Source organism: Mytilus californianus, unplaced genomic scaffold, assembly GCF_021869535.1.
Source record: "Mytilus californianus isolate M0D057914Y unplaced genomic scaffold, xbMytCali1.0.p SCAF_15, whole genome shotgun sequence".
NCBI classification, from domain to species: Eukaryota; Metazoa; Mollusca; class Bivalvia; order Mytilida; family Mytilidae; genus Mytilus; species Mytilus californianus.
Genome location: NW_026262637.1, coordinates 3,508,645 through 3,580,733, shown reverse-complemented (window position 1 = coordinate 3,580,733; position 72,089 = coordinate 3,508,645). Strand labels below are relative to the sequence as shown.

General features: G+C 32.9%; 2 protein-coding genes across 2 annotated transcripts in view; one reads left to right on the top strand and one right to left on the bottom strand.

Moving 5' to 3' along the window:
- Window positions 1–2,596, top strand: part of LOC127725223 (uncharacterized) — a 22,817-nt gene extending 20,221 nt beyond the window's left edge. The window contains exon 3 of the mRNA XM_052232077.1: window positions 1–2,596. This exon is cut by the window's left edge and continues 1,922 nt beyond it. The gene's annotated coding sequence lies outside the window, so the exon portion shown is untranslated.
- Window positions 2,597–30,892: 28,296 nt separating this feature from the next.
- Window positions 30,893–36,447, bottom strand: LOC127725941 (uncharacterized). The gene is made up of 3 exons (XM_052233246.1): window positions 36,404–36,447; window positions 31,561–32,152; window positions 30,893–30,904 (listed from the first exon to the last, which is right to left on the bottom strand). The coding sequence occupies exons 1-3, from the start codon at window positions 36,445–36,447 to the stop codon at window positions 30,893–30,895; spliced, it is 648 nt and encodes a 215-aa protein (XP_052089206.1).
- Between the last annotated feature and the right edge of the window lie 35,642 nt (window positions 36,448–72,089).

Genomic DNA, 72,089 nt, shown 5'->3' with positions numbered 1-72,089 from the left:
ACACTTTAAAGCTAGTTCAACACCGCATCTAGCATCGGTTTGAGCAATTGATTTCCTAGATGTCGATCAAGCCATATGTACATTGATTTTGTTTTTTTTCTATTAAGTATTCAAAGTTAAATCTTAATTCGATCTCCCCTCAAGTTAAAAAGACCTACAGCTTATAAAGAAATACTATTTTCATGACTGGTGATATTGGTAAACATAGAGCAACACTTCGCATTACTTGATACGGTTCTTTTGTTGATTCTACGAATTCAAAAAGAAGAAATTAGAATCTTTCTAAACTATTTCGGCTGTCTTCTGTATTCGAATTTCATTTTTTTGAATTAGGTATCAATTTTACACCAGAAAGGGTAATAATGGGTGTATATACCGTCTTTTGTACATACTGGATTATGCATGTATACAATAAGTGTAAAAATAAGTTTAAAGCTTTTTATTGTGTAGTTTGTAATCATACAATTGTTTTACTATTTACAGTGATTCTTATATATATATATATATGTTTTAACTGCATTGGTATTGTACTGTTTAAAATCATATACATTTTAACACAGCGTTATAGCTAAGCAAGCATATATACAATATATTTACATTGTCGGAAAATAGTAAAATTTATTTGTACTAGCTTTAGAAACAGGACGAAAAGCGAGACTCGCTGAGCTTTTCTCGAGTTACGCAGCGAGTACAAATACATTTTATATTTCCGACAATGTACATATATTGTTTTTATCCTGCAATTTACACCCGCCACTTAAAACTTTAGTTGTTAAAATCCAAATCATCGTCTCTTATTTTTAAAGAAATAGACATATTTTAAACGCGGACCGCGAAGAGGATCCCAAAATGAACTGTTACACAAAAAGAAATATCCACAGTACAGGAGACTTTATTTGTACAATAGTTGGCTGATTGCAGGATAAATTAAAAAAAAAACCTTTCAATTTCATCTCACTTAGTCACAATTTGATCTAACTAAGTCACACTTTGATCTAACTTAGTCTAGTAACAATTTGATTTCACAAAGTCACAATTTGATCTAACCAAGTCACAATTTGATCTAACCAAGTCACAATTTGATCCGAGTCACAATTTAATCTAACTTATTTACAATTTGATCTAACTTAGTCACAAATTGATCTAACTGAGTCACAATTTGATCTTTTATAACTAAGTCACAATTTGATCAAACTGAGTCACAATATAGGTTTAACTGAGTCATAGTTTGATCTAACCAAGTCACGATATGATCTGACTAAGTCACGATATGATCTAACTAAGTCACGATATGATCTAACTTAGTCACATTTGATCAATTCAAGTCACAATTTGATTTAACTGAGTCACAATTTGATCTAACAAAGTAACAATTTAATCTAATTGGGTCACAATATAGGTTTAACTGAGTGACAGTTTGATCTAACCAAGTCACGATGTGATCTAAATTACATTGGATCAATATACGTCACAAATTGATCTAATAAAAGTCACAATTTGATCTTACTGAGTCACAGTTTGATCAAACCAAGTCACAATTTGATGTATCTGAGTCACAATTTGATCTAAATTAGTTACAATTTGATCTCACCAAGTCACAATTTGATATAACTAAGTCAAAATTTGATCTAATGGAGTCACAATTTTATCTCACTAAGTCACAATTTCAGATTATTCCCTATAATACATACTTGTTTATACTTCTTAGAAACGTTTTACTTTTGACCTTTTATTTTCCAATGCCGATTCGGCGACAAAAAGCTACTGTTGGATTTCGCATTGACACCTTAAACGAACATTTAATTAAATAAATTTCGGAACATTATTGAGATAAAATGAGATTCTCCGTTTCTTTTCTATTTGAAATTTAAACTTTCAATAATGTTTTGTTTACTGAAAACACTAAGCAAACACTTGAGACAACTTTTAAAATTCTGAATATTAAATTAGAAATATATATATGCCATCAGGTACATTGTAATAAATTGAAAACAATTAATAAAATTAATATCTGAAGATGGAGATATTTTACAGGGTATTGAAATAAGGACAGAAATGCGGACAAGTTTATCACATTCAATTTTGCACACAATAGTTTATTTTCTTTGACTGGTTATATGAAAGAAATATCTCATTTGTTGTGCCCGAGAAGCCAATAACTGCTTTTTTTTCTATATATCAGTGTATTACCTAACGATTTGAAAAAGTCCAAGCAACACGAATAGTCAAAATGACGTTGTTTTAGTTCAGTGAAAAAAAAAAATAAGTCTCAAAAATTATTTGCCTGAGTAATTGTCTTTGAAACTATTGACTGGCAAATACTATGTTGAATGTTATAGCAAAAATATTTATTATTTTTTAAACAGAAAATATATTGAGGTATAATAGTCTAGTATATACATATTCTTAGAATGTGTAGTATTTGAGGATTTTGACTGTAACTATATTTATCTTATGAAAAAGACAATCGGTGTATCAAAAATTATTACTAGTATTAACTATTTTGTGTTTTTATGCTCTTATCATTTTAACTCTATATATTTAGCCCATTTGTACACCATTAATTTCTTTAGAAAATAAAAGATGTTGTTATAAATCGTTGTTATGTTATTAAAACTAACGTTTAGTGTGCATGAAGGAATTTAATGTTGGTTACAGACCTTTTAAGGGTTGATGAGAAAGTCAATTGAGTTTTTTTGTGTTCCGTGTATCCAATTTGAAACCGATGACGTTAAACGACATTGATACAAAGTAAGACTACACATAAACATTATACAATTATAGCGTTCATTTGTACGAGGTCTATACCAGGATATAACGACCTGAAAGAAGTATATCGACTGAGGAATTCAAACTTACATCTATGTTATTTGGTCTCCGATGGATAGTTGTCTCATTAGGCATTTTCGAAAAGTCATCTACACGGACACTCATACCGATACCGATACCTACACTGACTAAAAAAATAGAGGGACCGTATCAAAATGTCAAAATACACTTAATGAATTTAATTTAACATGTACAATGTATAACTATATTAACGAGGTATATTATATTTAAAAATAAACTCATATATTGTTTAATATGGCGACCCTGCAAATAGGATGGATATCCCATAGAAGAAAAAGACTCCCCTCGTAAAACTTTGTTTGACTCAGCAGAGGTCGAAAATAAATATAAATTCATTATTCGTTATTTGGTTTTCTATAATTTGTAAAATCTGAGCTAGAAACACAAAGTCCTCTCATCAGCTTTGGAATTCTTTTAGTGATGATTTGTGATATTCCACCTGTTTTCTTCTAATTGTCGAATTATACTGATTGATCTTGTTCAAGCAGTAAATTACATTTCATGTAGTTTTTGGGGTAAAATAACCAAAATGGGTATTCATCTTATCAAAAGAGAAAATCGGTTACACCTTTTTACGTTCAAGCGTGTTTGAGTTGACTGTTTTGTCCTGAATACGTATAAAGCAAAAATATTGATACATTAGTCTCGCTTCAGATCCATTATTTTTTTTTTATATATTTAGGCTACACTTTGATATAATAACATTACACATTCACATTACCAAAACAGGAAATATATGGGTCAAGTGAAATACCTTTCTAACAGAGTAGGTGTGTTTGAATAAAATAAGAAAAGCTTCGTGCTATTTCAAATGTTTAAACTGGAAGTGTATTTCTTAGTTGTATTTTGTTTTACTTTCGTTCACTCATTTTTTAGTGAAAAATTTAGGCATATTAATTATTTTATTTATGAAATGTATAAAAAAAAAAAGTGGGACAAATGTTGTTCACTAACTCCTCCTTGGATTTATACAAAAAGTCCATGACTTTATAAGTGGATCTTAAAAATGCATAACTGAAAAAAAACAAAGAAAAAACAATCTAGGTTAATTATTCTTCAACCTCTGCAAATGTTTAGTCTGCCCTTCCACATAATATCTAAATAGAATTTTTTTAATGTTTTTATCAACTTTCAAAATTTCCCCCTGCATGACAACCAACCAGACAATAGTTTTTAGTTGACAAAAGGCCTAAAAGTACATGAGATGCTTTATAGCTAGTAGATACATTTGTTTTTTTTAAAACACAACTGTCATGTAAGGATCGTAAGGATCGTAATTATGCCAAGTGGATAAATTTTATATAAAATAAGTTGACAGCGCGGGTCATCCCTACAATGGCTTCCATTTTCACGATTGAAAAAAATTAATCGGCGTTATTGAGAGATGATTTTGACGAAGTAGAATCCTGACTTTCTGTGGAAAGTTCTACTAATTTACACAAAGCCAAGCCCCCTTTTTTTTAAATTATATGAAGATCGGTCAATTCTCAGCTTCTAAGCAGAGCCAATAAATCAACAAATCATTGAAAATATTTTTTTATACAGTATTTAAAGTGTAAATTATATATATATTTTTTTTTATAAATGCCTGTGCTCATTGTGCACCTTGAGATGACCCCACCTAAAAAGGTTACCTGTCGTCCTTGGCATAGGTGTAAGCGTCAGTGTCGATAAGTTTTCGGCAATCATACCAATATATCACTCTTCTTTCTTCTGTTTCTAATATAAACAATGAACTCAGTAATCAGGTAACGAGAACACTGGTTTCCACATAAATGTATATATAAAAAAATAAAAAAAAAATAAAAAAACGGTATACAAGGATGTAAATAGTGTATGTTTGTGTGTGAGAATATTTATTTTCATAATAGTTTATGTCTGTGTCTTGGAATATTTTTGTTTAAGTCAAAGTGTTAATTTGTCAGTTTTTCTCCTCCTGTATCAAAATTATAATATTTATTAAAAAGGTCCCTTACTTTAGGCAGTAACACATAATCATGTACTGCACAGTAATAACATTTTTAACCTTTTATAATTGTGATATAAAATCAGAACGAACAACGTAAATGTGTAGAGATATTTAACGCGTTGTTAAAAAAAACCCCTCATGTTTAAAGCAAAAATTATATCTTGTGTTTACGTTTGTAAATAAATCATTTTATGTATAACAGCTTATAAAATTTGTAAATAAATAATTTTATGCGCAGCACGTGGCGTACTTTTAATTTGGAATATGTTTTTCTTTAACATGTTTAAGCGTGTAACAAATACAGTATGAAAATACGAAGCAATGATCGCTTAAGGTTAAAATTACCATACATAAAATGACTTACCTCCCGTTTCCCGTTTATTTCGGATTTATGTGAAGACTTTCTGCGATCAAAAACTGAGATCGTTTATCATGTATCTTTATATGCAGAAGCTGCTATTGATGGTATGTATTCTTGTATTCATGGCATATATCTGTTTAAATCACTTACAATTAAGATGATGTGTCTAACAAATGTTCTCTTAAAATATTTTCACACATGTATGCCTATATGATTATATAAAACAACTAAAATGCACAGGCCTATTTGCTACATTTAATCAGTGTTAAAGTCAAATTCACCTATTAAATTTATCTTGAAAATTAAGTTTTTTTTACAAATAGTTTCAAATTTGAACTTTAGGACATATTTAATTTGATAAATATAGTGAAAAAATAAGTATTTAGCACCTGTGATTTTTCAGTGCATATTAAATCTAAAATCATCTGATTTGGGACGTTTAAAGCCCTCATCCATCTGTGTCATATTAACAATTACACCACAGCAATCCCAAGGTACTTTTTAAACTCTGTACTGACAGATTAACAAAAAAATATAGCTTATAACGTTGTTATAGGATCATGATTTTATAATAAAAGATTGTCTTCATTTAATTAAAATTTTCTGATTTCTACTTTAGGATGCTATCTCATTTTTACACCTCAATGTAACAGGTTTATTGCTGTCGCTATTTGAATTATAATAGTTTCAAGATTTGTTTTTTGTTTTTCGTTTATTGGTACATGTATGTATGCCAAACAAGCCGTCGGTTTCCTCATTTTGATTAGTTAACATTTGTCATATCGGAGCCGTTAAAACAGACTTACAGTATAGGTTTCACTCATTGTTGAAGGCCGTACTATGACCTCTAGTCCCTTGCTCTGTGGTTGACAGTTGTCTCATTGGCGATGATACCAGATCAAACAAGACATCATCATTATCTAAAATTAACAATGCCTGAGGGAGTTCAAATCCTAGTTTTTGTATACTTTCCTAATTTAAAAAAAAATGTTATTGAAATTCAAAATTAAACCAGAATGTAAGCTGTAAATCCTAGATAGATGGTACGAACTCGTCAAATATAACATGATATTGGGACTACCAAGAGCAGCTTCCAGCCTATGAGCAATGATTTAAATAAATGATATCATTTTTCAGTATACACGATACGTTTTTCTGGAATAACTTTTATGATTTAGTTTGAGAGCAAAGGGTAAATAAACCACAAAAGTAAAAAATAAAATATAAGAGCCTCAAATCTAAAACGTTTTCAATGGTTTTCAATTGGGCGCCAAATGTAACCGAAGAGAATGACTCTCATTACAAAATCGTTTAGTCTTCTCCAAGACTCGAACCCGGGACCTATGTGACTCAAGATAGCGTTCTTTTAAACCGACTTAGCTAAAGAAGTACTTCCGTATGCCAACCGCTTACGACTGCCTAGTAAGTATCTATTACTGAAGGGAAGCAATTTTGTCACACAATGTAATGAACTCAACTAGAAACAACTATAACAGTTCTCGAATGCTTATTGGGTTAATATTGCTCAAATTTTAGTACTGAGTAGATTTGAGTGTTAATACCTGTCAATATTCAAAATCTACATCGAATCATATATTTAGCACTTTTCAAAATATGTTAATAAAAAAAACCAAGTTACTGTATACAACTATAACAATTCATGATTGGTTGATTACCTTTTTGTGTTAAACCACACTAAAAATATGGTGCCAGATTTTACTGACGAAGGAATCCGGAATACCCAATATTACTACTTTTCAAAGATTTTTATATTTAGGTAAATCTGTTTCGGTGGAGACAAGTGTACCTATATTATTTTTTGAAGTTTAATCATATCAAAAGAAACAATGGCACATGGTAGGCTGGGTTGGTTTGGTCTGCTTTCATTGCAATTCAAGTTGTCCTTTTATGTATCTTCTTCTCCGTCAGAGCTATCAGCTCTTTGATTATGTACCTGACATTGGTATTTATTATATCTAAGGAAAAATGATGATGATCAATGATTGGTGTTTAAAGTCCAGTGGCAAATATTAAATACATATCAGGACTAGAACATGTTCATGATATTTGCATATGCAATCAGATTTGAAACCCAGGCGATGAGCTGTATTTAACGTGCTAGAATTAAGAAGATGTGGTATGAGTGCCAATGAGACAACTCTCCATCCAAGAGACAATGTGTAAAAAGTGAACAAGTAAAGTTTAAAGTACGGCCTTCAACACGGAGCCTTAGCTCACACCAAGTTAACAAGTTGATAGACTGCATGAAGACATTTCACCCTATCAGGAAACATTATTCTGACGCCAAGCTGGCCAGTCTGTCAAAATTTCTTAATACCACGATCATGGCCTAGAAAAAGCAAGTATGCATTTCCAAGTTTTTGCTTTTGCAATTGTGTAAATCAAAATATAAGTACTCACAACAGTTATGTAATATTTAAAAAAAAAATGATTGAAATATTAGCAGCAGGAAATGCTGTACTGTGAGTCAGTGTATTCCAACTAATTAATAGTCATAAATTTTTTATGTAATCCTTCAAGTATATTTATAGTTCCTTTTACCTAGCTTTGTTTTGTTATGGCCCGAATCAATTGGAAGTAGTAGGAATACAATACAACACAGATGATACTGGTTGAATAGACATTTAGAAATAAGTTTGTTTTCCGAATTATTCCCAACTAACTCAAAGTGAATAATCATTGGAAAGATAACAAATTACAGTTTAAATGTTATGCTTAATTTATGCTACCATTAGGGTATAGAGCCTTATTGATTAATTTAATCTGGAAGACGGAGAAGCGACACACAAAAACAGGTCGTCTAGTCTAGTTTTATAAAATATATTTAGGGGCTCGATATAAAGTTCGACACTAAAAACATTATATATAACGTTTGTATAAGTAGTACTTCCATTATGCAAGATACAGTCACAATTGTAACTTCTTCCACAAAAATAACGCTGAATCACGACCTCCACTTCAAATATTAAAAACAAAATCGTTTCTATAAAAAGCTGGAAGCAAAAGAGGGATTGTGCTTGCTTTTCATATGATGAAGACATAATCTTTCAATCAGTTTAATGGAGGTCTGGAGCTGGCATGTCAGTAACTGCTAGTAGGTCTTTGTTAATTTATGTATCATTGTCATTTTGCTTAGTTTCTTTTGTTGCCTATTCTGACATCGGACTCGGACTTCTTTTAAACTGAATTTTTCTGTGCGTATTGCTGTGTGTTTATTTATTCTACATTGGCTAGAGGTTTAGGGGAGGGTTTATCTAAAAAAAACATGTTTAACCCCGCCGCATGTTTGCGCCTGTCCCAAGTCAGGAGCCTCTGAGCTTTGTTAGTCTTGTATGTTTTTCAATTTTAGTTCATTTATATGTATTGGAGTTTAGTGTGACGTCCATTTTCACTGAACTAGTACACATTTTTGTTTGGAGGCCAGCTGAAGTCCGCCTCCGGGTGCTGGATTTGTGTTGGAGACCCGTTGGTGGCTGGCTAAGTATCAATTACTCAAGGGAAGCAATCCCGTCACAATTTGCCCACTTCAAGAGTCATCATACCAATCTGACTCTCACAACACATACCCTGGCTAGATATCCTCTCTAAAAACCGTGGGTTTTTCGGTTAGGCGTCAAATGTAACCGGAGAGCAGGAATCTCATTACGAAATCACCTTGTTTCCTCCGGGACTCGAAGTCGGGACCTCTGTGTTTCAAGACAGAGCTCTTTTAAACCGACTGAGCTGAAGAAGTACTTTCTTAAGTCAACCGCTTACGGCTGGCTAAGTATCTATACTTTTGAAGGGAAGCAATCACGTCACAATGTAATGAACTCAGCTGATAACAACTATTATAACAGTTCTCGATTATCTTCTGAGTGAGTGTTGCTCAAATTTAAGGTTCTGAAGCGACTTCAGTGTGTTTACCTACCAACATTTAAAATCTACATAGGATTTATTTAGCACTTTTTAAAATTTGTTAATTAAAAAAAAAACCCAAGTAACTGTGAACACATATAACAATTAATGATTGATTGATGGTTGGTGTTAAATCCCACTTTCAACACACTTGACTACTATCATGGTGCTAGTTTTTATCGAAGAGGGAAGCCGATATACCCAACAGTATTCGAGGATTTTTATGTTTAGTTTAATCTGTTTTTGTGGAGACAAGTGAACCTACATTATTTTTGAAAGTTTAGTTATGTCGAAAGCAACAACGTCACAGTGTAGGCTGGGTTGGTTTTGTCTGCTTTCTAGCAATCCAATTTGTCCTTTCTCCCCCTGAAGGCTATCAACTCTTTGATTATTTACCTGATATTAGTACTCATCATATTTAAGAAAAAATGAAGATGATCACGGATTGGTGTTTAACGTCTAGTGGCAAATATTATATATATATGAGGACGAGAATATGTTTATAATATTTGCATATGAAATCAGATTTGAAACCGACACGCTGAGCTGTATTTATGGGTAGCCGACCGTACGAGACCCTCATAGGTAGTCAAGGTCGTTAAACACCCCTTAGTGTTAGAGCTGTATTTTTGCGTGTTAGTTCACAAGTAAATATCCCACAGGAAGACATTTCATACTATCTGGAAACACTATTCTGACTCCCAGCGACTAGTCTGCCCAAACTTCTTAAAACTAAGATCATGGCATAGAAATAACAAATATGCATTTTCAAGTTTTTCATTATGATCGTTTTTAATCCGTATTTAAGTAATATAAGTGCACACAACAATCATGGAATATTGATGAAAAAAAAAAATGATTGAAGTATTAGCGGCAGGAAATGCTGTTTCATAAGCTAGTTTGTTCCAACTTATTGATGGCCATATATTTATGTATGTGATAGTGCAAGTATATTTATAATTCGTTTTACCTAGATGTTTAAAGAAAAAAAGAAGATACAAAAAAAGCAATATGAGGATTTCAATATATTCTAGAACAAACCTAATTGAATTAGTACGTCTATGTATAGCCTAGATTTTTAGTATTCGTATTGTCATTTGATAAATTCAAGCAGTGAATTAGTTGGGTTATTTTTTTCTGCTTGCAATGCATTAACCTTGTTTTCTTGCTTGGTTTCTTACTATAGGCTGTTAATGTAAGAAGCAGAACGGGTGTCAGAGTGGAGCAGAAATCGTTTATCCTTCTGGAGTAACCAAGTTTGTCTCTAGTATTATTGGGGTGTGTTTTTGTCACTTGTAATCTCCGAAGATTCTAAAGAAAGTACGGATGCATTATTATAGGTATGGCTGTTCATAATGAATATTTCCTTGTTCATTTGTTTATTGCACCTTCAGCAACTGCGGAGTTATATAGCGATGGCTAGGTCCGTTCAATAATGAATTAATTAGTGGGTATAGAAAGTGATTGTATTTCAATGTCCTCATCACAATGTTAATGTCTCAAAGTTAGCCTGAAAGATGCAGGTCAAAGCAAACATTTATTGTGTCTATTCCCTCCTCAATCCTTTCTATAAAAAGCAGGAAACAAATTAAGTAAATCAATAAAAGACGTTTGAAGACATTTGATTCATTCATAGAAGAATTTTTATTAAATTTGAGGAAACTAAGTTTCATTTTCATCTAAATTTCCAAATGTAGTCATATTAAATTGTGTAAGTACATCGTTTTTAAAATATTTTGATAAATGGAAATGAAAATATTATTGTTCCCATGATCTAGTGAGTAAATAAATCGGACATCCGTAACCTTCCTGACTTCTTGGCACTTTTTTCTCTTCCAATTAGTGTGTCTGGTGAGAGTAAGTGAATAGAAACAATTAAAAAAGCAATAAGATGCAATCAGTAGTAACCTTTCCTACCCTAATCACTGTAAAGACGTAATAAATCACACGTTAATGGCGGGAGTCGTACATAACGTCAGCTTTTTTTACTGTAATGAAGCATCGACCATTCGACATTGTATTGTCAATGAACTTGAAGGCAATATTTTTACAGTTTCATTTGTCTCAATGGACAATAAAGGATCAAATATATTTTTTCGATTAGGTAAAACGTCTGCGACATGATCGTCTGCGACATGAGTCAATTCGAATTTTATTTTCAGTCTTTTGCAAAAAAAAAACCCATAAAAAAACCCAAAAAGAATAAAAACAAAAAACAAATAAACGGGAAAGCTATTATATACTGTATTGTAATATTTAAAAGGAACATGCAAATCTAAAGATAGCAATACACAGTTAGAAGTATGGTTTCGCATTTTAGCCCCGGTGGATTTTAAAAATATGAAAATTATTGTGCAATAAAATTCATTTTTTGACAGCTGATGACTTATTAAGCCTTCAAAGTGGGTTTATAGGAATATCAAAATTATGTTTTACATGTTTTATGGGCTATTTTCTATTTGGCTGTCCGTATTTTCATATCCAGACCGGACATAGGCCCAGAAACCTTTTTTTCACACGAACTTTTTGACGCAATTTTAAGAAAAAATGAGTCGAAAGAAATAGGATTTTTATTTGATCTCTTGATAGATATATGTAAACAGTTTCTGAAAAGGTATGACACCAAGGAATTGAAATTCTACTTTTAAACAAACTTTAAGGGAAACATGTGACATATTCAGACCCGTTTTAACAATATTTTATAGCAAATAAATGCAGATTGTTTCCATGGTTAGTAACACCAAAAAGAAATTATATTTCACCATTTTGACACCTAGAAATGAAATCTATTGAAGATACGGATAACATACATATGCACATATATGACACAAACAATAAGCTTAATTTGTAACAAAGCAAGGAAAAGGGGATGGTTAAGTTTATGAGGGTACCAAAAATCAAACCGTACAAACGGGACAAGTAACGGCCTGATTTGTGTAAATAACAATAAATGTTTTTTTTATGGTAAACGGCAACCAACAAAAACAATTCGACTAAAGACTCGTGCATAAGCAATGTGACAGGGTTTAACATATTTATTAGCGCTACCTAATCCGAGAAAGTGGCATTACAGCACAACATAAGAACAATACCTGTATCTTGGCATTGCACAAGGTCATGTTTTTCTCTGACTGTTAATGACGTCTTTTCACGAAATACTTTGGATGTTGGGTGTGTACTAATTGAAATTTTAGTCTAAGATGCATGATTTTTTATTAGTTGTTATTGGCTTTGAACTAGCTCTCAGTAACTGCGAGTACTCTCAGATCTGTACTTAGTGTATTTTTGTTTTGGGGATGTATAAGTTCCCTGCCACGTCCACACTGTTTTTGTTACTTGTTTTTGTGCTTTGTATCAATATAATGAGTTAAGCCCTCTTCAACTGATTTTTAAAGTTTGTTCATATGTACTGTTACACTACTGTCCCAGGTTAGCGGAGGGTTGGGCACCCGCTAACATGTTTAACCCCGTCACATTCTGCATGTGCCTGTCCAAAGTCAGGAGCCTGTAATTCAGTGGTTGTCGTTTGTTGCTGTATATCATATTTGTTTTTCTTTCATTATTTTGTACATAAATCAGGCCGTTAGTGTTCTCGTTTGAATTGTTTTACATTTGTCATTTCAGGGTCTTCTATAGCTGACTATGCGGTATTGGTTTAACTCATTGTTGAAGGCCGTACGGTGACCTATAGTTGTTAATTTCTGTGTCATTTGTTCTTTGTGGAGAGTTGTCTGAATGGCAATCATACCACATCTTCTTATCTTTATATAAACTGTAAAATTCAATTAAAAAGGACTTGACTCAGTACTTCGGACACGGTAAAACGGACTATTTCACAAAACATGTTTAACCCCACCGCTTTTTTTTGCGCCTGTCCCATGTCAGGAGCCTCTGGCTTTTGTTAGTCTTGTATGTTTTTTTAATTTTAGTTCATTTATATGTTTTGGAGTTTAGTATGACGTCCATTTTCACTGAACTAGTACACATTTTTATTTAGGAGCCAGCTGAGGCCGGCCTCCGGGTGCTGGATTTTCTCGCTGCGTTGAAGACCCATTGGTGGCCTTCGACTGTTTTCTGTATAACTGCTCTTTGGTCGGGTTGTTGTCTCTTTGAAATGTTCCCCATTTCCATTCTCAATTTTATTTCGGAACTAAAGTATTACAATAACTTACCAACTGACTATCTCGGAACTTAAGTATTACAATAACTTACCAACTGACAAAATACGTATTGTACCGATCTAAGGGAATGACTTTACTGCTTTATGACGTTTCAATTTTAGAAAACTATGTTTTTTTTTAATTATAAAAATATAATATCCATGCTTGCTTTAGAATATAATCAACTTTTAGAATAGGTATACACACCAAGGTTGAGCTCGCTGAGACACAGTTTACAATACACAATTTTTCCTGCTTTGTCTTTAACTATTTTGGTATATGGCTACTCAGCACTTTCTTCTTGAGCGTACCGGATGCATTATTTTCAAGAGACACACATAATGCACACGTAAAGCGGTATCAATTAGTTTATTGGATCTGAAGTCCCATTAACAAATGAAGCAAACATCCATGTTTAGTTACCTCATGGTCATGGCTATGTTTGTTGTTTCTGTGGCGGCTTGCTGTATGTCTCAGGAGCAAAAAATAGAATATATAATTGCTTATCGAATATTTAAGCTTCTCACATTCTCAAACACACAATTATTGCTTATAGAATATTAAAGGTTTTTATTGACTCAACCATCGTCACCATTATTTATTAAGGAGTATTAAACCTTATTAATCCCTTGGTATCATTCATTAATACAATAACCCCTTATGTTGACAAAGAAACATGCTATTGTACCTCAAAGAAATTGTCTTGTTTTGTGCTAATACACACTACATTCAGATATAAATGTCAGATTAACAGAGGAATCATGGTTGTATATTACTATTCATGTTAAGACTATTGACACCTTTCATTTTGTAAAAGCTTTACAGAAAATCTCCAGAGAGTCATTGTAATCAAACTTTAGACTTCATCAAGAATAAATCCATTTGAGACGTTTTCAAGGGAAGACTCAGAAACATGGTATGAATTCCATTCTGGTTGTATCATTCATATTTGTATGAAATGTAGGTCACTAAATAAATTAGATCAGATGATAATAGTATCACTTTAGTCATAAAAATAGGCAGGGCTTGTGCTGTTTTGCAAAATAATTTAAAAATGGTAAATCATAATGGTACCGATTTTCAATATATTTTAAGATCTAAGACTAAGCAAACATGTCACTTGTGAGCTGAGATACCAACACATCGTATCGGTTAACTAATTCGTGATGGTGACCGTAAAACGTATTTAGTATCGATATCAGTCGTTCTTCCTCATAACTCAAAACCGTCTCGGTGGTCTTTTGGTAGCGTGTTCACTCTCATCATCCTCATTACTCTGTTGGGGCAGGGTTTTTGTTTTTAGTAGCACACCCCTATTAATCTAGTCCGTATAGTGTGAACATGCACGAGCGTAACTATTAACTGAGACATTATAACACCATGGATAGAGCAGAAGGTGTGTTACTGCTGAGAAATGAAAAGCAGACAAATGGAAAGTTGAAAACATCACGTTTTTCATAGATTCCAGTTTGAAGTCGTCCATCTATATCAATATCGAGGAAAAAATTAAGATATGATGCAGACCTGCTACAAAAACAACACCACTTAGTCAGCAATAAAAGACATGGGAAAATGTGAAACAATTCAAACGCAGAAACCTACAGCCTGGTTAATAACAAAACAATAAATGAAAAGTAAATGAAAGAAAATCACTACATAACAGGCTTCTGAATTCTGACAGGCTCATAAATAATGTGATGGGGTTACACTTGTCTGCGAGCGCTCAATCCTATCTAATCTCGAACAACGGAAACAAGAGCACAACACAAGAAAAAAATTGTAAAAACCAGCTGGAATGGCTTGACTCATCATATTGACATGAAGCACAAAAACAAATAACATAAAGAAAAAAGACACAAAGTACCAATCTCAGATTTATAAGTTAGTTTGAAGTCAATAACAACTTATAAAAAAAATATTTTCTCTAAGAAGAAGTTGTAACAAGAACAAATTTCCCCGACACCGTCGGTATAATCTTTATTTGTTAACCTTTAGCCTTAATGGTGCCAAACCTTTGTAACGATTTGGGCGTTGTCGCCGATCTGTCTTCTGTTTGGACGCAAATGATGTCATTGTTGATGTCTTGTTTTATATTTTGTTATGTACAGCAGGTGAAAGGTTTAAATATATATATATCTGAGATGAAATCTTTAACTTAAAATATTATAGTATATATTTATAATGTTTTTTTTTAATAAATAGCTCTTTACTAGAATAGAAAACAGCTACCAGTGTCAAATTTCATTTTTGAACACGACCTATACGAGAACGCATCCATCCATGTTGTATTTTTTGCAGGTTTATAGAGAACGAGAACCTAAACATTCAGACCAACGAAAAAGATATATACTACAAACAAAATAGACAAATTTATTTAAGGACTCAAAATCAAACTTTTGTTAGATGTAAACATTCAGATAAATATAATGAAGGCCGTGAAAGGGTCATTAACACCATTGCTTAATTTTTTTGAAAATAGGTAAGTTTTCAGACTCCGTAAAATGCGCCTAAAGGGATTGCGTCTCTTATTGTTAAATTTATATTGTATAGTTTACATTGACATTTCAAGTTTTAAGTGTTAAAAAACATTTTCATTGTATAATGTTTTATTTCATCTCAATTTCACAAGCACTTCTCTGTGCCAAAGGTAAGTTACTGTTTAATGTTTATATTTTTTCAGGATCCATGTGCTTACATTTGTAAGTGTCAGACTTTGACCGTCAAATATAGGACAATTAAAAACGATCAAAACGCCTTAAAACTAATGGTTTAATGCACCCATATAAATACGTCGGAAATCTTTTTTTATAGATATAAATTGTTAAGACTAGCTAAGGATATGCATATCTTATTTACATCCTTACAAATATAATTGTTTGAAAATATGGAGAAACATGAGGTTTAATTGACGTTCTCTATTGGCATATACTTTTACCAGTTGATATTTGGATAACAAAATTGTTTTCCTACAGTTTCCTTATTCCAGTTCTATTGAAGATAACATTTTAGTGATTCCTTATATTTGTCTCCTGACTGTCGACGAAGTTCACCTTTTCATAATTAATTCCGTATCCAATCTCATCATTTTTACATTTGGTGATAAAATTTGTTCCAACTTAGTCTTGAATTACTGTCAGTGCAAGTGATAGTCTAGGTTATCAAGTCAGGATTTACATTTTTCATGATTATGAATGATATATAACTAACACGAATATACTTTTCCCCATAAAAAAAAAATTATACTACGAAGCGATCATTACTTTAGAAACAAATAAAATGGAATGAGTCAATTTCTAGAAAGAACGTGCTAAATCATTTACAATTTAATAAGATAGGGTGAGACAAAACAGTTTTATAGTCGCAATATTTAACCATTAAATAAATGAACCAAGGTTTGGGAAAAACTCATAACAATTAAAGCTGGTTTCAATAAAATGTTTGTGCGGATTCGATGATTTTCATATACATACTCTTAAATAATAATTATTAAATAAACACAACCTTTCCTGACTCCTTAGATAATTAGTAAATATTTACCTTATCTTTTGACTCATTAGATAATTATTAAATGTTTACCTTATCTTTTGGCCACAAGCATCACTGTACCGGAAACTTATTACCTTTTTAATTTACCTTGATTGAAAAGATAATTTAAAAAAATCGAAATAAGTGCACATATGATAACTCATTTCCGTGTATGTAAACAGCCATTTTGTTAAGGGAGAGTTTTGAGCCAAGAAACTAGTTTATCCCCGCCACATTCTGTATGAGCCTTTCCAAGTCAGGAGCCTGTAATTCAGTGTTGTCGTTTGCTGCTGTATATCATATTTGTTTTTCGTTCATTGTTTTGTACATCAATCAGACCGTTAGTTTTCTCGTTTGAATTGTTTTACATTTGTCATTTCGGGGCCTTTTATAGCTGACTATGCGGTATGGGTTTGGCTTATTGTTGAACCGTACGGTGACCTATATTTGTAAACTTCTAAGTCATTTGGTCTCTAGTGGACAGTTGTCTCATTGGCAATCATACAACATCTTCTTATTTTTATATATACGTTTTGGCAAAACCCACGACAGAGAGGTAAATGCGGTAAATCATAGCGCATATACATCGGTGAACGTAAAATATGAACACTATTAATCTTATAAAAAAAAACCCAATCAAAATCCAGGGTACTTATATAAGGTGTGAATATGAAATAAATAGTTTCTCTGACACAACATTAAGTCATTTCTTACGATACTTAACTACCCGACAAAACCATATCCCGAATAACCACTTGGTAGACATTGAGAAGCTCTATTTTATTCTGTCCGCAAAAATGGAATATGATTTACAAACATGTTTGAGATGTAAGTTATTTGTGTTTCATGAACTGATTCCTATTAATTAAAGTTAATTATCTAATTCGCTACATTGCAATTTTGTAGTCGTACTTTGAAGCTATAAATGTCAGCAGTAGTATTAGAGTATTAAGATGCAATTATTAGTATATATAGCAACCATTCTTAAACCAGTGTTAAAACATTAAAGTGCATGTATACTGTCAATTTTCAACAAATTAATCAGACAATCTGATGAACTCACGTGCATAGGATGATTCAAGTCAAAATGCAAAGTTCGAACGTAGAGTCTTCATTTTAGTTTTAACTTGTTATACAATATAATCAACCTACTTTTATTTATATTTAAAATATAACGTGTTTGATAGAATTTAGCACTTTTGAAAGCATATTATATATAATACTCAGATGTTATATAAGAAATATATTTAAAACATGTAAAATGATACAACCATAATAATGTAATATTATACATGCTATTATTGTGGGTTTCGGAAGAAAAAAGCCCACTGGGATTAATTTAATATCTTACAATCATTTCATGATGACAACTATTCTCTATATAATGTTGCTGTTGAGTGCTTTGTAACAACACACATTGAAAACGAACATTAATATTTCAGATTTTTGCAGAAAAAATACAATAACAGTTACTTTCATGGATTCAAGAATGAATGATTTTTTAATTTTAGTTTGACTAATGGAATGTTCAAGCAATATCCCGCGGAGCAATTTGGACATTAATGTTTAATAACACGGAGACTTATTTTACACTAACAATTGGTACAATTAAAATCCCGTGATATACTGACGGATTTTTGAAATGCAACACTAGTTTTGTTTTGTATTTCAATTTGCAATAGTTGTAAAATACACTTATAAACATAAATTTCATCTTTTAATTCATCACCTAAATAAAGTTTGTAGTTCGAACGTTGAATTGATTGCGCCACGTTTAATGTTCAAATCATATAGTATCCATGAAAACTTAGAACTTATCCTATTAATGGATGTGTCATCGTCGAAGGCAACACTTTCTTGTAATCAACGTCTAAATAATTGACAAATATGCCGAAAAAAAACTGTTGGGGATGTTTTTGGTTCATTTCTGTTCCTTCCGATTTGACCTCTGTCTGACCCATTTAAGTCAGTTGTGACATTTATGAGGTATAACCTGTAAACCTTAAAATGGTTTGCTGCAGCGGATTCTGAGGAATTATTAGTATACTGAAAAAACGTTTTGCTTTAATGTGTCTGCCTTGACATCGGATGTTCTGGTTAGCAGTTGACGTTGCAGTCGTAAATCTGTCACTCAAAACGCGTTGCGAAAGGAAAGTTTATTGACGTGGCGTTGTCACTACAAGTTGACCAGGTCATGGGTGGTCATTTACAAATCCCGCCTGTACCGTTTTTGTTAGGACGGAAAGAGAAATTTTTGACGTGAAATTATCTAGTAACATTACGTTGACTTATCCCTGATTGCAATATGCTTTTGTCTTCATTCATAGTTTCATTGCTAAGTCTCGGCAATATGGAAACGCAACAACTGTTTTGTGATTAAATTTTGGGTAAAGATTCAAAGAAATGTTTCACAAAGAAAAAAAAAACACAAAAAAATTCCGCATTGGGTCAAGACTTTCGTTTGACATCAAGAATCCGACATGCCTAATTACCTTAGGTAAGTCAGGTATTTAATTTTTCCCAACAAAAAAAGAAGTAAAGTAGCATTAACTTAAATAATATGAAGATTTATTATGATCTAGAAAAAAAAAATCGCTTTATAAGTCATTCAGTTTGAGAAAAGTTGTCTAAATTAGCCTTTCCTTTTCATACATATACATATAGTTGCGCTCTACTTTCCCCATTTGTTTATTGGTGACTTATATTTCTATTCCTTTAAAACTACTTAATTTATCAGAGTATATATTGGTATTCCTTTAAAACTACTTTATTTATCAGAGTATTTGTGGCTCATACCTATATTGGTATTCGATGATCATCATTAGCTGTACATACTGAAAAGGAACAATGTGTGTATTGACTCATTAATTCTATTGCAAATAATTTGGTTCTTAATGGAGCCTGGCGGGTTCAGTGGAAATTCATATGATATTAAATGTGCTTTACTGAGATGGTGAAATACGCAAATCCAACAAACAATGGACATGAAGTGATGGTATTAGCTACAATTGATTCCTTTTACATTTCTAATGACACAAGTTCTTAGTCCTTTATCATACACTCACATTCTTTCGTTATTTGTACCCAGAGTTTCCAAAGAACTACTGGATAATTTTAAATCTTGATCTTTCTCTGAAATTAATTCCATCAAAACTTTTGATTTATCATACCTTTATACCACCATTCCCCTTGTGAAATTGAAAAACTTTATAAAAGAAATAATCCAAAATGCTTTTCAATATAAAAATGGTAGCATACGCTATATATGTCTTGCGTTGATACCAAGATCTTGTTGATGAATATTCCTTATCAATTCACAAATTATACATGATTGTATTGGAGTATAGATTCTAGGTACTGACGTTGTTAATCATCTTAATTACGTGTTATAGTGTTCTTTTTATTTGTCTTTGTATATTTTTAACCTTTACTGTTTAGTCTATTTTTGGTAATATACTTTGGCGTGGCTCGGTATTTATACCTCCCGCTATTGTGCTATGGTCATTTCTGTATTCTTGTCTCTCATCCCCACAACAAAAAGACACTAAGTATAGATCTGATAGTACTCGCAGTTACTGACAACTAGTTCAAAGCCAATAACAACTAATAAAAAAAAAATCAAATGAATACATACCATGTGATGACAAACTGCAGATTGTACGACTTTTTAACGGACGATAATTCTGTTTTGAAGTCTGACCTCGATGTTAAATTCAAGAATTTGCTCAGTCTTTGGTTTTCTATGTTGTGTTTGGAGTAGAGATGTCTGTCTGTTTGTCTTTTCTTTTTTAACCATGTATAAAATGTAATTCATTTCCTTTCCAATGAACTGTTAATTTTATATGTTATTTCCATGAATATTGTTATAATGGAGTTTTCATCAGTTTTCAGTCATCATTGTAAAGAACTTAGACAATTAGTAAATGTACACCACCTTTCAGCTTAATGGCCTTGAAATGATATGATAATTGTAGTTATATCAAAGCTTCGCAGGAAGCTTGAGTATTGAAAATGACATTGTGATCGTGTGTTTGATAATTCAACAGGACGCAAAAGGATATGAATACAAGACGAAGGTAGCATATCATTGTTTTAGTAACACCCAATTAGTCAAGATACAGAAATGTGGATGGAATCCGAGAAATTTCAAAATGGAGTGCCTTCATTAAATATTTACTACCTTTTAGGAGACCATGTAGAGATAACCAATACCGGCTATTTTTTATTTAGTATTTAATTTTTGTTACATTTTAGGTCTGTTAAAAAATTGGACATTTTCATAAACTAAGACAAAGTCCAAATGACGTGTATGATCCCTGTTCTGCCTTCAATAATGAGCATAACCCATACCGTATAGTCAGCTGTAAAAGGTCCCGACATGACAAAATGTGAAACAAGTCAAACGAAACCCCCCCCCCCCCCCCCCCCAAAAAAAAAACAACGGCCTGATCATTATTCAGCAATCAATTATCAGGAACTAAATCATTCCATTAGTAAGTATTGTACAAGGAACCTCAAACATTATGTTAAAAAGTTTTAGGAATAACTATTTATTTGGTTAACAGACAGATTTAACATTATGGTCTGTTCTGTATAATGTCATCAAAAGTATTAATATATAGAAAATACAAAGTTAAGTTTGAAAAATGTCTTCGGTAGAAGACCTGCATTTATATGACAATATAACAAAGGTATCGCCATTGCTATGTTGAATTGTGTGTACCATTTTAAAACTCATATTTTACATTAAAACTGATACAATTCGTGTTTGTTGGGGAAAGGGTAGGGGAGTATTTAGCCTCAAATTGGGTTTTAAGGGCGATTCATATTGTTCGATGCTCGTTTTTCTCTTTAGTTATGGTTTTATAAGGATTGTTTGCAAATAATAATAGATATTGGACACGTGCCAATGAGGCAGCAACCCGGCGATCTTCAACAATACTCATGTTTGTATATAATAAAAGGGGAAACGTATTGGTAATGTATATGTTTTACACAAATCCTACAGAAAAACATAAAGAAATGTAAAAACCTCCATAGATGTAGATGCTAGAGGCCAAGATGTACATTATGTGCATTACAAAGATATCTTCTGAAAATATGATTTGTTTCTAAAACGTTGATATAGTGTGATAACTTCTTTCCTTCCAATCAACAAAAGTTTAATGATCCGTTATTGGCAGAAGTAATTACATATATGTCTTAAAGCTTAATGGAAATGACTGTTTTTGTCTTTTGAAACCATACAATTTGCTCCCAATCTAGGATCTTTTGTGATATCTTTAAATTTTGTCTAATTATCAAGATAAGCTCAACAAACCATAATAGATACATCAAACTCGTGAATTGAAACATACTAAAATAAGTAGCGATATGAACGATATTTATTCCTTGATAACGTTTTACTGTTTTCGGTACTTTATTTAAAAAATTGATTTGAACGAAGGCCTTGTGCAGTGCCTTGCAAACCTGATGTCATTTTCTTAAGGCATTTAATACTGTAAAATGTTAAGCTCAATGAAATAATATTTTTTCATTACAAATAACGAAAAAAAATAACAGCAAAACACCTATATTTTTATAAATCACAACTAATTACTTATCTGTACTGCGCATCATTCTACCGTCTTTTACACACAAACCTTATAACATGCCGAATGTATTCCTTTTACTTTTAAGTTCCTTACGAACATTGTGTATTATTTCACTTTCTAAGTACGGAAGGTGTGAACCGTGTAATGGTTTATATGGGCCCTTTATAGCTTGCTGTTCGGTGTGAACCAAGATTAGACCATTGGTTTTCCCGTTTGAATGGTTTTACACTAGTTATTTTTGGGGCCCTTTATAGCTTGCTGTTCGATGTGAGCCAAGGCTCCGTGTTGAAGACCGTACTAAAATGGTTTACTTTTATAAATTTTGACTTGGATGGCGAGTTGTCTCATTGGCACTCATACCACATCTTCTTATATCTATATACGAACCGATTAAAGGGACATTTGATATTTTTTGCAAACCGATACAAATTTTGATCTGCTTCTATAATGAACACTAGTCGACCATGTCATTGAATATTGGATTTTGTTAAGATAAACTGTCGACTTTTGTTTGAGCTCTAACCGTTCACGAACGACTGCAAATTTTTCCATGAAGACGTCCAGTAGATACGAGTTTGGCATCACTGTCGACATTTGAGTCATGGTTAAGTTAAGTTCTCTGAAATTGTCTACATAACATGTATTGGATGCTAAGGAAATTTCAGTTGGGACTAAATGTTACTCACGGATATAAGGTTGTCGAATAAGGCCTTTTATCTTCAACTTGAATCTACTAAAATGACATTAAAATATGATAATTGTTGTTAAATTGTTTTTTAGGAAAGCTCCAGCATTGAAGAGGACAGCATTATCTGTTGTATGAATAAATACCTGAAAGCTATCATTGGTCAAAAGAGGATGTTTGACAATTCAGTTTAATATCAACGGACACAAGTTAAACAGGAATCTAAATCTGTTAAAGTAAAGTCTCTTTGGTCCGAAATAAAACAGGAAAAAATAGGAGAACCAATCATAATTGTATAAATTCCAATATGAATTGAGACAAAGTGCGGAATATTCATCTCCTTTTTTTATGGTCTAGATCTATTCTGTCAAAATTTATGAAAATTATTATCATCATATAGGCAATTAAGATATAAAAAAATATATGGTAATTAAAATAGAAAACGACGAAAAAAAAAGAAGTAAATAATTATAAGAAAAGTAAAAAACGAGTGTAGCAAACCTACGACACTTTTGATAAATTTATAACATTTTTTTTTCATGAACAGTTTGTAATGTCGTCAATTTATGTTGGTCGTGTTTTATAAATGATGAATCCGTCACAAATTGTACAAATATTTTGGTTTAACTTAAAATTTAGCCACACAGTTACACTCACGCTTGATTGCTTTGAAAGTTAGACTTGAACTGATTTCTTTGTGTTTTGAAACCATACAATTTGTTCTCAATCTAGAAATTGTTAGAGAATCTTTAATTCTTATCTCATTAACAAGCATTGAAAGAGTACATTGTACATATTTGATAGAAACATATTAGATATCAACAAATAGAAATTGGGATGGGTAGTTTTTTTTATACTTTTGTAACATATTGCACTATTGTTTATGTCTAGATCTTATCAGTGGCTTGATTGGAAAATTATTGTGACCGATGGCCATATGCATTTCTTTGCAAACATGCTGTCATTTCCAGAAGGTATATTTACTGCAAAATAGAATTGTGTTTATTTAGCTCATTACAACTTGAAATTGTTTCAATACAATCAAACACATTAAATTGCACCACGATTCCTATTTCATTACGCCTATCATCTTTAACTAGTAACTTCTCTTTACACAGGAACATGCCAGTTGTTTTCCATTCGTTTTATATTATTGAGCTTTTGATTTTGCCATTTAATAAAGGACTTTCCGTTTTGAATTTTTCTTGGAGCTCTGTTTTTTGTTATTTTACTTTTTAAGACGCATCTTTCTAAATTTATCAGGACACCGGCAATATTTACAGTAGAGCTGGCGCTTTTCATCAGAAATTGAGTTTCGTGACAATTTTTGAAAAAAATAAGGTCGCTTTTTTGTTAAAACAATGACACAGTACATATGAGTTCTGCACCATTGTCAATTAAAAAAACCCTCATTAAAGATACCAAGCTTATAGTTTTGTACACCAGACGCGCTCAATAAAAAGAGTTAAAAAGGCCAAACAATAGTACGAAGTTAGAGACCATTAAAGATAAAAACATGTATGGTTTTTCCCATCAATTATATACTCCAAAATGAATGGCGTAATATGGGATTCGACTAATAACATTAATTGTCGTTGATATTGATATAACTGTGCTGTCCTGGATAAGTGATGTTGTCTCAATGTGAATTTTTAGGACTCTAATTCTGATGGTCACGCTAATATGCGATGGTTGGACGCCGCAGTGCGATGGTGGCATTGTGACGCTATCTTGTTGTTAGTATCGCCGAAGTGCGATAGACTACATAAACTATATTGTCAATGCTTTTTATGTCGATGTAGAAGTCAATGTTTTTGTTAGAAGCAGTTTTTCGAGTTTTAAATTAATTTTTATATACTTTTGATACTACAGAAAACGGGAAGTGATAGGTGGAGAGGGGAAAGTTAACCTCCTATAGTGGTGTTTTTCGAAATCTACGAAAGTTTCTTTTTTACGTACAATGGAGCGTAAAATCTAGAATGCATTTTTTGGTTTTTGAAAGGTATGAGGTCATCAGACTACAGTTAAATACAATTTATTACGATGTCTATGTTAGATCGTGAAGTGTAATATCTATTGTTATATTGAATCTAATGACTACACTGGTCTGTAACTAAATTATCAGGGACAATGAAGGAGGTCACGGAAGAAATTAAATGTATTGAAGTTTAAAAGAAAATGACAATTCTATTGTAATTTGAGGTCTTTGAATATTTCACAAACCTACTTGCATTTAGTTACGCCTCCTTCCGATGTGTTTTCCACCAAGGATGACTGGGGAATAGAAGTATAGTCACTACAAGTCTTCTTCGGACCGGCGGTAAAACCCTTGCTAAAGTGGGGCGTCCGTTTGGCTGTGCGGGATGTACAAGTACACAGCCTTGTCGACGTTCAATCCGATACCTCGTGTAGAGAGAGTGCCACGCTCTTTGCACGTTAAGAACCTTTGCAACAACTCTTTAGGGGTCCGCAGGTGGCCTATTGCAAGTCAAAATTTCTGTCCCTATCCAATTTTCCCTAATTTTCTAGTGGCAGTCGAAATTCCCCCGACCTTCATCCCGGACGGCCTCTATAACGGGACCTACCTATTGTATTTATTGTTAATTTGTTCTCGTCCTGAACATGCATGAAATATATGCCACTGGACGTTTAGCAACCAACAATCAATCAATCAATCAATCAATCAATCAATCAATCTCGATGTGTTTTGATCACCGATGCTTATGGGAAAATAACGATTATGCGGTATCATTGTCAATGAGACAATTATTCATCAGATACCAATGGACACGGATGTAAGCATGTCTTCTGTATTGTAATAAAAAATACAACTTAATCACATATGCCTCACTAGCAGTTGCAAGGATATGGACATAAACCGGTTAGATCATTATATGCACGAATATGCTGAGACTAAAATAAAACTTACTGTAATGATTATGTTGTCTAAACTAAGCAATCATTTGGATTTAATCTCTATAGCAACGAAGTCAGTGTAATTTACGTATATAGTAAAAAAAAGTGAAACTGAATTGTGAAGTATAATGTTATATATTGTCCACTGTAGATACCGCTGCTGGTGCATCAGCTTAGTAGCAAGTGCTTCGGTACTGGCATGATTTATCTATAAACCTTAAATTCTACGTTGCTAAATCTAAAATTAGTATCAAACTCCCTCAGGAATAGTTGACTTTAGATGGATTTTGCTATTATGTTTGGTTCCTTTTTGGTTATACAGCTCTTCACAAGGTTTAGAACCATACATCCTTGACTGAAGTCTTTTGGCTTTGAGTGTTATTGATGAAGGGAAATCTAGAAAAGTGCTTCGGACGCCAAAAAAAAATACTTGTTATCTTTTTTTTCTGAAATTAAGGCGACAGTAGATTACCGATGTTCAAATCACGCAAACGATTAAGAAATAAAATTATAACAAAAATACCGAACTCCAAGGAAAATTCAAAACGGAAAGTTCCTTATCAAATGGCATGAAAAGCTCAAACACATCAAACGAATGGAAAACAACTGTCATATTCCTGACTTGGTACATGTATTTCCTTATGTAGAAAATAATGGATTAAACCTGGTTTTATAGCTAGCTAAACCTCTTACTTGAATGACAGTGGCATAGTATTCCGTTATACTGACAACGATGTAAGAGCAAAACAAACAGACATAATAGGTAAAAATATCAAAAATTAGAGTACAGCAGTCAAAATTGTGTTATGATCTTAATCACTATAAAAACTAACAGCTATGGCAACAAAGAAAAAAACCAAAATGGCATATAGGCATTCTACAGACAAAGTACATAAGCAAAAATGAAGACAAGAATACAGAAATGACCATAGAACAATACCACAATGCGGAATGAATGTAAAGATACCGACCCACGCCAAAAGGATTTTACGCAGAATGAACTAAACAGTAAAGGTAAAAAATATACATTGACAAATAAAAAGAACACTAAGACACGTAATTAAGATGATAACTAACATCAGAACCCAGAATCTATATTTCAAGACCATCATCTATTATTTGTGAAGTTGAAACGGAATATTTATCAACAATGTCTTGGTATCGTCCGATTACTATCTTTAGAAAAAGGATGTTCTTTGATATAACCCTGGTCAATCAACTTTCTGCTTAGACACTGGTGACATTTTTATAAATTCTGAGTAACAGCTGCAAACTCTTGTTTTACCGAATGTATTTTTCATATGTCTTGTGTAATTAATTAAAGATTATTTCAACTGTTTACTTGCAGAAAATAAAAAAAAATGTCTTGATTAAGTGCCAGTTTAAAGATAATTTGCTTCTCTTTGCTATACTGGATTCTAAATAAAGAAACATATAATAAAGTACAATAAGCTACACGTATCAAAGAAACGTTGAGAATCATTTTAAAACTCTGGTGTTCAAGGTGAAAACATCAAGTTTTTTTATATTACGTAACATCTAGCAGGAATCAACATATGCGCGTACGTTACGCGTATCAAATAAAATTAAGTCCATACTTGTTTGTTACACAGAATTGGAAGAAATACAGCAATAAATTTAACCAATCAAAGATGCATATAAAAAGAGAAAATAAAAAGAACTAAAGTGGAATCAAAGGCTTATTGAGATAATCTACACATCAATTGTAGCTTTATTGTTTGTAAATTGTTCAAATACACCAAATTCGACAAAGACACTATGGTATATCAAAATACCCCGAGAGGGGATGTAATAGAAGATTCATTACATAATCTCTGAAATTGCAAAAAACTATTTACACAAATAACATGCAGTCAAAATTGACATATTTGATCTAACTTGGTCAATCTACACAAAGCATTTAGCAAGATCATATGTAAAAAAATAAAGACAGCTTTAGTTTCTACATTTGAAAATGCCTGTACCAAGTCAGGAATATGACAGTTGTTGTCCATTCGTTTGATGTGTGTTGTCATTTGATTTTGCCATGTGATTAGGGACTTTCCGATTGAATTTTCCTCGGAGTTCAGTATTTTTGTGATTTTACTTTTTACCAGTGTCTCAATCTAATTAACCCGTTTAGAAAATACAAACCAAGTGAAAAACAAATACTGAGTGAATTGCCTGAACTGCAAAAAGGATCGAAACCAGTTGACAGTCGATAGGGTTAGTGTCTAATGATATTTCTGCATTATCCGTGGATCCAAACTCAATCATGAAGTCACAATCGGAAATTAGACACTCTCGGTAAAATTCATAGTTTAGACGACAGTTCTTGTATCTAAAAGACTCCAAAATCAGACCTAAACGAATATGTTTTTTTTTAATTAGGCAGTTGTATATATCAAAATCTTGATAACAAGTTCTTAATGTGAGGCTATATTGCCATTTTTTTTAAAAATTTTGAATGAAATGCAAGGAGTTTGTAACCACACGTGATGCAATTGATGACTTTATGATTCGTTTTTTTTTGTGTTCTTTTATAATAGTTATTTAATATTTTTATTTTCTTGCTTAATAAAATTTGATATCAGACACATTTTATCGTATTGTTTTAGGCGGTCACATTAGTTCTCATCACAAAAAAAAAAACCAAAACAAATACGTTTCAGGTAGGTACGCTTTCAACGCAGCAAAGTTAGCATACTCTCCCACCGAGAAAATGTATTGTTCTTATGATATTTCCGATTTATCTGATTTGGAATTTGTCTATACACTGAATCTTCATTTTGTTTTAATAATTTGCATTTGCTTGCAAAATGAAAATTGTTTTTATTCTTGTAGATTGGTTTTTGAGTTTGTTATCTACAACGACCTAAGCAGAGAGCACGTGTTGAACTTTACTTTGCATTTGTGTTTAATAAAATCAAAGCTTTGCTGCCATGCAAATCTAAAATAACGAGGGGGTCATCATTTTTGTATTCTTAGATTTGTATGATGTTTTCTGTATCCTTAATGTATTCTGACTGAAATGCTTTGTTCTTTACATTTTAGCCCCCCTCTCGACATTATTCTATATTCTTATTTTTTTTTTCATTTTTCTTTATTCTTTTTTGGCCCCGTTAATTATTCTTTTTTCTGTAAACCCTGCCAAGACCCTCATGATTTTCATCCATATCTATTAGTGGCTCACTTTGATGACAGCTGTAGATTTGGTCGTATACGCTATTATGTCTGGAGGGAATACCGCATAAGAAGAAATTCACATTTCAAAAACAAACATTTAACCAGATCTTATTCATTGATTGCAAGAAGGGCTTTGCATTTGAACTTTTAGACAAAATGTCGTACTCGTAGCAGTGTTTGTAATGCACTGATAGTTAATCAGCCATCAGAGTTATGTCTTGAATGTAAAATACCGCTACTGCAGTAAGATCATTACTGTTCATTTTGAAAAGCTTTTAGTTTAACGATCATGTCAACAGCACTGACTGAAATATACATGTAATTAAACACTAACAACATTAACGCAATAAACTAACACAAATGTTATATTTTTAAAATGTGTATGATGTATAGAGAAAACAGCGATCTTAAATAAACCGAATGGTACTAATATCCGTCTTAGATTAAAGGCCTGTATATGCGACTGAAACATCGAAATAGCATTGCAATGCTAACAGAGAATGGTAACAAGTCCATATTTGACGATTTCACAATCGGAGAATCATTTGCATGTATGTCTATGCTTATTCCGTCAACAGAGGATTTGGGGTTCAGACGGAAGTTTTATTCCGAGGAAATAGATTAACATACGAACAACAGTCTTCAAAACACCGAACTAAAAACTTCAAACGAAGTAAAACTATACAATAAAATGGAGATAATTTCAGGTGCTCTAACATGCATCACTAGTGACACTTGTAAGCATGACATGCTCAACTTTTCGAGGCGACTGAGTTTGTTCCTGAATTCAAGGCAATAATAAATGGTACCAATTGATGGAAAACAAATAAATCTTTAGTAAAAAAGAAAACAAATAACCATCTTTTTTATTTATATTGTGTCATAGATCAAACTTATTCGTTCAGTGTATATTTACTTGTTTTTGTGTATTGTCTTTTTGGTCGAGTTAAGCCATTTCAATTGATATTTTATTGTGTGTCTTTTTATGTTGTAATGTTATACCACTGTTTCAGGTTAGGGTGAATGTTGGCGCCTGTTAAAACGTTTAAATCCGCTGCATTTTTATGCACTTGTGTTAAGTCAGGAGCCTGTTTTTCAGTGGTTGTCGTTTGTTGGTGTGGTTCCTAAGTGTTTCTGGTTTCTCGTTTTTCATATAGATTAGACCGTTGGTTTTACTGTTTGAATTGTTTTACACTAGACATTTTGGGGCCCTTTATAGCTTGTTGTTCGGTTTCTGTCCAAATAAGAATCTACAAATGGTTTTCTTTTAACTTTACTATTAAACTATAGATCGTAACTGTAGATAAGTATTCCTTATAATGGAAACCTGCCTATCATTACTATTCAGTTAAATTCAGTCTTTTGGAAATGAAATTTCAGGAATGATACTATCTAATGTTTTTGTATGACGGTTCCATCAATTGTTAAACAATATTCTTTTATTGATATACAATATTGAATATTCCATTCCGCTAAAAAAGTTGCAAATAATAATAACTAAATCCATATTATTGAAAACAAGAAAATTGAGCATTGGTTAATCATCAATGATTCATATCGTGAAATATATTGTTTCATATTTCAACAAACTTCCATTAACAAGAGACAGTAAGAACACAATGTAATGTATAGGCACATTGTTTAATGTGCTCTTAGCATGAACATCAGGATGTAAAGTTAAGGGAATTAATGAATAATATTCAACCAAAATCATTATATTTGACATTATTATTTTTCTAACTGGAAAAAATACAAGTGAATTTTATTCAACATGAATGCAAAAAAAAAAGAGTAACGTATTTGGAATATAATCGTATGATTAATACTGATTGCATGAGTTTTGAATTGGAAACAAACTTTAAACAGACAATTGACCTATAATGGTTTACTTTTACAAATTGTGACTTGGATGGAGAGTTGTCTCATTGGCACTCATACCACATCTTCTTATATCTATATAAGACAAGTATTGTTTGGGGACATAAAAAGTGTTACTTTATCAAAAGCGCGATAATTGTACGTTATCATATGCCAAATATCTCAATAAATCAATTAGAAGATACTAATCACGGTAACAAAGAATTACTGATGAAAAAGGAGCTAGGCGAGTCCATCGACAGAGTAAAAACAGGTACCAATTGTACTGCACAATATGAGTATTTTCGGCAATTTAACTATTCAGTGATGCTCGAAGCGAAAATGTGTAAAAACCCGAAATCTTCATTCGTCGTATATAATTATAATATAAATTGCCTAGAATTATAGCCTTACTAAGAGAGAAAATCAGAACAATGCATGAGGGAGATACAATCCTTAATTTCAAATGATTTCCATAGCTTTATAACACCAAATTTCAATACAACAATATCCTTTTTGGCATGCAAATACCGACGTACTGAGCTACTGGGCAGGATGGTGGTACCCTCGTGGACTAGCAGTTTCCCAATCAGAGGTATCGATCTACTGGGCAGGCTGGTGGTACCCTCGTGGACTAGCAGTTCCCCAATCAGAGGTATCGATCTGGGCAGGCTGGTGGTACCCTCGTGGACTAGCAGTTCCCCAATCAGAGGTATCGATCTGGGCAGGCTAGTGGTACCCTCGTGGATTAGCAGTTCCCCAATCAGAGGTATCGATCTAGTGGGCAGGCTGGTGGTACCCTCGTGGACTAGCAGTTCCCCAATCAGAGGTATCGATCTACTGGGCAGGCTGGTGGTACCCTCGTGGACTAGCAGTTCCCCAATCAGAGGTATCGATCTGGGCAGGCTGGTGGTACCCTCGTGGACTAGCAGTTCCCCAATCAGAGGTATCGATCTGGGCAGGCTGGTGGTACCCTCGTGGATTAGCAGTTCCCCAATCAGAGGTATCGATCTATTGGGCAGGCTGGTGGTACCCTCGTGGACTAGCAGTTCCCCAATCAGAGGTATCGATCTACTGGGCAGGCTGATGGTACCCTCGTGGACTAGCAGTTCCCCAATCAGAGGTATCAGTCTAGTGGTATTAATAAAAGCAAACAGTATCAATTATACTGCAGCATGTGCTCATTTCAACAATTAATTTTTTTCAGTGATGCTCGAGGTCAAAATGTTTCAAAATCCACCCCTCCCCATAACCCCCCATTGATGAACAGATTTAACCGTATAACCGCCGGAAAAGACAAAAAACAGTGACGAAAGATACCAAAGGGATATTCAAACTCATAAGTCTTAGATAAACTGACAACGCTTTGGCTAAAAATGAAAAATACCAACAGACAAACAACAGTACAAAAACACAACATGGAAAACTAAAGACTGAGCAACACGAACCCACCAAAAACTTGGGTTGATCTTAGGTGCTCCGGAAGGGTAAGCAGATCCTGCTCCACATATGACACAGTCGTGTTGCCCAAGTAAGAACAAATCCGGTAATAAGTCTAATTCGGTAGGTCACATTCGGGGAAAAGGGGTCGAGATTGTAGTTACGACAATTGGAACATATCCGTCGTCATCTCTTAAACAGATATTCCATAACGGTCAATCAACTCCTGACCAGAGGTATAGACAAAACCTGGACAAGGAATCAGTTTTGAAGCTATGTATTAAGGAGATACATTTCCCAAGCTAATCAGCAAATTGTAATAAAACAAAATCCGTGTTTTCATGCCAGAACCAACCGAAATTATGTGCTAGTGGGCCGGTGATTCCCTGGGGGACTTGCGATAATCGTCTGCTGCTATATATGCATTGCCCGCTATTCCAACCAAAATGCCACAATCGAAAGTAGGAAACAATCGGTAAGTTTACAGATCAGACGACTATTCAGGTTTCTAAAGATCAAAGACGTCGAATACCTTTGCACAACGTTTGAGAAACAAACACATCGTATACGTCAACCAATTAGTAATGGTGACTGTAAGATTCATGTAGTGTTAATTTCATTCGTTATTCCTCATATACATGTAACACTGTAGTTTTTGTGTAAGGAGCACAAGTACACCCCTGTTAATGAAGTGCGTATAGTGTGTCATATTCATTGAGGCATGTAAACGCTATACGTTAGAAATGTGAGTGCTGATTAATGGGAAGATGTCGGCTTCCTCCGCCTCATTTTAAGACTTATACCTCGAATCAGGCATAAGCGGTCATCTCAGTACCCGAATCTATGACAAACGAGACGAATCTAGTTTTGAAATTATCAATTTCCCTCACCTTAGCAACTATATATAAACTTCACCTGCAAATGGGATATACATTTTCAAACTCATTCGATATTCAAGAGCTTGCTACTCAAATTTATAAAACGTCACAAGTATCTGTGCAGAAAGTTGATAAATAAGGGTTATGTCAAAGAACGTCTCGTCGTTTTTTCTAAAAAAAAGTTTATCGGATGATACCAAGACCTTGTTGATAAATATTCTGTATCAACTTCACAAATAATACATGATGGTCTTGGAGTATAAATTCTAGCTACTGACGTTGTTTATCATCTGAATTGTGAGTTATAGTGTTATTTTATTTGTCTTTTTAAATTATTAACATTTACAGTTTAGTGCATTTTTGGTAATATCCTTTTGGCTTGGCTCGGTACTTATACATCCCGCCTTTGTGTTATTGTGCTATGGTCATTATTTGTATTCCTGTCTTTCACTTTTGCTTATGTGCTTTGTCTATATGCCATTTTTTTTCTTTGTTGACATATTTGTTAGTTTTTATAGTTATTAAGATTATAACACAATGTTGACTGCTGTATCCTTATTTTTGATATTTTTACTTATTATGTCTGTTTGTTTTTGTTCACACATTGTTGTCAATATAATGAAATTTCATGCGACTGTAATACAAGTGAGGGGTTTAGCTAGCTATAAAACCAGGTTTAATCCACCATTTTCTACATAAGGAAATGCCTGTACCAAGTCAGGAATATGAGAGTTGTTTTCCATTCGTTTGATGTGTTTGAGCTTTTGATTTTGCCATTTGACAAGGAACATTCTGTTTTGAATTTTCCTTGGAGTTCATCATGTTTGTTATCTTAATATTTATATATATTATAGTTAAAAGTCGTCCGTCTGAATCAAGATCAACTGTATCGCATACTAGTAGCCGTATGGTGTAATAAGTCCAACATTGCTTAAACCATGATATGATTTCTTGATCATATCACGTCATCCTGAAATAATTTTCATCAGGTATTATCGAGACCAAAAGTTTGGGAGAAAAGACATAATCAAAAGCCAAAGTCAAAATCATCCTTTGTCCGCAGAAGTTGTAACTTAAGCGTAAGTGTTATAAACTGGTAATGTAATTATATGCCAGAATCATGCTATTGTCAACAAAGTTCGAAAATTCATGTAACACATTTAAAAGGGAGACATGAGTGTACAATTATTCTTTAAATTGAGTTCTATTTTTTATATTTAGATGATAAGCCTTGTTTTTTATTATGAAAAAAAAAATCATTTGAATTTACCGGTCCATCATATATGTCAACGACCAACGAATGCTGTTTCCTATATGTTATGGAAATCAAACATCCATACAATTAACTATGTTATGATTTTGGTGGTGTTAGTGACAATCAGAACGCTGAACATGACTATAATTTTGTTTTAGAATTGTTTCAGAGGTTAGGATTAGAGGTCAGCAAAGAAAAGTGTTTGCCGCCGACAAAAGTTTTGACATTTCTCGGCAAGGAGTTTAACTCAATTGACATGACAGTTCGAATTCCAGAGACTAAATTGCAAGATACTTATGAGTTGTTACAAAACTTTGCCCGAAAAAAAACATTGCACTAAACGTCAGTTACAACAAGTTATTGGCAAGTTAGCATTTATTTCCGAATGCGTCCGAAGCGGTAGACTTGTTATTTCACGCATGTTACAGACATTACGACAATACCATTTCAATCATTATCGTGGTCATATCACAGATGAATTTAGACAAGACATTAGGTGGTGGTTATCATTTATATCAATTATTTCCTCTGACGCTTGTCTCAAGGGTATTGGTGGTGTCAACTTCACGATATTTGAATATTTTCATTCGGACATACCGGAGTCTTTGCGGGACATGCACATATCTGTGCTTGAAATGTATGCGATTTATATAGCATTTCAATTTTGGACATCTAGTATTTCCAATAAACGTGTACAGCTGTTTTGTGACAATCAATCATGTGTCGAAATTTTAAATGGGGGATCAGGACGTTATCAGGAATCCCGTTAAGATGTACAATTCAGATTTTGTCGAGAAAGAAGTGTTTAGTCACATGTTTAATGATATCATTAATATCTAGGTGTTCATACATGATACATTTATACTATTTTGCGCACAATTGGTGATAAGAGTAACTATGATAATGAATATGACATTGTTGCTTATCTAATAACTGTTGTTTTGTGACTTCCAGGTCTTAAGTCCAGAAGAGCAGTTTTACAGAAATAGGTCAAGCTTGCTAAGGATGCAGCCTTTGTGCCAGGTACTTGTTCTAATCTGAAGAGTCAACTCAATGCATACCATATTTTTTGTTAGTTTTATAAATTTCGACCATTTCCTTGTATTAAGGATACCTTGTGTGCTTACGGATGTTTTTATCAAAGAGTTTAAGCAGTTTTTCTTCTGTTAAGAATTATATTTCTGGCATTAAGACCTGGAGTCAACTGTTTGGTTTTACTGTGGAACCTTCTTTATCTACAGATTTGAAATTTACTTTAAGGGGATTGAGCCATAAGAATCAGCATGTGGCTGTGTCAAAATTGCCATTGTTACCGACACATTTAATTGATATTGTTAGGTTGTTGAATATTTATGATTATGTAGATGCTTGTTAATGATGTTTTCTAACGTTTGTTTTTTTTTGGTATGCTTAGGGCATCAAATCTGAACAGCAGAACAATTGATCAGGAAGAATGTTGTTGTTAGTGATAGGGGTATCCTTCTTTTATTGAAATGGTCAAAGACTAGACAAGATCATGATTACATACACCAGGTTTCTCTATGTTGCTCAGTCGAGCCATTAATATGTTTTGTTCGAGCTTACAAACATCTTGTGACTTTAATACCTGGTGATAAGTATGCTCCCGTGTTTTCCTTACCTGTCAATGGTAAATTATTGCCCTTTTTCTAGATCCGTTTTGTTGGACCGTTTCAGAGAGTTAATTGTTCTTGCTGGTTTAGACCCTTCACTTTAGCCACCAAGGCTGGAATTCCTGAGATTTTATTGAAACATCATTGAGACTGGCGATCTGACTGTTTTCAGACTTACATTAAACAAGCCAGTGTTGATATGTATTGAGTTACTTCAGCCATGAATTATTTGATCGGTAGTCGGTTTTAGGGTATGTGTGCCGGTGTATTTTTATATTTTTGATTTTTTTTGGTATTTTGTATTTATTTTTTTTCCTCCCCCTCGGTTTGGCGACTTCGTTTTGGGTTCAGGTGCTTCATATTGACACTTTGTTCATTGTAGCTTATTGATATCATGTTTGGTATAACTATATATGATTGCATTATTATAATAAGGCACCTTTCGCCAAACACTATTATAGTTGTCAATTACGTACAATGGGAGGTAACTCTCATTGTATCTAATTGATAACGCCTTGCACAAGATTGCTTCCTCTTGTTACTTCATCCGGGTTTTAATTAACATGTGGTTTTAAGCAAGAGAGCATGTTCCAGCCACATTTTATTATGTAATTTTTTTTTCTTGTTGTTGATTTTTTTTAATTACTTTTATTATTACCCACATTGGGGTTCAGGCGCTTTATATTGACACTTTGTTCATTGTAGCTTATTGATACCATGTTTGGTATAACTATATATGATTGCATTATTATAATAAAGCACCTTTCGCCAAACACTATTATAGTTGTCAATTATATGCCAGAATCATGCTATTGTCAACAAAACTCGAAAATACATGTTTTAAAAGGGAGACATGAGTGTACAATTATTCCTTAAGTTGAATTCTATTTTTTATATTTAGATGATAAGCCTTGTTTTTTATTATGGAAAAAAACTCATTTGAATTTACCAGTCCGCCTGATATATATATATATATTGTAGGATAAATAGACGGCACCAGGTGTTACAGACCAATGTTGATAAAAGACAGTAATAATCAAGTCTTCTTTTACAGATTGGAAATCTACCTAATTGCTTCATGTCTACAAATACAACATTGGAATAATGTTCTGCCACAGAGAGATGTCTAATGGATTTCATTGTACTGCGAAAAAATCTTCTGTTCTGTGCTAATTTTGCAGTTTCTCAATATTTCATTTCAATAACTATATATCGGTTGATGTCGCGGATATTTGTGTTGAATTGAAAAATTGCTAAGAAATCAAATTTTCGCGATTTTTTTTTTACTTTTTTACTTTTTCATATTGTCATATGAAGTATGCGTAGAGTTTGTTTAGGTCCAATCGACTGTCTTTTTTGAGTATCTAAAAAGGTGTCAAATTAAAATTGCAAAGGTTTAAGCATCGTATCAGCTTTTGGATATAAGGATTTCTTTTTCATTGTGTTATTCATGTTTGAATAATCATGCAATACAAATTATGAAAAGGAAAGCTGAGGCACATGATAAGTGAGACAGCAGTTCATCAACACAACTAACCAATAGACATCTAAAATTACTTATCAAGCTCTAAATCTACCCGTATCTGTAAAAGTTGTGAATAAATTAAACAACAATTATTTAAGATCTGTAAATAACACCTTCTCTTTCTCGTCCAGAGCATGAATCATCTCGTAGACTATTGTTTTCTGACCCTAAAAAAAAGTTTTAAGTTTCTAATGTTCATATCCTCATAATCGGCGTGGGGTCTTTTATCTGCTTTTTATCTAAATAGGTGGTTTAAGGCTGATATCGTTAATGAGTTTTAACTACCACTGGGTCGATGCCACTGCTGGTAAACGTTTCTTTCCCGGGAGTATCACCAGCCCAGTAGTCAGCACTTTTGTTTTGACTTTTCGTACATTTTTGGTATCTAAAGCTCTACAATATCGTATTTGATTTGACCGACCAACTGTTTTAATTCAAACGCCACTGTGTCTTTGGTGAATTCTTACAAACAACTGTTGATGCCACTGCTGGTTGACATTCAGTCTCCGAGGGTATCACCAGCTCAGTTCAGTAGTCAACCTTTTCGTGTTGACATGAAATATATTTTTTTTTAATTTCGCTGTGTATAAAACATTGAATTATTTGAAACACTAAGGTTTTCTACCCCAAGGTATAGATTGCATCTGCCGTATTAGTCACAACTTTTCGGAAATTATCGGTTTTTAAAGCTCTGCAAGTTCGTATTTTATTTTGCTTACCAACTGTTTTAACTACTAGAGCCACTGATGAGACAAAACGTGCGTCTGGCGTTCATAATTACAAGCCTGAAATTCTTTGATGAATTTTTACAACCACTTGGTCGATACCACTGCTAGTGGGCGTTTTTCCCCCGAGGGTATCACCAGCCCAGTAGTCATCACTTTTGTGGTGATATGAAATATCCCGGATTTGTTCATTTTCTGTAAATTTACTGTATATGAATTGTTAAATTACTCGAAGCACTAAGGGTTTTCTACCACATGGTATAGATTGCCCTTGCCGTAATAGGCACAGCTTTTCGGAAATTTTCGGTATTTAAAGCTCTACAAATTCGTATTTGATTTTGCCTAACAACTGTTTTAATTGATACAGCCACCCATGAGTCTTATGTAGACGAAACGCGTGTCTGGTATACATTATTATAAGTTTTGTATATGCGATGAATTCTAACAACCACTTGTAACTGCTCCATTTGTTGTTAAAAACTGCTAACCGCTTTTTTTTATAAAACTGGTTTGAATCTTTTGAACATGTTTAAGTTTAAGGAACTTCTGTTCTGTTGTTGATAAAAAGACGTATAATACAAAAGAGTATAACAAATATGAAAGCATTGTGTCATGACTTCGGTTTCAAAAAAAAAAAAAATATAAGAAAAAAATCAACGGCAAACAAACCAAAATTATATCAACCATTATAACATATAGTATTAGCCAATGTACGTAATAACTATTTCTGTATTATGGAATCGAACGAAAGAAATAAAGTATCGGAGTTTCAAATATCAGACAAAAAGATAATATCAAAACATTGGAAATAATTATCTGTGCTTTATTTAACCCAGTAGGGAATCAATGTCCAACGGGTTATTTTCTTCTAGTTTCCTTTTTCTGTGCAATATTTCCAGTTGATTAGAATTATCTGTAGGAGTTATTGAGAATAATCATTAGCTATAATCAAGGAATATAAGAAAGAGAAAGTGATATCTAACGGATGTCATATTGTAGATAATTGCGCTTCTGGAAGCATGAAAGCAGAATGATATTACTGTTGTCCTCACAAAAAGTCTTTCTTCTATTGTCTCTACATTTCATACATTTAATTTCTACTCTTTACCATTCCGGAACTTCATCTTTACGGGGTTCATGCTGATCGGTCTTTTTTTAATTTCACTAAAGTGTTTTGTGAACTGTTCATGTTAGTTTTTCTTTTTATATTTGTTTTCTTTATGTGATGGCGTTGTTGTTCATCGGCATAGGATTAATCTTGACCACATGGTATATATCTTCTTCATTTTATAAATAAAGCCAAGCAGAAATATAAAAATGGTGTTAGTATAGTTGTTAATACTGAAGGTTAAAACACAAAACACCCTACGATCACTGCAAATTATGTATGTTTAACAATCACGATATCGATATAGCTGATATTCGTTCTTATAGCATGTTTAATTTGTTCACATAGTTATCATTCTAGACTGACACGTTATAACGAGTTGATAGCTTCATTTGTACAACATGTTTGTGTTTGCAATTCAACTCCTTCCTTGTTTTTTATACTTTCGATAGCTATTTTTGGTCCTAATAGATCCCCATATAGATCTGCTATTTTGAATTTGCTGAAAGAGGTATAATGTGATTTGAATGTTAAAAATTCAGTAACACTGAATTCTAATCATTTTCTCTCTTTGTCCGTCTTTTCTATAAGTTGTTGCTCAACAATATAAAATAGGAACATGTGGTATGATTACCAATGACACAATCAACCACCAGAGACCAACTGGCGTGGATTTAAGCATCTATATGTCACCATGCGGCTTTTAACAATGAGAAATTCTCATACCGTATAGTCAACTATAAAAGAGTTCGATATGGCAAAATGTGAGACAATGTGAGACAATTCAAACAAATTAACACAAAGGCCTGATTTATGACAAAACAATACACTAAAAAAGAATATGACAGACAACTACCAACGACAACCACTGAATTATAGGCTCCTAACTTGAGACAGGAAAATACCAAATGTGGCGGGTTTAAACATGTTTGTGAGCACTCAACCCCGGGGACAATACAACGCCTGCTTGTTTTCGAGGTTTTGTGAAAATTCGGTCATTCTAACCCTATCGTTTTTTTTTTACCATCACACTTAATTTTCATTTCATCTTAAAACAGCACTTAACAGGCATATGAGTTTACACCAACGAGAAAACAAACAAAACCCAAAATCTTAAAAAGTATATGCATAGAAAGTTTATGTGACATTCATACTTAACATTGCTTACAACTGAATAACCATCAACGCTAGATCTGAAACATAGTCCTTAAGTACAGCAAAGTTAACCAAACAGTTAATGACGTTTCGGATGAGAGAAATTCTATTTTTCCTAATGTATTTCTAATCTCTGAATGGTACTTCAGTTTTACATTACCCATTATCTGCAAAAAGAATCTCGATTGTGGTTTTTTGACATGCATCTCATATCGCAAATGGGAATGGTAGTCGAAATATTTTTAAATGCCGAACAATGATTGGTCGTGTTTAAAATATTGGTAAAATCACTTCGTTTTAAGTCGCAAGCATAGGCTTGTGGATAATCTGATAGTTGTTGTCAGAAAATTGTCACTTCACATTATAGTATAGAGTCAATATTTCTCTTGTTTTCATTTAGACACTATAAAAAATTAGACAACTATCAAAATAATTGTTATCAAACGCGGTTATTATAATATAATTGATTTTGATAGCTACTTTGCTGTAGAAATATCGATTAATATGGAAATACTTTTAATTCGATCAACACCATGAAGAAATGTGATTTTGTAATTATAATTCTCTATAGGATTTTGTTCAATCGTTGATTGGACAGATTTCATTAACAATATAAAGTAAGGATTACAGCAGTTATAAAATCAAATGCAGAAAGTTGTGCAGGTCTAAAGCTTTAAGGGATAGTATGGTTTTCTGTATACGTTTTCTGTCAACTTGTACAGGTTAATATGATGTGTGATTTCTTATGTTGGATTACAATTCTATTTTTATTTAGTGATATAAATAGTGAGGTAAGACACGAAAAATTCTTATTATTTGATTTTCGCTTAATTGCTGTCAAATCAAATCAACTGTAGTTGATTAAACTAATTATTTATGGTACATTCTATGAGCAGTTGTAATACCGTATTATGTGCTCACTGTGCATATGTTTGTTAAATATGTTTGACTGCTTTTTATGTTTGTATTAAAAACATGTCCCGAAATTTGATATTTAAGATCAGACATATTATGTTTATATGTATATATTACTGGACTTTTTAAGGACCTACATGTATTAATGAAGTAATACTAAGACAATTGATACTATTTCATAAAAAAACACACATTAGTATATACAGGTGTATAAATGTTTATCAAAGGGGAGAAGTTTCCAATGACAAAGCAATTATAAATACAAAGTCTTTGATTATTTCTTCAATACAGTCTGGTATTTGTTTATGTGTTTGTCATTTGACACTACATATCATATATGTATTTAAAGATAAAATACAAAAATACAAAAACACAAAAAAAACTCCAGAAAAAAAAAAACCAAAATAAAAACAAACAATTATGACACGATTTAAGGCTTTCTTTTAAGATTCAGGTCCCCAAACATTTTTTTTTATCCAAGTTATTACCGAGCTCAAATAAAAATTACCATGCGAGACTCCCTTAAATAGTAGCGATCAGAAATATTCGAATATTGGGGTCATAATTATAACTTTATGGCCTTTAAAACACGAGTCTTTCCATTCAAAAATAATAAAAAGTATATGGAAAATGTATTTGATAAACCAAAGTTATTCATATATTATACACTTGAAACTAACATGGCTGTTTACCTTTTCAGGCTGAAAAAGGGGGTTGGGAAGAAGGTACACAAACTTAATAAGGCCTTCAACATTCATATTCATTATGGTTGGACTGCTACACCAACGTTTGTTTTATTTTATTAACAAAAAAAAAATTAATCCTAATTTACTTTCTTAACTGAAAAAATTAAAAGCAATATCAACTCGACATTTTCTACAGTTGTATGTTCTGTCGTATGGTTCAGTACACTTTATATATTGTTAAAATACAAACAGACTATCAGGCATATATCTTCATTCAATCCTCTCAGTACGATTTAGTATTGTTTGGATAAAGTCAAAGACTTAATGGACAAAACAAAAAGACAGAATATGTACAACATGATGTAAAAACTACATCTATGTTATAGTAGAATACTAGTAGAATACTATAACATAGATGCAGTCTTTACATCATGTATTCACTAATTGTAGGCAGTCAAATAAAACAAAATAGATATAAGAAGATGTGGTATGAGTGCCAATGAGACAACTCTCCATCCAAGTCAAAATTTTTAAAAAGTAAACCGTTATAGGTCACAGTACGGTCTTCAACACGGAAAATGCATAGAATAAGATAATGAATAGTAACTTAAAACGAGACACTTCCAAATTTACATTTTAAAACATATTTCATAATTATTTTATGAGATTTAGAGATACTATCATTTTCTATCCCTGATCAGTATTTTACAGCTGTTAAGTGCTGCATTTTTACTTTACTTGCTATCGATATCAATGAATAATTTCAAAAACACTTTAAGAAAATGAAATGATAAATATAAATAATAATTTAATATAGTAAATTGGTTTCTGTAAAGTGAATCGTAAACATTTGGAGCCTAGCTGACAAATTTAGTGCTTATAAGTTGTATAATGCGTATATCAAATGGCACAATAATAAATAAATCAATATTTAATCCCCAGAGAAATAAATGCAAACTCATGATACAATTAAAGAAATTTTCCATTTTCTTTTTACAGATATATGAATTTGATTCGAACGGACCGTGTTGTAATGGAACTCTAGGCTACGCTTATTACAATATGCCATGTTCCTCATTGAAATGTTGTAACGCAAGTGAAACAGTGTCTGTCTCTCTTGTAAATGCTGCCTTAGGATACGTCTTCCGGTGTACGGTAAGTTATTATTTAGTGTTCTGGTACCATTTTTTTATTCGTCCTTTGCGTATGTCTTCCGATGTGCCGTATGTTATTATATTGTGTTGTGATACCATAGTTATCTCTGCCTAAAGAAATGTCTTCCGGTGTACGGTAAAAAATTTGATTATGTTCTAGTATATTTGTCGCTTCTGCCTTACGATATTCCTTCTGATTTTTATATAGTGTTCCGATACCCTTGTTATTTCTGATGTACGGTAAGTTATCATATAGTGTTGTGATATATTTGTTATTTCTGCATATGGATAGGTCTTCCGATGTACAGTAAGTTATCATATAGTGTTGTGATACATTTGTTATTTCTGCATATGGATAGGTCTTCCGATGTACAGTAGGTTATAATATATATTACTCGGGTACATTGTTATCTCTGCCTTAGGATAAAAAGTAAAATCACAAAAATACCGAACTCCGAGGAAAATTCAAAACGGAAAGTCCCTAATCAAATGGCAAAATCAACAGCTCAAACACATCAAACGAATGGATAACAACTGTCATATTCCTGACTTGGTACAGGCATTTTCTAATGTGGTTTTATAGCTAGCTTAACCTCTCACTTGTATGACAGTCGCATTAAATTCCATTATAATGACAATGATGTGTGAACAAAACAAACAGACATAATAGGTAAAAATGTCAAGATAAGGGTACAACAGTCAACATTGTGTCATAATCTTAATCACTATGAAAACAAACAAATATGTAACAATTAAACAAAAAAAGGCATATAGACAAAGCACAAAAGCAAAAATGAAAGACAAGAATACAAAAATTTACCATAGCACAATAACACAATGACGGGATGTATAAGTACCTAGCCACGTCAAATGAATAACACCAAAAATAGACTAAACATTAAAAGTAATATTCAAAAAGACAAAGAAAAGAATACTATAACACGTTATTAGGATGATAAACAACGTCAGTACCGTGAATCTATACTTCAAGACTATTGCGTATTATTTGTGAAGTTGATACAGAATATTTGTCAACAAGGTCATGGTACCTTCCGATGAACTTTTTTTTAGAAAAAGGACGTGACGTTCTTTGACATACCCCTGGTTCATCACCTTTCTGCTCAGACACTGGTGACGTTTTACAAAGTCTATGTCTTCCGGTGTACGCTTAGATATTATGTAGTGTTCTGGTACCCTTTGTTATCTGAAATGATATGTCATCCGGTGTACGGTAAATGAGTGTAAAGTGTTCTAGTACCTTTGTAATCTCTGCCTTAAGATATGTCTTCTGAAGTACGGTAAGTTTTTATTTAGGCTTCTGGTACCCTTGTTATCTCTGCCGGCCATAGAATATGTCTTGCAACGAACGTTAAGTTATTATTAGTGTTCTGGTACCTTTGTTATCTCTGCCGACCATAGGATATGTCTCGCAATGAACGTTAAGTGATTATTAAGTGTTCTGGTACCTTTGTTATCTCTGCCATAGGATATGTATTGCAACGAACGTTAAGTGATTATGTAGTGTTCTGGTACTATTGTTATCTCTGCCGTCCATAGGATATGTCTTGCAATGAACGTTAAGTGATTATTAAGTGTTCTGGTACCTTTGTTATCTCTGCCATAGGATATGTATTGCAACGAACGTTAAGTTATTATGTAGTGTTCTGGTACCTTTGTTATCTCTGCCATAGGATATGTCTCGCAATGAACGTTAAGTTATTATGTAGTGTTCTGGTACTATTGTTATCTCTGCCGGCCATAGGATATGTCTCGCAATGAACGTTAAGTGATTATTAAGTGTTCTGGTACCTTTGTTATCTCTGCCATAGGATATGTATTGCAACGAACGTTAAGTTATTATGTAGTGTTCTGGTACCTTTGTTATCTCTGCCATAGGATATGTCTTGCAATGAACGTTAAGTTATTATGTAGTGTTCTGGTACTATTGTTATCTCTGCCGGCCATAGGATATGTCTTGCAATGAACGTTAAGTGATTATGTAGTGTTCTGGTACCTTTGTCATCTCTGCCATAGGATATGTCTTGCAATGAATGTTAAGTTAATATGTAGTGTTCTGATACCTTTGTTATCTCTACAATAAGATATGTCTGGCAATCTAGGTTTCATTAATGTTGACATTTATTAAATAAGGATATGAATTACATGGTTGAAGAGGTGGTGTATAACATATCAAACAACAACAAAAGAGATCAACAAATAAAAACAAACTAAGATAAAAGTTTTCACTGAACTAGCACACAATTTTATTTAGGAGCCAGCTGAGGACCAATTCCGGGTGCGGGATTTTCTCGCTGCATTGAAGACCCATTATTTGCCTTCGGCTGTTGTCTGCTCTTTGGTCGTCTTGTTGTCTCTTTGACATATTCCCAAATTTCCATTCTCAATTTTATTAATTCACATATAAAACTATACAATTAGAAAGTGACCAATATGAATGAAAGACGTAGTGTATACGTCAATTAAACAGCACCCCGACGACACATAACACTCAGAGATTTTCAATTAAATAAAATATGTCAAGATCTTAATAGCCAAATTCTAGAAAAGTCGAGCATTATGATAACTTTTCTTTACAATGTTTAAGGGTGTTATATTTAGTATTGAAGGTGCTAATAAGATGAATTTGTTTCTTTTCTAGGCCAGATCGGAGGTTGAAAAGGACTGTACCAAACGAGGCAAACTCATGATTGACTCAAAAGTTGCTTCAACCAAATATGGCACTCGTATATGTTGTGAAGGATTAGTGCCCAAAATTTATTTCAATCAACCGTCTGCTGCCTTGGCTGTTGAATGTGTCGATCATCTTCGGTAGTCTCTAGCTATCTTGAACAGTGAGGAAATGGATTGGTGGAGTTCAAATAAAATGGAATAACACTGTATTGGTTCGACTTCTGCTGCATAGTATGAGAATCATTTGTATAGATTCTCTACATGGCGTGAAAGGAGGAATGTCGTTATAGAAATTCCATATCTCTAACTATACTACTACCTATACATATCAGTTTCTCATTCTTTATATACAATGGAAGTCAACATATAACGTTTCCCACTATAGGGTGTTAAGAGAGAAAATAGGAGGCTTAGGACAGCGTTAGATGCATGTCGAATAATTTTTCAACTTATTTACAGTTATTTTCCAATTTTGTCATTGGGAAATGAGAGATAGGTGTTTCTGTCATCTTTAGTAGGGATCGGGGTAGAAGGGATGCAGAGTGTGTTTATTTTATATCCGACCCCGCATTTCAATTAATAGACATTTTACTGTTGCATTGTGCTCAATAGAATAAATAAAAATTTCGCGAAAAAAAAAGGATGGGTGCAGACAAAGCTGACAAAAAACTTAACGCCAAGTTAAAGCCGCTTTTAAAACCCTACTTACAGGCGAATTACATGTTACGCATTCTCAAAATATAGCTGTGTTGTGACACCTGACAGTTCAGTTCATACATGATGTATGTTTGATTGTTCAACTTTTACTTTCTAAGGTAGAAAATGTCATTACCATAGCAGACTTTTTATTATACAGATACCACACTATTTTTGTCAAGCTATTCTGTACATATCAATCCCTTTAGGTGCTATGTTCCTTATCCTTCTATCGACGTCTGAGGTGATAAACATTTTGTCCGAAGCCTTCCCATTCTAATATGTTCAACTATGTAAGCCAAACTTTTTAATTGTCCTCTTACATTATATTATTTATTATTTTCCGTGCATTTTTAATGAATAAAATTATATTTTCAAAACATTTAACTGTCTTATATTTGTGTTGTTTTATTCTTAACTCCATAACGTTTTCATAGATACATAATATTTGTTTAATCAATACACTAAAGTCAAGTGTCATATAATTGCGACCCTGGTTGCCATTAAATATGGTTAAATAAACTCTTTATTCTGGAAAATGCATATTCCGAATAGTAAGATACATGTTTCATAGTTAGTCATGAGTTGCTAGTAATTGGGATGATCTTTGTGAATTAATTTTCTCTTTTGTTTTTGCTTCTTGTAGTTCGACTTTCAAAATGAAAATTGAAAGACACCTTTACCTATACTGACCATTCCCTTCTTTCAGTCCATTATAAAAACATTTTTATTTTATTTTTTAAGCAATACTTCCGTGTTACACTTGTAATTTAAATTCAGTAACATCTTCATTATATATTCTCCATGTCTAGTCTGTTATTACGAAATACATTTAAGTAAGTATGAATCGATACTACCAATGTTCCGCTTGACACTAAAACATTTAATTATTTAATGGAATTATTTAGCAGTGGTGCTGGTATTCCTGTTTAAACTTTCGTAATTGCTGCTTGACATTGGTCACGATTTTGGACAATTTATGAGCTTTATTATCGCTAAACAGAATTAAAAGGTCAATCTTAAATCAATCTGAAAATTTTTTTGAAGTAATGCTATGTTTTTTTTCTCTTTCGGATACAAATCAATTCATGGTAAATATGCGATACTGCGACAAAACTGTCTTCAACAACAGCATACTACAGCTAGTTGGATATAATTTTGATCTTAAATTAATCGATATGATGTAAATCATTAAAATGTTTTATTTGTAATATTTAGACTCTATAATATTCGAGTTCCTTGAAGTTTTACCAATTTTCGGATTTTAATTCTGCATTGAAATAAATACAAAGAAAATTGATATTAACTCTTTATTAAATGACTTTTAAAGGGAACCCTTATGTAATACATGTTCATTACCGTAATTAGAAAAAAGGAGGATAGGGAATACGAAACTTTGTAAAATATTAACTATTTATATTGTGGTATTCTTTATGTTCTTGTATGACATTCTAATACCTGTTAAGATCTAATTATGTAACGATTTGTTCTTTTGCATGGTCATTAAATTAATGTATGTCCTACTTCCTGGTTACTTGCCTACAGCTTAAGGCGTTTTCACTCTGATAAGTAATTCTTCCATTTAAGGTAGCACACACCCGTAGCCAGTGGGTAGGGGGTCGAGGGGTTCGTACGACCCCCCCCCCCCCCCCCCCCCCCTTGAAAACAAATAAGCACTGTTAAAGTCGACGTTTGAATTGTAACTGTTAAAGTGAGCTTCGCGAGTCCATGTAACCCCCCGTTGGGAATTGCTGGCTACGGGCCTATAGCTTGTATTTATTAATATCGGGGATAGTTGTATTAAATAGATATAACTCATTTAAAACGATATTAGTTAAAATGAAAAAAAAAAAAATATAGAAGAAGCGATATAGCCAAGAGGCATTTTCAAAAGAGTACGAAAACACACGATACTAGACTCGAGATTTAATCTTATTGAAATACTAGAACCCTTAAAAATTGTAAGGTTAAATTGATTGTGTACAACTGTTATTTTTAGATGTTCCTATGTAAGAGATATAGTGTACATTGTAAGGTGAATACATTAAGAAGTAAAGTATCATGGAGAAAACCCATGTTTAATAAACAGAAAAATATATAGAATGTTACCATTTATGATTACTTTTTTTTTATAGTAAAGCTTTACTCATATATCATATTCAATGATAAAAGGCACCAATCTTTAATGACGTTATACTTCCTCGATAAGCTTGGAATTGTCATGGCTGGTCACAATTGTTTGATTAATACATTTGGTATTGAGAATAACACATTGTGGCATCTTGGGTTTTAAAAGGAATAATTTTAAAAGATTCGAATACTTGTCGCCATTTTCCCAAATCGAACATAACCCGATAAAATAAAATTACATCCAGCCTGAGGTAGAGCTTTATTCAAGCATTTGAATACTTGTCAGTGAGAAACTTACAGGGGAAGTTTTCGTGTATAATTACACCTTATGTAAGAATCCTGGGTTTTGATTGGTTGATAGCCAGTGTATTTTTCACCAATTTATTTTTATCAAATGAAGATCGTTCATTTTTAACAGCGCCGGGGTATATGCAAAAAGGATATGCCTTTCTTACCCTCTCTGCCGTGGTATTTGCCAAAAAATACTCTATCCGACTGGACGCTTGTAATGTCACGATCATCAATGCGTTTTATGTCACGATCATCAATGCGTTTTGTACGTTAACATTCAGTGTAATTAAACAGATATAGCATGTTCTTGAGGGGTATTTGCGAAAAATACCAGTCTTGAGAATGAATTTCCCTCGCCTTACGGCTCGCGAAATTTAACATTCTCTCGACTGTTTTTTTTGCAAATACTCCTCCTTAACATGATATATCTGTTCAGTAGACACCTTGAGCAAAAGTGAAATCCAACCCATTTATAAATAATTGAATCAAACTATATTTAAATCGTATTAAGATTTATTTTTCAATTTTCTTTGATATCAAGTCTGCTGACCACGACATACGTGTATATATATTTTTATAAACAAGTCTAAATTGAAAACAACGTTCAAACCTATGATTGCGTTGGATAAAAACCGCAATTTTTATACGTGTGCATGCAAAACAAATTTCTTGTTAGAGGGGTCTAAATACAGCACAAACAACATTTTCCAAAAGACCAAAAAAGAGTAAAAAAGTATATTTTAACAAAACGCATTTGACTAACAGGTCGAACAACAAATGTTCTTAAACCCTGCTGACTGCCATTGGCGATTGCCAAATAAACGGATCACCGATGTAATAAATGGATCTTAATTTTAAATTTAATACTAAACAGAAAACAATAAACTTGCGGAAACACCAGTGAACATACACTGAACAAATAAATTTGATCTATGATACAATGTAAATACAAAATAAATAAACTAAGGGAAGAATAATAAAAGTAACATGTTATACCGCTGTGAAATGTTAAATAATTTAAGAAAAACAATATGCTCGAACAAAAATATCAGCAATTTGCAATAACTTTAAACACAGGTAAATGAAAATAATTTTGTTGTTAGGTATACGTGTACAGTTCAAATAGAGAATGGAAATATTTTTACAAAATAAATAATTTTGATGTTCATAGTACGAAGTGAAAATTAATAGTAATACCAAACACTTATCAAAGCTGGTATATAGACCAGATATAACCCTGAATAACATTAAATAACAAAAATGCATTACAATTAGTATCAACAGGTCTAATAAACAAGAAAGTACGATTTGAGAGTACTCGCAGTTACTGAAAGCTAGTTAAAAGCCAAAAACAATTAATAAAAAAAATCATGCATCTAGGACTAAGTTATCAATCCGTACACATCCAACATCCAATGGATTTAGTATAAAGACGTCATAAACAGTCAGAGAAAAATATGACCTTGTGTAATGCCAAGATACAGGTATCGACAGATTGTAGATCCATGAATGTGTATATGTATATAACAATAATATTTAGTTTGCTTTTAATTTAATGAAAACCACTTTCACTTCAAAGGATCCTTTCTCAGTTGAAACTGCATGTATGACATATATATATATATAAAAGAAGATGTGGTATGATTGCCAATGAGACAACTCTTCACAAGAGTTCAAATGACACAGAAATTAACAACTATACGTCACCGTACGGCCTTCAACAATGAGCAAAGCCCATACCGCAGAGTCAGCTATAAAAGGCCCCGAAATGACAATGTAAAACAATTCAAACGAGAAAACTAACTTCCTAATTTATGTACAAAAAATGAACGAAAAACAAATATGTAACACATAAACAAACGACAATTACTGAATTACAGGCTCCTGACTTGGGACAGGCACATACATACAGAATGTGGCGGGGTTAAACATGTTAGCGGGATCCCAACCCTCCCCCCAAACTGGGACAGTGGTGTAACAGTAGAGCATAAGAACGAACTATACAAATCAGTTGAAAGAAGCTTAACTCATCAGATGGAAAAAAATACAAATACTACAATTACAAGTGGACGTGGCCGGGTACTTGTACATCCAAACAACAAATAGACACTAAGTACAGATCTGAGAGTACTCGCAGTTACTGACAGCTAGTTCAAAGCCACTAACAACTAATAAAAAAATCATGCATCTAGGACTAAATTATCAATCAGTACACATCCAGCATCCAATGGATTTAGTGTAAAGACGTCATAAACATTCAGAGAAAAACATGACATTGTGCAATGCCAAGATACAGGTATCGACAGATTGTAGATCCATGAATGTGTATATGTATATAACAAAAATATTTACATTGCTTTTAATTTACTGATAACATGTATGTTAGTAACCAAATTATGCCCTTGAATATCGATTGAAGAGATTTCCCCAAAACTATCTATCAAAAGTGGGCATTCATTGTTTGAATAAACCTCTAGGTTAAGTGCATATGTTATCCCCCCTGCTGCAAAAGGAAATCCGGAACTTATTTGAATGAAATGGTTTTATTTGATGTTTTTCATTAACTTTGCAATTGTTATCATTAACTTTTCCTCAGTATTCATGTAATTTATACCAGAGTGATAAAAGATAAGTCATTACCATATATGTATATATGATTATACATATAGATTGCTTAAGACAAAATTCAGTATTAATATTTATATAACAGATAATGTTTATATCTATATATCTCATTGCTTGGAGTTCTTTCAGATAAAATATAAAATTACAAAAAAAGAAAAAAAAAAAAGAATTTTGTAATTGTTCAAATACTATTTACCACTACTATATTTTTTGTAAAGCAATGAGTTTGCTATAATTGATTGTATTTTGTTGTATAGATATTGATTTAAATAAAGATCTATTTAATATGATCAAAACCATGAAGAAATTTGATTTTATAATTATAATTCTCAATAGATTTTTAGTCACATTTGAATTGACAAATCCCATTAACAATATGAGATGAGGTTTACATTGGTTATTAAATCAAATGCAGAAATGTGTGCAGATCTTATACTTCACAGGATGTATATGAAAATGAAAAAGAAACAAGTTGTAATCAATGTTTTAGTTTGGTTTGACTTGAATATATATTGTTTTCTAATCATCTGCAACAGTAGGTAAACACATAAAATTGAGAATGGAAATGGGGAATGTGTCAAAGAGACAACAACCCGACCATAGAACAGACAACAGCAGAAGGTCACCAACAGGTCTTCAATGCAGCGAGAAATTCCCGCACCCGGAGGCGTCCTTCAGCTGGCCCCTAAACAATTATATATACTAGTTCAGTGATAATGAACGCCATACTAAACTCCAAATTGTACACAAGAAACTAAAATTAAAAATAATACAAGACTAACAAAGGCTAGAGGCTCCTGACTTGGGACAGGCGCAAAAATGCGGCGGGGTTAAACATGTTTATGAGATCTCAACCCTCCCCCTATACCTCTAGCCAATGTAGAAAAGTAAACGCATAACAATACGCACATTAAAATTCAGTTCAAGAGAAGTCCGAGTCTGATGTCAGAAGATGTAACCAAAGAAAATAAACAAAATGACAATAATACATAAATAACAACAGACTACTAGCAGTTAACTGACATGCCAGTTCCAGACTTCAATTAAACTGATTGAAAGATTATGTCTTCATCATATGAATATCAGGCACAATCCTTCCCGTTAGGGGTTTAGTATCATACCATCATAACATATATGAGAAGAACATAACCCGTGTCATGCCAACAACTGGTTTTTTAATAAATGTGTTTAGTGCCGATGCAAAGACCCTATAAGTGAATCAATATTAACGCCAAAATATGCAATCTTTAATGACCTGACAACAGTATCGTAACTATATCCCTTCTTAATAAGTCTATTTAAAGGTTTTGTTAGCTTCAGAGGTGAATACTGACATTTTTGTGCTTTATAAAGAATATTTCCATAAAAAATTGGATGTGAAATACCGGAACGTATAAGAAGTCTGCATGTTGAGCTATATTTACGAATGATGTCCTTATACCGATGATAAAATTTAGTAAATGATTTGACTAGTTTGTGATATCGAAAACCCTGGTGTAATAATTTTTCAGTAATACATAAATTTCTCTCGTTAAAATCTAAAACATTGTTACATACACGAGCGAATCGTACAAGTTGAGATATATAAACACCGTAAGATGGTGACAAGGGAACGTCACCATCTAAAAATGGATAATTAACGATAGGAAATGAAAAATCATCTCTTTTACCATATATTTTAGTATTAAGCTTTCCATTAATGATATAGATATCAAGATCGAGGAAAGGGCAGTGGTCATTGTTAGTATTAGCTTTATTTAAAGTAAGTTCAACAGGATACATTTCTTTAGTATACATACTGAAGTCGTCATTATTGAGAGCCAAAATATTATCCAAATATCTAAAAGTATTATTAAATTTGTGTATCAGATGTTGTTTCGATGGGTCTTTGCTGATTTTTGTCATAAATTGTAACTCATAGCAATACAAAAAAAGGTCCGCAATAAGTGGTGCACAGTTAGTCCCCATTGGAATTCCGATAACCTGACGATATACGGAATCTCCAAAGCGAACAAAAATGTTATCTAGTAAAAATTCAAGGGCATATATAGTATCAAAGCATGTCCAATTGACATAGTTTTTTTGTTTATTGCTACTAAAAAATGACCTAAAAGAGTTTGAACATATATATTCACATTCTGACTTTTTAAATGCCCATTTAATTAGGTGTGTGAATTTTTTCTTAATGAGAATGTGAGGCAATGTGGTATATAGGGTAGAAAAATCAAAACTTTGAACAGATTCAAAATCACCAATATATGCATGTAATTTATCAAGTACTTCCAACGAGTTCTTGACACTCCAAAAGTAATTAATTCCACTATTTTCGAAGGCCTTATTTGAACAATTTATTATCAGGTTTTTGATTGTACCAAGTGTACTGGTAAGAAGAATAGACAATTTAGTAGTGGAACAATGGCTTGAAGACGAAATGAATCTATATTTGTAAGGTGTTTTGTGTAGCTTCGGAAGCCAATACATAGTTGGGACTTTCATTGTATTTGGTTCTGCTTATCATGTATGTTATCATGAATCAAATTGTCCAAAATAATGTCCAAAATAATCAGTAGTTATGATGAGCTATTATTTTATTTATTTTCACTATCATCCTGAAAAAAGTAAGAATATAAAAAACCGACCTCCAAGGAAAATTCAAAACGGAAAGTCCTTTATCAAATGTCAAAATCAAAAGCTCAAACACATCAAACGAAGGTTAACCATATGTTTGCTACCATACAACATATAAAATCGGAGATAAATCAGACAAAAAAAGGCTTTACTCGACACATATTATATAGCCTAATTGGTCGAGTGGTCCTGGGCACTGGACACAGTGCAGGCGGTGTTGTAACGAGTTCACAGAAGCAGGGTTTCAATTCCGCTGTGGCCAGGGCAAATTAGCAGAACTTACATTATTGGGTTTAATTTCGAACAAACTGTACATAAATTATGGTGTTAATCTTGTCTTACCAGAAATTATCCGATGGAGAACGTCTGTTAAATTGTCACATAATCAGAAGTATATATAAATATATATAGAAGTCAATTAAAAAGAACAACCACCAAATGTAATAGATAGCGCACTTATTAAATAGAACAACCACCAAATGTAACAGATAGCGCACATATTAAATAGAACAACCACCAAATGTAATAGATAGCGCACATATCAAATAGAACAACCACCAAATATAATAGATAGCGCACATATTAAAAAGAACAACCACCAAATGTAATAGATAGCGCACATATTAAAAAGAACAACCACCAAATGTAATAGATAGCGCACATTTATAATAGAACAACCACCAAATGTAATAGGTAGCGCACATATTAAATAGAACAACCACCAAATGTAATAGATAGCGCACATATATAATAGAACAACCACCAAATGTAATAGATAGCGCACATATTAAAAAGAACAACCACCAAATGTAATAGATAGCGCACATATTAAAAAGAACAACCACCAAATGTAATAGATAGCGCACATATTAAAAAGAACAACCACCAAATGTAATAGATAGCACACATATTAAATAGGACAAACACCAAATGTAATAGATAGCGCACATATTAAAAAGAACAACCACCAAATTTTATAGATAGCGCACATATTAAATAGAACAACCACCAAATGTAATAGATAGCGCACATATTAATAAGAACAACCACCAAATGTAATAGATAGCGCACATATTAAAAAGAACAACCACCAAATGTAATAGATAGCGCACATATTAAAAAGAACAACCACCAAATGTAATAGATAGCACACATATTAAAAAGAACAACCACCAAATGTAATAGATAGCGCACATATTGAAAAGAACAACCACCAAATGTAATAGATAGCGCACATATTTGAATAGGCGATTCTTCACCAATACAAGCATACATGGTATTCGTCGATACATAATTCCCAAAAATGTATAAAGCTTTACCTTACATGTATATACACCATTATTCTATATTTCATTTTACATTAGCACACTGCATTTGTTTACCTTCCACTGTACCTTCAAATAATTATGAAAATAAAAAAATATACTTTAAAATAATTTTTCTCCTGCATACGGAGTATATATCTCTCAGTTGATACGATATTCCAGGGCTTGTAGTTCGAATTAGACTTATTACCGGGGTTTTACTAACATGAGCAACACGACGGGTGCCACATGTAGAGCAGGATCTGCTTACCCTTTTGGAACACCTGAGATCACCCCAGTGTGTGGTGGGGTTCGTGTTGCTCAGTCGATAGTTTTCTATGTCATTTATGTGTTTTGTTTTGTACTATTGTACTATTGTTTGTCTGTTTCTTTTTTTCTAGCCATGGCGTTGTCAGTTTATTTTCGACTTTTGAGTTTGAATGTCCCTCTGGTATCTTTCGCCTCTCTTTTATGAAGGATTAAGATGTGAGCAACGATATCAATATAAGATAGCAATATATGAACAAGATGGAATACACTCGCGTATACAAAAATTGCAGCTCAACAAATATGTTTATCAAATGCAAATCAATAAACTCATCATAGATACCAGGATTGAAATTAACAATAGATGTTTATGGGTAAAATTTGCTCACTTTAAACATGTTGATATACTCAAAATTTGGAACCTCCTAAAATCAAAACAAATCTGAATATTTTGTTGACGTGGCTGTGCTATTATACATCGCAAAATGTCAATGGGTAAATATAAACAGTTCGTTTGAGAACATGTAAAATATTTGATGAAAACCTCTATCAAGGAAACTGCTAGGTCTTCCTGTTGATGTTATTTGGATGAAGCACATTCAGTTCTTTCATACAGTTATTTTGATGAACACCTCACTAGACATGATATCAGTGAATGTTTGTCTAATCAATCAAAAGAACGGGGACGGTAAAAGTAAAAAGAAATGCCTCATTGATGAAAGTTCATATCACTTCAGTTAAATCTGTTATGTAGATCGAATGTCTTCCGCCATCTTGGATCATAAAATAGTAGAAAACAATCTGTCTTGATCTTAAAAGAAATATACACATTTTTAAAAGATTCATACAATGATATTTTGTAAGACTTCAGCCAGATGAGAAAACTATGCGTTATATTTTATCATTCAGACGGTTTTAACAAATACAAAAGCATATTTTATTAATTTTCTAACGAAGCTATACAAAGGGAGATAGCTGAAGTGTTCCCAATATATAAAGGAATGTATCATTTTAGATTAAATAATTTTGATTTATTGCAAGAAAACAAGTTGCTTACTATAAGCACATTATATATATGTAGGACTCGGAGGTGCGATGGGGACTCTGAAGTGCGATGGTCACGCTGAAGTGCGATGGTCTACGCCGAAGTGCGATGGTCCGTACGCTGATGTGCGATGGTCTATTTGACGCATGATTGCTAGTTTAAAATCTACAGCCGGACGTGCAATTATCATGAGAAGTAGACTTTTTAATATAGTATATAAATTTACATTCATTATTGTCTATGGCTGCCCTTAATAACAGTTGCATACTAAATAAGAGATCGTCCTCATTGATTTTCTACATGTGGACATACTTCTGCATTAGCATTTTATCTATACGTTGTTTCTCTCATGAGTTCCTCGTTTACCGTACTATTGTAATGAAGAGAGTTTGTCTGCGGACCGTATGTATTTAGAGAATGTCACGCTTCATCGTACGTAAACCAGAACCGTTTGTAGTTATCGAAAAAAAAATCACTGCAGATGGTAAACTTTCCACTATCTACTTCTTTTTCATAAAATCATGTGTGACTCCAAAATTGATTAAACAAAGATTTGTGTAAACAGATCAAGATGGCTATTTTAACGTTTGGCATAAGTACTGTGGTTGGGCAAGGATTTGGTTTGAACAATGAAAGCATATAGTTGATCTTGCACTTCAAATTCATATAACAATTTGATAAGGAAAGACTTTACATGAACAAGACGAACTTTATTCAGAGATTTAATGACATCATTAACTAGCTAGGATATTGAATTTGTATACCCAAATATAACGTCCGTTGGGAATACTGGTAATCATTACTTTGCAAACAACGATTTTATTATCAGACCAAAGTTGTCTTTGTCTGTACAATTGATATTTCATTTATTTTACACATAAACAACTCTTGCAAGACTCATTAGAAAGGTTCATCAATGTCTCCAATGCATTACAATCTAACGTTTTAAAGGAAATGTACCGGCTTACAAATATAGCACTCAATTAATGGAAGGAAACATGCAAATATTAATTCATTTTGTTGAGAGTTATAAAACATTCTGTAATTGTTTACTGAAAATTAGTTCATCATTAGTTTGATTAGAATACAATGTAAGGTATTTTGATCTTAAGATAAAACTGAGAATGAAAACGGGGAAAGTGCCAAAGAGAAAACAACCCGACCAAAGAGAAGTACTGTTTATTGATTAGAAAATAAAACTTCAATCAGTTATGGTAATTTTTTATTATAAATACTAACAAACCACTATCGCAAAGTGTTTTCAATCTGATTGTTATCGAAATGTGTTTAAACGGAACTTACTTTTAAAAAAATCGAATATTAACAGCAATAAACGGTCTTTTCTAAATTAAGATACTTCAGTTTACACAACAAACTCTACAAAAGAATTTACGACAAAGGGGACGATTTTTCTTTCCCTATTGTAAATTTTCTTTTTTTGGACTGGGATGTTCCTTTGGCGCCGTCTTATATAACCCAATCGTTCGCTATGCCCGTGTCTATCAAAAACATAATAATCCTTTATACGACTTATCCTAAAAGGTTACCAATTTAACACTGTAATTATATCTTTGAATATTGTTTTTATTGGTATAAATATAATATTGATGGTGTTATCAGTAAATCAAAACCATACTAACTATTATTGTTATAAACATATGCACATTTACGTACAATCTGTCGATACCTATATTTTGGCATTTCACAAGGTCATGTTTTCCTCTGACGTCTTTGCACTTAACCCATTGGTTGTTGAATGTGTACCAATTGATATTTTAGTCTTAGATACATGATTTGTTCATTAGTTGTTATTGGCTGTGAACTAGTTGTTTGTAAGTGCGAGTACTCTCAGATCTTTACTTAGTGTCTTTTTTGTTGTTGAGTGAATAGATACGCTACCATGTCCGGTCTGTATTTTCGTTAGATGTTTTCTGCTTTGTATCGATCTGATGAGTAAAGCCCTTTCAACTGATTTTTATAGTTTGTTCTTATGTTGTACTGTTTAACCCTTTTCAACCGATTTTTATAGTTTGTTCTTATGGTGTACTGTTACACCACTGTCCCAGGTTAGGGGGAGGGTTTGGCACTAGGGAACTAGTTTAACCCCGCCGCATTCTGTATGTGCCTGTCCAAAGTCAGGAGCATGTAGTTCAGTGGTTATGGTTGGTTCATGCTTGTCATATTTGTTTTTCATTGATTATTTTGTTATAAATCAGGCCTTAGTTTTCTCAATTAAATATTTTCATATTTTTCATATCGGGGCCCTACGATTTTGGACAAAACATTAAAATTTGTTTTTTATTTCGTTACAAATAATATTTCGTTATTTGCAGACAAATTGTTTCAATTTTGTCAAAATAAGCTCAAAACATCGCTGATGAATTATTGGCTTGCAAGTCAATAATTCAAAATCATTTGAATTCCGTATTTAAATGACCGTTATTTGATCCTTTGCGGGAGTTGGGAGTTTCCTTTCCGTATACTCAGTACACTACAATTAAGTGTAGTGATACGAAGTAAATACGGAACGGATGTGAGCTCTGCGCCGGAAATTGATGATTAGCATGTCATGTATTAAAAAGAAAAGAATATCAACATTAGTTCAGTGGTTGTCGTTGGTTCATGTCTGTCATATTTGTAGTTCAGTGGTTGTCGTTGGTTCATGTCTGTCATATTTGTAGTTCAGTGGTTGTCGTTGGTTCATGTCTGTCATATTTGTAGTTCAGTGGTTGTCGTTGGTTCATGTCTGTCATATTTGTAGTTCAGTGGTTGTCGTTGGTTCATGTCTGTCATATTTGTAGTTCAGTGGTTGTCGTTGGTTCATGTCTGTCATATTTGTAGTTCAGTGGTTGTCGTTGGTTCATGTCTGTCATATTTGTCTTTCAGTGGTTGTCGTTGGTTCATGTCTGTCATATTTGTAGTTCAGTGGTTGTCGTTGGTTCATGTCTGTCATATTTGTAGTTCAGTGGTTGTCGTTGGTTCATGTCTGTCATATTTGTAGTTCAGTGGTTGTCGTTGGTTCATGTCTGTCATATTTGTCTTTCAGTGGTTGTCGTTGGTTCATGTCTGTCATATTTGTCTTTCGTAATTGTTTTTGTTATAAATTAGCCCGATTGATTGATTTGGTCCATACAATCATTCTTACATGTACATGTATACAGGCAAAACGACAATTTACATTCTGAAATGAAATTAGACAGACCTGGAAAATTCGTCATTACATGATTGCCTGTGTTGGTCTGTCTATTTATATTCAAATCGGATGATATTCACATCGGCAGTCTTCGGAGTCATCTCGATGGTTAATTAGATGGCGATAAGATTAAGATCTCAATGAAATGCTGATACGTAATATCGAGTCCATGCATTGTTAATTGTTTCGTTTTGGACTTTTTGTAATTTGGTTATATGTGTGTAATTGCAAATATGAGAATTTGATTCAAATCGGTAAACATGAATTTGACAGTTAATGGCCTTTTATTTAATATCTCAAATATACTTTTTCATGCATGTTTATGTTAAATGTATTTGTGCCAAGTGTTTTATCACTATCAACTATAGATTTCCGATGTATTATTACTATTTCATTTTTTCTAGCTGATCTGGTAATCTCTTTGATTTGATATCCATGTTTTGTCAGCTGAAAAGAATTTATTTCCTGGTTTAATCTGAATTGAGTTTATTTTCTCGGTTGTTTTAAACTTAATCGAATTTTAAGTCACCGTGAAACTCGATTAACTATTTCTGTTTTTCTTTTAATTCCTACTCAAATGCATAAAAAACCAATTTCATGAAACCAAACATAAATTATGTATTTACATTCTCTTTTTATATTTAAATGATGTTATTATAAAAATAAGGAGATTAGGTATGATTGCCAATGAGACAACTATCCACCAAAGTTCAAAAAAAGTGGATGTAAGCAATCATAGGCAACCGTCCGGCCTTCAACAATGAGAAAAATCCATAACGTATAGTCGGCTATAAATGAAACAATTCAATTGAAAAAACTTACGGCCTAATTTACAACAAAACATTAACAAAAATGAAATATGACAGGCATGAACCAACGACAACCACTGAACTACAGGCTCCTGACTTGGGACAGGCACATAAAGAATGTGTCGGGGTTAAATATGTTTGTGAGCGCTAAACCTTCCCCCTAACTTGGGACAGTGGTGTAACAGCACAACATAAGAACAAACTATAAAAACCAGTTAAGACTGTTACGAATTTGTCGAGACAGACCAAATATAAGACAGCGTTAGGTTGCACTTCTGTAAATATAGGCAATGAAATTTCCCATAGGAACTCCCTTTGCGGCTAGTTTCGTAAAATATCATACCCTAGAACGGAAAGTAAATATCCACTACTATTTTATTCAAATGTCAAAACATAGGGCTGTGCGGTATATTTTCCACATTTATGTGTCCCGAACTTCTGAGAGTTTAAACTTATACTAAAATTCTGCACTACCCCTACCTTCACTGCTGGTCTTCCTCAGAATTCAATTTTCGCCGCTACCATGTGTTTTTATACTGGTAACATTTCCAAGTTATATCTCTATGAGATCATATCTGGGAACCAGTACGTAAACAAAACAATATATATATATACTTCCGAAATTTACCCAATAGAACTTACTTTAACTAAATCTAACATAAACAGCAGTAGTTGTCCTTTTCTGGATTTGGACATTTCAATCTCTAAAGGAAAACTCCATACGAAAATTAACGACAAAAGAGACGATTTTTCAGTCCCTATTGTTAGTTTTCCTTTTTTAGACGGCGATGTTCCTTTGGCTCCATCATACGGTGTATATATATCCCAACTCGTTCGTTATGCCCGTGTGTATAGTGATGTCATAGATTTTAACGAACGTAATCAATGCATCACTGGTAAATTATTAAATCAAGGATTTTGTTACCATAAATTACGTAAAACTTTTGCTAAGTTCTTTCATAGATACAAAGATTTCATTAGTAAATTTGGCTGTACTTGTAGAAAACTGATTAAAAACGGTATTTCACATCCTAAATTTAACGGTAATATTGTACTTAAAGCTCGGAAATCACTATGTGATCCGTGTAAACTCATCGAACCTTTAAACAAACTTATTAGTAAAGGTTGTAATTAGATCTTTGAATATAGTTTACATTGGCACTAATATCGATTTTGTCATCAGCAAATTAAAACATAACTAAATTTGTATTTTTTTCAAGTGGGATGTATAAAGACACACCCACGTTCGTTTAGATCTATAAAGAGGTTAAACTCCTAACTATCCTACATTTATTTTTGGCATTGCACTAGTCATGTCTTCTTTGACTGTCCATGACGTTAAAATACTAAATCCCTGGGATGTGTTTTAGTTGATTTTAGTCTCTGATGCATGATTTTTTATTATTAATTGTTTTGGCTTTTGACTAGCTGTCAGTAACTGCGAGTACTCTCAAATCGTACTTTCATGTTTATTTGACCTGTTGATACTAATTGTATTGCTTTTTTGTTATTTGATGTTATTCAGGGTTATATCTGGTCTATATACCAGCTTTGATAAGTGTTTGGTATAACTATAAATTTTCACTTCGTACTATGAACATCAAAATTATTTATTTTGTAAAAATATTTCCTTTCTCTATTGGTACTGTACACGTATACCTAACAAAAAAATTATTTTCATTTACCTGAGTTTAAAGTTATTGCAAATGGCTGATATTTTTGTTCGAGCATATTGTTTTTCTTTAATTGTTTAACATTTCTTACCGATATAACATGTTACTTTTATTATTCTTCCCTTAGTTTATTTATTTTGTATTTACATTGTGTCATAGGTCAAATTTATTTGTTCAGTGTATGTTCAATGGTGTTATTATGTCCTTTGATTGAGTTAAGCTATTTCAGTTGATATTTTATAGTGTGTCTTTCTATGTTGTGATGTTACACTATTGTTCAGAAAAAGGGTGAAGGTTTGGTACCATTAAAACGTTTAAACCCGCTGCATTTGTTTGCACCTGTCCTAAGTCAGGAATCTGATGTTCAGTAGTTGTCGTTTGTTGATGTGGTTCATAAGTGTTTCTCGTTTCTCGTTTTTTATATAGATTAGACCGTTGGTTTTCCCGTTTGAATGGTTTTACACTAGTAATTTTTTGGGGCCCTTTATAGATTACTGTTCGGTGTGAGCCAAGGCTCCGTGTTGAAGACCGTACTGTGACCTATAATGGTTAACGTTTATAAATTTTGACTTGGATGGAGAGTTGTCTCATTGGCACTCATACCACATCTTCTTATATAAATATTATATATCTCCCCAAAAGAGGCGTGGGTTGTGAAACAGCTGTATTTATAAAGTGCAACCTATAAGAGCTTACAGACAACGCTAAGACTTTCATAAAGAGCATAGACAAATTAAGACAATGTTAAATATTAAATCAATAAAAAATAAATTAGCGTTAAAAAAAATTGAGAAGAGTTAATACTTTCAGAATGTGAAGACATCATACTTCAGACAAATTCAGAAACGAACTGTGCATTTAAGAATCTAATGGCATTGTATTGTAAGGTTCACCTCTTGTATTGGTGACTTAAAATACATAAGGTAAGAAAGATGATTGTAGTTCATGGCGGCATCGAGTTCATTCGGAATTTGAAATTTTCCAATGAAGCCAGGATGGCATCATAAGGTTTCCCCATACATGTTTTCTACTAAAGCAAACCACAGAAAACTAAATTTTTGTGTGGAATGTACTTTTGAGTCTATAGTGTATAATGGACTAAGGTTTTACATTTACGAAATCAAATTATGTAACAACCTTTTTATGAGCGATATACAAACTACTGAAATTGTAAACAATAATGTAACGCACGCATTACAAACCATTAAAGTCAGACTGCAGTAGACATCATAACAATATATGCATAACTAAATCAGGAACTTGTATCGATGGTAATTAGATTAGAAGGATACGTATGCATGTTTATAAACATGATATGATATGTGTTCTACACGCGAACGTGAAGATTTGAAAAGGATAGATACAGTTTATCTTATGCACTCTCGGCTAGCTTTGTTTATATCTAATTGGGATGATAATTTCATTTTTTGTCATTGTAAACAGAAACATGTGCTGCAATAGGCATTGTTTTGTCTTGTAAACAGGAACATGTGCTGCAATAGGCATTGTTTTGTCTTGTAAACAGGAACATGTCCTGCAATAGGCATTGTTTTGTCTTGTAAACAGAAACATGTCCTGCAATATGCATTGTTTTGTCTTGTAAACAGGAACATGTGCTGCAATAGGCATTGTTTTGATCGTTTCCCTTGGTCATAGTTATTATGTTATCAAACATAGAAAAGAAGAGGTACTTATGCAAGATAACAAATTTTTCTACTGAGCTTGAACTTCCAGCTGTTTATATTACGCACTTTGTCGTATAAAAGGGAATCACGTCTATTTTCAGTATAAATATTATATTCTTCTTTGGGGAGAGATTTTCAGAATGTAATTCTGATTATATCCATGTCATAAAAACTTTATCGTAAGTGGTATTGTATATATATCTCCTTCCGAGTATTTCGTTGAACTGTTAAAAGCTTCATTCCAATCAAACTTCTGCAACCATGAATCAAGATATAAAACTTGACAATGATCAGACGTTAGATATATCTAATAACATACATTGCATGACATTATATCCTTAAGCTACTAGTATGCTAATTATTAGACCATACAACAGTGGACTGGAAAGATTTCAAGAAATTATAAGTTATAAACATTGTCCAGTGTTTATAAGAAATATTCAATTCATAGAAATTATTTTCTATGTTAATATTTAGAGTTCTTTTACATGTCTGTTGTTGTTTTTGTTGTATTCGTATGACACAAATTTTAAACTATATTAAAGATGTAATGTATTATATTTTACTTTCCCTAATTCATTGCTAAGATTTCGCCTTTGTCTTAATGTATTTTTAGCACCATTCCATCATATACATCCCAATACTAAATTGAAAAGAAATTCAATTCAATTTGAGAAGGTATCTACTGTTAAGTTAAGAGTTAATGACATTTAGAAATCTTAAAATCAGTAAATGTTTGATAAGGTGCACTGTTAATCTGTAACCGTTGCAAGTCAATAATTCAAAATCATAAATGAATTCCGTATTTAAATGACCTTTATTTGATCCTTTGCGGGAGTTGGGAGTTGGTGTACACATGATTAGCCAATCTCCGTACAGCGCTCGTTTCCTTTCCGTATACTCAGTACACTACAATTAAGTGTAGTGATACGAAGTAAGTACGGAACGGATGTGAGCTCTGCGCCGGAAATTGATGATTAGCATGTCATTTATTAAATAGAAAAGAATATCAACATTAGTTCAGTGGTTGTCGTTCGTTCATGTCTGTCATATTTGTAGTTCAGTGGTTGTCGTTGGTTCATGTCTGTCATATTTGTAGTTCAGTGGTTGTCGTTGGTACATATCTGTCATATTTGTATTTCAGTGGTTGTCGTTGGTTCATGTCTGTCATATTTGTAGTTCAGTGGTTGTCGTTGGTTCATGTCTGTCATATTTGTAGTTCAGTGGTTGTCGTTGGTTCATGTCTGTCATATTTGTAGTTCAGTGGTTGTCGTTGGTTCATGTCTGTCATATTTGTAGTTCAGTGGTTGTCGTTGGTTCATGTCTGTCATATTTGTAGTTCAGTGGTTGACGTTGGTTCATGTCTGTCATATTCGTAGTTCAGTGGTTGTCGTTGGTTCATGCCTGTCATATTTGTAGTTCAGTGGTTGTCGTTGGTTCATGTCTGTCATATTTGTAGTTCAGTGGTTGTCGTTGGTTCATGTCTGTCATATTTGTAGTTCAGTGGTTGTCGTTGGTTCATGTCTGTCATATTTGTAGTTCAGTGGTTGTCGTTGGTTCATGTCTGTCATATTTGTAGTTCAGTGGTTGTCGTTGGTTCATGTCTGTCATATTTGTAGTTCGGTGGTTGTCGTTGGTTCATGTCTGTCATATTTGTAGTTCAGTGGTTGTCGTTGGTTCATGTCTGTCATATTTGTAGTTCAGTGGTTGTCGTTGGTTCATGTCTGTCATATTTGTAGTTCAGTGGTTGTCGTTGGTTCATGTCTGTCATATTCGTAGTTCAGTGGTTGTCGTTGGTACATGTCTGTCATATTTGTAGTTCAGTGGTTGTCGTTGGTTCATGTCTGTCATATTTGTAGTTCAGTGGTTGTCGTTGGTTCATGTCTGTCATATTTGTAGTTCAGTGGTTGTCGTTGGTACATGTCTGTCATATTTGTATTTCAGTGGTTGTCGTTGGTTCATGTCTGTCATATTTGTCTTTCAGTGGTTGTCGTTGGTTCATGTCTGTCATATTTGTCTTTCGTAAATTGTTTTGTTATAAATTAGCCCGATTGATTGATTTGGTCCATACAATCATTCTTACATGTACATGTATACAGGCAAAACGACAATTTACATTCTGAAATGAAATTAGACAGACCTGGGAAATTAGTCATTACATGATTGCCTGTGTTGGTCTGTCTATTTATATTCAAATCGGATGATATTCACATCGGCAGTCTTCGGAGTCATCTCGATGGTTAATTAGATGGCGATAAGATTAAGATCTCGATGAAATGCTGATACGTAATATCGAGTCCATGCATTGTCAATTGTTTCGTTTTGGACTTTTTGTAATTTGGTTATATGTGTGTAATTGCAAATATGAGAATTTGATTCAAATCGGTAAACATGAATTTGACAGTTAATGGCCTTTTATTTAATATCTCAAATATACTTTTTCATGCATGTTTATGTTAAATGTATTTGTGCCAAGTGTTTTATCACTATCAACTATAGATTTCCGATGTATTATTACTATTTCATTTTTTCTAGCTGATCTGGTAATCTCTTTGATTTGATATCCATGTTTTGTCAGCTGAAAAGAATTTATTTCCTGGTTTAATCTGAATTGATTTTATTTTCTCGGTTGTTTTAAACTTAATCGAATTTTAAGTCACCGTGAAACTCGATTAACTATTTCTGTTTTTCTTTTAATTCCTACTCAAATGCATAAAAAACCAATTTCATGAAACCAAACATAAATTATGTATTTACATTCTCTTTTTATATTTAAATGATGTTATTATAAAAATAAGGAGATTAGGTATGATTGCCAATGAGACAACTATCCACCAAAGTTCAAATAAAGTGGATGTAAGCAATCATAGGCAACCGTACGGCCTTCAACAATGAGAAAAATCCATACCGTATAGTCGGCTATAAAAGGCCCGACATGAAAAATATGAAACAATTCAATTGAAAAAACTTACGGCCTAATTTACAACAAAACATTAACAAAAATCAAATATGACAGGCATGAACCAACGACAACCACTGAACTACAGGCTCCTGACTTGGGACAGGCACATAAAGAATGTGGCGGGGTTAAACATGTTTGTGAGCGCTAAACCTTCCCCCTAACTTGGGACAGTGGTGTAACAGCACAACATAAGAACAAACTATAAAAACCAGTTAAGACTGTTACGAATTTATCGAGACAGACCAAATATAAGACAGCGTTAGGTTGCATACTGTAAATATAGGCAATGCAATTTCCCTTAGGAACTCCCTTTGCGGCTAGTTTCGTAAAATATCATACCCTAGAACGGAAAGTAAATATGCACTACTATTTTATTCAAATGTCAAAACATAGGACTGTGCGGCATATTTTCAACATTTATGTGTCCCGAACTTCTGAGAGTTTAAACTTATACTAAAATTCTGCACTACCCCTACCTTCACTGCTGGTCTTCCTCAGAATTCAATTTTCGCCGCTACCATGTGTTTTTATACTGGTAACATTTCCAAGTTATATCTCTATGAGATCATATCTGGGAACCAGTACGTAAGCAAAACAATATATATATATACTTCCGAAATTTACCCAATAGAACTTACTTTAACTAAATCTAACCTAAACAGCAGTAGTTGTCCTTTTTTGGATTTGGACATTTCAATCTCTAAAGGAAAACTCCATACGAAAATTTACGACAAAAGAGACGATTTTTCATTCCCTATTGTTAATTTTCCTTTTTTAGACGGCGATGTTCCTTTGGCTTCATCATACGGTGTATATATATCCCAACTCGTTCGTTATGCCCGTGTGTATAGTGATGTCATAGATTTTAACGAACGTAACCAATGCATCACTGGTAAATTATTAAAACAAAGATTTCGTTACCATAAATTACGTAAAACTTTTGCTAAGTTCTTTCATAGATACAAAGATTTGATTAGTAAATTTGGCTGTACTTGTAGAAAACTGATTAAAAACGGTATTTCACATCCTAAATTTTACGGTAATATTGTACTTAAAGCGCGGAAATCACGTTGTGATCCGTGTAAACTCATCGAACCTTTAAACAAACTTATTAGTAAAGGTTATCTTACCAATGTTGTAATTAGATCTTTGAATATAGTTTACATTGGCACTAATATCGATTTTGTCATCAGCAAATTAAAACATAACTAAATTTGTATTTTTTTAAAGTGGGATGTATAAAGACACACCTACGTTCGTTTAGATCTATAAAGAGGTTAAACTCCTAACTATCCTACTGTCTGTCGATACATTTATTTTTGGCATTGCACTAGTCATGTCTTCTTTGACTGTCTATGACGTTAAAATACTAAATCCCTTGGATGTGTTTTAGTTGATTTTAGTCTCTGATGCATGATTTTTTATTATTAATTGTTTTGGCTTTTAACTAGCTGTCAGTAACTGCGAGTACTCTCAAATCGTACTTTCTTGTTTATTTGACCTGTTGATACTAATTGTATTGCTTTTTTGTTATTTAATGTTATTCAGGGTTATATCTGGTCTATATACCAGCTTTGATAAGTGTTTGGTATAACTATAAATTTTCACTTCGTACTATGAACATCAAAATTATTTATTTTGTAAAAATATTTCCTTTCTCTATTGGTACTGTACACGTATACCTAACAACACAATTATTTTCATTTACCTGTGTTTAAAGTTATTGCAAATGGCTGATATTTTTGTTCGAGCATATTGTTTTTCTTTAATTGTTTAACATTTCTTACCGATATAACATTTTACTTTTATTATTCTTCCCTTAGTTTATTTATTTTGTATTTACATTGTGTCATAGGTCAAATTTCTTTGTTCAGTGTATGTTCAATGGTGTTAATATGTCCTTTGGTTGAGTTAAGCTATTTCATTTGATATTTTATAGTGTGTCTTTCTATGTTGTGATGTTACACTATTGTATCAGAAAAAGGGTGAAGGTTTGGTACCATTAAAACGTTTAAACCCGCTGCATTTATTTGCACCTGTCCTAAGTCAGGAATCTGATGTTCAGTAGTTGTCGTTTGTTGATGTGGTTCATAAGTGTTTCTCGTTTCTCGTTTTTTATATAGATTAGACTGTTGGTTTTCCCGTTTGAATGGTTTTACACTAGTAATTTTTTGGGGCCCTTTATAGCTTACTGTTCGGTGTGAGCCAAGGCTCCGTGTTGAAGACCGTACTGTGACCTATAACGGTTTACTTTTATAAATTTTGACTTGGATGGAGAGTTGTCTCATTGGCACTCATACCACATCTTCTTATATCTATGAATATTATATATCTCCCCAAAAGAGGCGTGGCTTGTGAAACAGCTGTATTTATAAAGTGCAACCTATAAGAGCTTACAGACAACGCTAAGACTTTCATAAAGAGCATAGACAAATTAAGACAATGTTAAATATTAAATCAATAAAAAAAAAATTAGCGTTAAAAAAAATTGAGGAAAGTTAATACTTTCAGAATGTGAAGACATCCTACTTCAGACAAATTCAGAAACAAACTGTGCATTTAAGAATCTAATGGCATTGTATTGTAAGGTTCACCTCTTGTATTGGTGACTTAAAGTACATACTAAGCCAGGTAAGAAAGATGATTGTAGTAAATGGCGGCATCGAGTTCATTCGGAATTTGAAATTTTCCAATGAAGCCAGGATGGCATCATAAGGTTTCCCCATACATGTTTTCTACTAAAGCAAACCTCAGAAAACTAAATTGTTGTTTGGAATGTACTTTTGGGTCTATGGTGTATAATGGACTAAGGTTCTACATTTACGAAATCAAATTATGTAACAACCTTTTTATGAGCGATATACAAACTACTGAAATTGTAAACAATAATGTAACGCACGCATTACAAACCATTAAAGTTCAGACTGCAGTAGACATCATAACAATATATGCATAACTAAATCAGGAACTTGTATCGATGGTAGTTAGATTAGAAGGATACGTATGCATGTTTATAAACATGATATGATATGCTCTCTACACGCGAACATGAAGATTTGAAAAGGATGGATACAGTTTATCTTATACACTCTCGGCTAGCTTTAATTATATCTAATTGTGGTGATAATTTCATTTTTTTGTCTTTGTAAACAGAAACATGTGCTGCAATAGGCATTGTTTTGTCTTGTAAACAGAAACATGTGCTGCAATAGGCATTGTTTTGTCGTGTAAACATGTGCTGCAATAGGCATTGTTTTGTCTTGTAAACAGAAACATGTGCTGCAATAGGTATTGTTTTGTCTTGTAAACAGAAACATGTGCTGCAATAGGTATTGTTTTGTCTTGTAAACAGAAACATGTGCTGCAATAGGTATTGTTTTGTCGTGTAAACAGACACCTGTGCTGCAATAGGCATTGTTTTGTCTTGTAAACCGACACCTGTGCTGCAATAGGCATTGTTTTGTCTTGTAAACAGAAACATGTGCTGCAATAGGTATTGTTTTGTCTTGTAAACAGAAACTTGTGCTGCAATAGGTATTGTTTTGTCTTGTAAACAGACACCTGTGCTGCAATAGGCATTGTTTTGTCTTGTAAACAGAAACATGTGCTGCAATAGGTATTGTTTTGTCGTGTAAACAGACACCTGTGCTGCAATAGGCATTGTTTTGTCTTGTAAACCGACACCTGTGCTGCAATAGGCATTGTTTTGTCTTGTAAACAGAAACATGTGCTGCAATAGGTATTGTTTTGTCTTGTAAACAGAAACTTGTGCTCAATAGGTATTGTTTTGTCTTGTAAACAGACACCTGTGCTGCAATAGGCATTGTTTTGTCTTGTAAACAGACACCTGTGCTGCAATAGGCATTGTTTTGTCTTGTAAACAGACACCTGTGCTGCAATAGGCACTGTTTTGTCTTGTAAACAGAAACATGTGCTGCAATATGCATTGTTTTGATCGTTCCCCTTGGTCATAGTTATTATGTTATCAAAAATAGAAAAGAAGAGGTACTTATGCAAAATAACACATTTTTCCAATGAGCTTGAACTTCCAGCTGTTTATATTACGCACTTTGTCGTATAAAAGGGAATCACGTCTATTTTCAGTACAAATATTATATTCTTCTTTGGGGAGAGATTTTCAGAATGTAATTCTGATTTTATCCATGTCATAAAAACTTTATCGTAAGTGGTATTGTATATATATATCTCCTTTCAGAGTATTTCGTTGAACTGTTAAAAGCTTCATTCCAATCAAACTTCTACAACCATCATTAAAGATATAAAACTTGACCATGATCAGACGTTAGATATATCTAATAACATACAGTAATGCATGACATTATATCCTTATTGAATCTTTAAGCTACTAGTATGCTAATTATTAAACCATACAACTGTGGACTGGAAAGATTTCAAAAAATTATAAGTTATAAACATTGTCCAGTGTTAAGAAATATTCAATTTCTAGAAATTATTTTCTATTATAATGTTTAGAGTTCTTTTACATGTCTGTTGTTGTTTCTGTTGAGTGTATTCGTATGACACAATTTTTAAACTCTATTAAAGATGTATTATACTTTGCTTTCCCTAATTCATT

Bases quoted from the DNA above. Each gene is read 5' to 3' on its own strand.
- LOC127725941 (XM_052233246.1), bottom strand. From the start codon at position 36,447: ATGGCTGAAGTAACTCAATACATATCAACACTGGCTTGTTTAAT. The intron at 32,153-36,403 runs GTAAGTCTGAAA...TAATACCACTAG, and splicing joins TCAACACTGGCTTGTTTAAT to ACTGATACCTCTGATTGGGG.